Genomic DNA, 72,089 nt, shown 5'->3' with positions numbered 1-72,089 from the left:
TAATATTAATGAGTTTACACTATAAAGAAGTCAGAATGACTTAGGAACAGCGTTTTTCTATATAATTTAACACATAGCTCTACCTCCTTATTAGATGTTGGTAGAGCTAATTAGATGCAATTTCTTAAACTCAGAAAGGAAATGTGGCCTTGTAAAATTGTATTGTTTTCAAAGCAATTCATTGAAGCTGTGGGGAGGGCTTTATATTCGCTACAGGAATCTGCATTCTCACAGTAAGTTCTTACATCATAACATGTAAAATCATGTTTCCATGTCCCCAAGTGTTGGGCACCGTTGACACTGAGAATTATTTTAATTCTGGACTACTGTGGCATTTGGCTATAGGCAGTGAAGATTGTTCACATTCATGTCCAGTCATGTATGTTTGCAAACAGCTTACGGGCCCAACAGGGGTGAGGGTAAGGGAAATAAGATGTCTGATGGCACCTCCTACATCTCCCACCAGCCCTCTCTCCCTTTGCCTGATGCAAGCTGATCTTCACAATGCCACAACAACAATTTTCATTTTGAAATCTCTCAGCTACAAAGCACTAGGGCTATTTCAAAAGAGGGATGTGAAAAGTGTATCATAAAGCCTTGGCAGCATACATCAAGGAGTGTCTATTCCAACTCTTATTATTTGTGGCGATAACAACTCACATTTAGCTAACATTCTTTATGTGAGTAGTCAACTGTTAACAGGCGAGGAGAGACATGGGAGGAGGGGTATGGGCAACACTGCTTTCTCTTTGGGTTAAAATCCATTGAATAGGTCTTAAGAAATGTGTAGCAAAAGCTCTTGGGGGTTGACTACATGCAGAATTCCATCTATTTAATTACAAGTGTCACTGCAAGCAGATTTAATTAAATTTCTTATTCTGATTTAACTCGAGCTGATGGATGAATGGCTAGGTCACAGTTTTACAAATTTCCACACGTCTTTCTAAAACGGTTGACTATGTGCCCAAAAGGCTAAGAGAACAATCCCACGGCGGTAGGGTGGCAGAGAAAATTGGTGGTGGTAGAGTCGCCAGATCCAAATTCCTACACACTCACCAGGCCAGAAGAGGAGGGCTGGTTAGAAGGAAATGACATTTGCCAACCCCAGAATTGAGTGCATTTTGCTACCCTCTGACCCTGTTGATGTTTATAGAATGATCACCTTGGATCTAACAGGTTCAAAGCCTCCTCTGATCTGCAGTATCCCCATCCCATGCTCCATTTGTTCTTCCTCTGCTGTCAGATCATCTGTGGCAAAAGGGCAACGGCAAAAATGTACATATATGGGGGCGGGGGAAGCATACCAAAATGTAATTTTCATGAAGACCATTTGATTAAAAAAAACAAAAGATGTGGAAATGTAGAGAGCTGAAATTGAGAGTGGAAACGTGAGCAACTGAAACACAAAAAATCGACAGCTTCACCTACTCCTATCTGAGAGTAAAGATAATTGAAATCAATGTGATTTTCTTTTGAGTAGCTATGCACCATTAAAGCATTTTATGAAGTACGGTATATTGCTTCCATTTATTCTGATTGACAGAATGAGAAGAGCTATTAGCTAACACATCTCCTTTTCTACCATATTCTGAATCATCCCAAGTGTTTGGAACCTTTCATAGCATCACCCAAAGCTTAGATATTTTAGGCAACTCCTCCAGCTTTCTGAACACAAGATGGTATATATTTCATTCAGTTGCATTACATGTTTCAATAACTGCATGGGGAAGTTCAGCAATTCAAAATTGAAGGTTCCATTCTCCCTTGCACAATAATTTTAGCAGTCACTCATTTTCCCCTCCCCACATGCTTCAGCTTAGGGCAATAAAGAAGGAAAGAATGAGGGTGGCACCCAAAATGAATGTTATTGCCCTGCTTCCTTGCCAGGCTTGTCACCATTGTCTTCACACTTGAGATGGAAAAGGACGCAAGTAGCTGTCATTGTTTCTGATAGTCTTTATTAACAATAACAGTAGGGAAACTTCAGAGCATGACAGTTTTATTGATTCTTTATAGTGTATAATGAGACATCACAGCTGACAAAGTCTCAGGTTGGGTTTAAAAACAAAAACAAAACCTCACACCATGTGAAGTTGCTTTAAGAAAGTGTTGATGATATAATTGTCTGAATGGTGCACAAGAAATAAGTTATGGTGTTATATGAGTGTTACACAAGTGTCGGTAGTTGCATATGCCCACCACATTCAAACAGAGAGGCTTACAGTGACCCTGGAATGCTGTCATTGTTATCACCGTCTTCAAATCAAGTGAGCATAGCAATGATATCAAAAGATATGGTGAGCTGCTCATGAGTGGAAGCTGGAACAGAGGAAGGGGGCAGTGGGGGTGGGTTGCCCCAGGTGTCAATACTGAGGGGGTGACATTTGGCACGCCGCCCACCCATGACTCCCAAGCCTACCCGGAGCCATCAGGGGGAAGGGGAGAAGCTGTCTTCCCCTCTTCCCCCTTAGTTTTAACAGCACTGGGGAGGCTTGGGAGTCGCGTGTGGGCAGTGCGCCATTGCCCCCTGCTCCCAGGCTGCTTCCTGGGGGGGGGAGCCTCCCCCAAGCTGTCGAAGGGAAGGGAGGAAGGCTGATGGCAAAGAAGTGCAGCTCCCTTCCCCCCCCCCCAAGAAGCAGCCCGCCATGGGCTGCTCACTCCGCCCCCCTGGGCGGCTCACCCTCTGGGACATTTGCCGCAGGCAGAACCCTCCTGGGACACTCTCCTGGGACACTCCTGGGGTGCACAGCATGTGTGCCGCTCCTGGAGCCGGAGCAGCTATCTCTGCCTCTGAGTGGAAGGAAGCCAAGTGGCGAACAAGCAGATTCATAGCAGCTCATCTCTCTCTCTTGCTCACTCACACACAAATCATCAGGTGGAAATATGTAGCACTATACCACACACAAACATATCACAATGAACCAACGTGCCATGTGTAGCAGCACACAGCTTCAGTTCAGTGGGTCCATAAAAGCCAAGTGCTCATGTAATAAAATAAAAAATAAAAAATAGGGGGACATTGGGCATCATTCCTTACAGTGTTAGTTCCATAATTGAATGGTCAGGATTATCCCATTATTCCATTCAATAATGGGATAATGCTGACCATTCAATTATGGAACTAACACTGTAAGGAATGATGCCCAATGTCCCCCTATTCAAGGCATTGCCTATTTATCTATCATCTATCTATCTATCATCTATCTATCTATCTATCTATCTATCTATCTATCTATCTATCATCTATCATCTATCTATCTATCATCTATCTAACTATCTATCATCTATCATCTATCTATCATCTATCTATCTATCATCTATCTATCTATTTATTTATTTTAAAAAAACCAGTGACTGGAGAGTTCTTCATTTACTAAACTTGTTAGATGCGCAATAGCAAATAGCTGTCTCCAGTGCCCCCCCCCAAAAAAAATGTTTAGGGGTACTCTCATTTTCCTACTAATATTGAAATACTGCCCCTCAATGAGGCCAAACTTAGATTCACAAAATGTTTAGGGTTATGTGTACCCTTGCATCCCCCCCAGAAAAAAGTACTGTCTGTCTCCATTTCTAACTCCATCCCAGTTGTGCAGGAACCTAGATGAACATCCCTGCTTGAATTATTGAGGCTGAAATAACGCTGGTTGCAGTGGGCCATCTGCTTGATTTTGCCTCTTTGTTGCATCTGATATCTCAAATAGTCAAAATTTACCTTGCCTACCAGGGGTAGGGTATCACCTAAGACATCATTCATAGATGGGAGTAGGACTGGCAAAGATGCTTCTTTCACAGTGGCACTGACGATGCCTTTTCCCACTGGGAGTCATGGAGGCAGAACTATAATCTAATTCGATGCAGCAAAATTATTAGACAACAAAGTGGCATGGAATATAAATATTAATGTACCTGCTCCACTAACTTTAGTAGTTTATTGGGAAATGTAATAAAATATACGTTGCAGAACCCTGGTTTAGGAGAATGAAACTGACAGTGCAATCCTACGCAAAAATTAAGCCCTATTAAGTTCTATGGGACTTACTGCCAGGTAGGTGTGCATAGGATTGCAGCCTGAATAATCACCTGGAGATACATGCTGCCCTCATTCAGCTGCTCGGTGCAAATCAGATGGTCTGGCACTTAATAGGACACAGTGTGAATCAGCTGTTCAAATTAGCTCTTTGGGGTAAGTTCTGCTACTTAATATGGTCAGAACTAATCGCCTTTCAGTACTAAACACCTGTTCATTTGAAAGCCTGTTGCCTGACAAGTTATTGGCTTCATCAAGCCTGCCAATTAGCAGAGGCTCTGCTGTAAATGTTTGTGGGTTGTGTGTGTATGGTTTTTTTTTTAAAAAAAATAATAATAATAACTGAACCGCTTTAATCCTATCAGACCCGCTCCTGTTGATCCCTTTTTATTGAATAACTCTAATCCTATCAACTCTGCTATTGTTGATGCATATTAAATCCAATAGGTGTAATCCGGAACCATTCAAATCAAAGAAGGGCTTGCCTTTGGTTTCAGTGAAATGTGGAATGCACACAAGGCATTTACTTTAACCTTTGCAAAAGTTTGCCTTTCTTCATTTGTGTGGCTGGGCAAACACCTGGGAAGTGTGTGTACACTCTAAGGTCCTAGGAAAGCAAGGGGCCGATGCTGGACGCAGAACTCTTTGCAGATTTCACTTCTGTGGTATTTTGGTTTCTGCTCTAGAGACGGTGAAGATGGGATGCTGCTGTGGGAAGCACTTCTCTTTAAAATGCTGTCTTCTCCTAGGAAAACACTTGCTTTCAGAAAAAAGGTAAAGAAACCTGTATTAAGAATATGGGTTGTATCCAATGTAATGTAAAGGAATGCATCCTGTCAATGCATGGATTTATACTTCCCTTCACCCCACCCTCTAAATTTGTTCTGTTCTCCCTACCTTCTAGATTCCAATGGGGTGGGGGTGGGGGTAGACCATACATGGCGGTAAGAAAGGGAGAAATTCCATTGCACATGTGTAAATCCTTGTGCTAATGAGATACATTAGCTGAATACCACCCTACATGTTTTTTCAACCTCAGCAATGGTTTTATGAATGAACCAGTAAACAGTTTAATACTAATGTTAGTATGGGTCAAAGTAGACCCATAAGCATTCTGTTGTTTATCACACAAGACTCTGTCCAACTGAACATTACTGAGCTATCCTCAAAACCCAATGGGTTGTATCTGTGATATCCACCCCTGCTCAGAGGGCATTTCCTACCTCCAGGTTCAGAGACTGCATGTTCCTGAATTTACCAGTTGTGGAAGTACATGAGTAGGAGACAGCTAATATCCTCATGTCCTGCTTCTGGGTTTCCCAGAGGCATGTGATTGGCCACTGTGGAAAATGGGTTGTGGCACTAGAAGGGCATTTGGTCTGATCCACCAGGACTTTTCTTATGTTCTTAACTATACGGTAGTACTACCCAGGCTGAGGCATCAGATTTTTCTTAGGCATGAAGCAAGGGAAATCCAACTAGGTAAGAGTTTAGAGGGTTGTGCTCTTCATCTTCAGTTCTCCAATAAAGCTGAGTCCCTCACTGAAGGAAGTTCTCCACCACCATTGTTTGAGGAAGCAAATTGAGGCCTCTAGTAGCTTTGTAACTATGGGGATTATTAGCAGAAATTACTTTGACTTCCTTTCTTTGCCAAAATTGAATACTGTTAGAGAAAGGGAAGGGGACTGATATCTATACACTATTGACCCGGGGACATATTTTTCACAGTGTTTGTGCATCTGTCAAAAGTCTTTCGTGCTGTCAAGTGTAATGAGAGCACGGCTGTGGTACAGACACTGGCTGAATCCAAGTACAGGATTTGACAGTGCTTGGAATGCCAAAATGCAAATGATGCAAATGACCAAAGTTCTTCTGCCAGTGTAGATAATAAGGCAACATGCAAAATCTCTCAAATTGGGCATGCCACAATCAGGGGTAACTGCAGAATGTCAAATGTATAAAAATTCCTGCATAGAGCCAGCACTGACTTTCTTCCATGCAACTTATGTTATTAAATGCCAGTTGTTTAATTCAGAGATGGTATGAGCTTATCATGTTCCTATCACCCCATTCTCTAATATGTTTACTTAGTAGGAATATCCCTTTGGTGTCACTTGTACTTTTTTCTTTTTTCAGTTTAACACATTCAGACAAATCATAGAAAGAAAGTGGTAGAAAACCTTTGGTCCTACAGATATATTGTTTTATTACAACTCCCATTGTCCCTGTGCTGAATGTGGATGATAGGTGTGGAAGTCCAACAACATCCAGAGAGCTCATAGGTCCTCAGCCCTGTTCCAAGCAAGTTTTCCTAGCACTACCACCAAGAGGGGGACGTGAGTGGCGCTGTGGGTTAAACCACAGAGCCTAGGACTTGCCGATCAGAAGGTCGGCAGTTCAAATCCCCGCGACCGGGTGAGCTTCCGTTGCTCGGTCCCTGCTCCTGCCAACCTAGCAGTTCGAAAGCACGTCAAAGTGCAAGTACTGCTCCAGCGGGAAGGTAAACGGTGTTTCCGTGCACTGCTCTGGTTTGCCAGAAGCTGCTTAGTTATGCTGGCCACATGACCCGGAAGCTATATGCCGGCTCCCTCGGCCAATAAAGCGAGATGAGCGCCGCAACCCCAGAGTCACGACTGGACCTAATGGTCAGGGGTCCCTTTACCTTTTACCACCAAGAGGAGTAAGGATACCATTGGTGAGTTTATTCTTAAAGGGCTGGTTTCAGCCAGAATCTTGTATCTACTAGCTTGTAAAATGTCAGGGTAAATAACGGGATAGATCAGGAGCATGATCTCAGAATAGAAAAAGGAGTTCATTTCCTATTATGAAGTCCACTGCACAGGCAGATTTTTCTCTGGTGTCAAGTTCAGCAATCACAGTGTTATTGAGCACAAGATCTAAATGACAGGTGATCTATAATAATAATGAAGAAATACTGACAAAAAGTGTTCCTTCCACTATGACTGGTTTTGCACATACTAGGACAGTTCTGCCAAAAAAAGATGATAGATGTGTGTCGTTTACCTGTTATAATAAGCTGAAGTTGGTGATTTGGCCTATAGAGAGCTGGCTATCTTTAAAGGAGCATATACATGAATTCAATGGCCTGATTAAAGATCACAGGCAATGCATTTTCTTCTTCTAAGAATCTGCACATATTGATAGATACCCATCTCTGAAGTAAATGGGGAAGGTGTTGTGAACAGGGGAGCACCACGTGCACATCAGATCTCCTGCGCCTTCAAGGAGCCACTAAATCAGGGTGACTGATTATTTAGCCTTGTTTTGCAAAAGCAATTAATAAGCCAGATAAAATAAAGAGCTTCTCCATTCAACACATATTTAAATAATGGAACCAACCCCCCAACCCAAAGGAGGCAGTGATGGCTACCAACTTGAATTGCTTTAAAAGAGAATTGGACAAATTCATGGGTGATGAGGCTATCAATGACCACTAGTCATGGTGGCTATTTTCTACCTCCACTGTCAAGAGGCAGTATGCCTCTGAATATCAGTTAATGGGAATCACAGGCGGACATGATGTTGTCCTTCTTGTGAGTTTCCTACAGGCATCTCATTGGCCACTGATCTAGCAAGCTCATGTTATGTTCTTACATTATGTATGTATCCCACCCATTCAAATAAATAAATAAACCCTAATCTGTTTCGTTTTTTATTATTGCAACATTTCTAAAGACTACAACAGTCTTCTCTTTTTTCCAGCATGACCTGCACTGATCCAGGAATCAACAGAGAATCAGCTCCAGAGATTTGTGCAGTGACACTGCACATTGTGTTGATTGCAAGAGCAACAACAGGAACCACGTACTGCAGTTTTCCAAGCACTTGGTATCATTAGAAGGGTCTTTCTGGAATTTGTAAAGTTCATTCATTGACTGAACAGAAAAGAAAGGTAAGCTCCAGTGAACTTTTTACGATTCTTGGGTGGCGGTGGTGGGGGATGGGAAGAGACAAAACTGGATTGTGTCTGAAAAGGCTAAATCATCATATAAAGGTTAGGCGCACCACTTTCAGCAAGACAGCAAGTATTTTTATAACTGGAACAGTACTAAATAGTTTTCCAAAAAAAACCAGAGTAAAGTTCTTGGGGGGAGAAAGATGGGAAGAGACAAAACTGGATTGTGTCTGAAAAGGCTAAATCATCATATAAAGGTTAGGCGCAAAACTTTTGATGAGACACAAAGTATTTTTATAACAGGAACATTTTGGATTTTTAAAATCTAAAATGTTGGTTCATCCTTTGAGAGAACAGCCAGGAATCACACTTTCTTCCAATTAGCACCATTATATATAGTGTGTGTGTGTGTGTGAGAGAGAGAGAGAGAGAGAGAGAGAGAGAGAGAGAGTGGGGGACTGTCTTAGGATGGGAGAAATTGAACCCACCATGGAATGGGGGAAAGAAGAGCAGATTCCACCAGATTTCCTCAGCTGAACTGTGAAGCTCCCCTTTTATTGCTTCAGTGAAGAGAGAACAGTCACCTCACCACTGCACCATGGCAGAGAAGGGTGAAGAGGCCCTTATCCGAAGTGCATCTAATCAGGCAACTGCATTACCCCACTGCAGTCAACCAGACAGCTGTATCACTTCCTTCTGAATTGCTAGGCTTTGCCACTGCAGCAGCAGCACTTGTTTGCCGCCCAAAGTAGTTGGTTGTGGCAGTGGAGAAGAGGGTGGCCATTGAGTGCCTCCGGCAATTTGGGCCATGGGACAGTGTGCCACTTGGTTGTCCCCTATCCCTGCAAGCGCCAGTCCTGTAGTCAATGAATAAACTCCAGTTCTGTGCAAAACTATTAGCTGCCTGCCTTATTTTACTCTTATGTATCTGGTTAGCCTTTCATGTTGCCCTGGCTGTACTCCAGTGTTGACTGATGTCATCTCTTAAACCACCCTTGACTCTTATGTTCCTCTGGTGAGTTATGACTCATTTGGGGACCAGAGATGTAGCTTAGCAACGAAAGAAAAGAGGGCCAGGCAGGTCAGGAGAAGCTGCATGGATTGCTGTGTCAAAATCAAAACTGTGCTACAGGACAAACCTGTTTAGAAATGGAAGAATGAAATCATGCCGAATCAAGCAAGCCCTGGAAGTATAGTTAACAATTAATAGCATTACTGGAAATAACGATCACACATTTCATAGTGAGATGTGTAATTAATACATGAGATGATATCCAGATGCAAAAAATTAGCAAATATGCCAAAAGGTATTGTTTGTTTTGTGGTTTTTATGTGCTTAACAGGATTGTTTATTGAACAATTAAAATTTATTATGCTTTCATTTGATGCAGTAGGGGTGAATGCAAAACTAAAATCATTAATATTTCACTGTATTTAATTATCGGAAGTTTGCTGTAGCAGGTCCAGGCATCCTGCAGCTTTAGGATTTGTCATCAAGAAAATAAAAGAAAAGTTTTTGCAATTATAGGCAAAGTAGCAATGGCACCTCAAGGCAACGGTAGCCTGAGGTGGTGAAGTTAAAAATTAATGGATTACATGTAGAAAGAATTTCAACATATTGATTGCAAGCCAAGCATTAACAGCTGAGGGATTGGATGCTTATGTAAATGTAACTTGTGAATAAAATGACTTCTGCTTCAACGATCTACCGTTATATAATGAAAGTTGTAGAAACAATTTGCATAAACTGTTCTTAAAGATTAACTTACACTCAAAGTAATTAATTGGATACTCTTAGATTCACTTACTTTAACCTGCAAAATTGTTGAATTGTTTAACGCAAACTTCTTAAATCAGAAGAGCTAACACGTGGCAGAAGGGCAAGCAAACTTTTTGTAATGCTACCTAGAGAAAGAATGCTCAAAAATAGAAAGGAGGAGAGGGAAGAGGTGGACACTAGAGGTCTTAAGCCAGGCATGGCTAAACTTGCCCCTCCAGATGTTTTGAGACTACAATTCCCATCATCCCTGACCACTGGTCCTGTTAGCTAGGGACGATGGGAGTTGTAGTCCCAAAACATCTGGAGGGCCAAGTTTGGCCATGTCTGTCTTAAGCCAACCCCGGATTTACCATTCTTTAGCTACAGTAGTACCTCTGGTTACGTACTTAATTTATTCCAGAGGTCCATTCTTAACCTGAAACTGTTCTTTAAAAAAAAATATATTTATTTAAAATTTCATAAAAACACATTTAAAAAGAAAAAAACACACAAAAAAGAAAAAAGGGGGAAAAAGAAGAGAAAAAAGAAATACAAATCTCAAATTACATCTTTTCAATTACTTATTTCTTGGACCTCCTCACACCTCCCTTTTTGTATTCCACTTTAATTTGTTATTCCAGCAAATTCTTCCCATATTTTTCAATTTTAGTTTAAATGATTTAACTTAAAAACAGTCTTATTAATTAAATGCACATATCCTTTCCATCTTTTACACATAAATACCTTAAAGTTTCAGAGTTTAAACCATATTTATTCATTACTCCTTAAATCCTTTCTACTAAAGCCAATTAGTTCCTTTTCAGCATATTCCTGATATTCCATTAATGTTATAAAAGTTCCAAAAGATAAAAAGAAATTTTTCTTATTATAGACTTTTCTAATCCAACATCCCTTTTTCCTGGTCACGGGTTATGTCAGTCCCTTCAACCCATTACATCCAGTCCATCAATCTGGTGATCTTATGTCCAAGGCCCTTAAGTCCCTTCTATGCCTCTTCTGCAGATTTTCTTGTTCTTGTTTGTATATATACCCTTCTTTGTCTTTTGTTGGTTTCTTTCGTGGTATCTTGTCATCGACTTTATAATCCAAAAAATAAATGTCCAAAGGATAGTTGTCAACCTGCTTCTTAGCCCCACCAGAGTTAAGAGCTTCCTTACCTCCAGTCACTTCCAGATGAACTCCAAACTCCATCTTCCACTGCAACAACTTTAGTTCCTGTGGGACTTTGGATCTCTCCATTTGTGTTGTTTGGGTTGTAATCCCAACCTCTTCCATCTTCTTCTGCCCTTGGACTTGCCTTGTCAAACCAAATTTTGGAGTTGATCGCTGTATAGCTTCTTTATCCTTATTTCTTGTTAAATCATATTCACTGAGTGCAGCAGCCATCAAATCCAACTTTTCCTTCTTCACATTCATTTTCTCACACAGCTGCTCCAGCAGGACACTTATCTTGCCAAGGGCAGGCACCAAAACTTCCTTCCAAGTCATTTCTGTTCAAGGTTAAATGTCTGGTCCCACGGTCACAATGAAACAGATGTAAGTTCTCAAGTAGACTGCAACAACAAACTGCCAAGCTCCCTCTAGGGGACACAGTTTCTGTTTGTATCCATCTTAGAAATGTATCCAACAAAGAAGATTGCTTTCAATTTCTAATACTTTGTTTCCTCAAAATGCAGAAAAGCAGAAGGCGGCGTTGAAGTTGATTTGTTTCTCCTTTTTTTTTTCTTTGCTATCTGTCAAAAACGCTCCCCTTTCAATCAATTGAATTTCTTTCCTGACACCCCGTCCCCCAGGTCTGGGACGATGGAAGCTTAATTTCCTTAACTCTCCTCCTGCAGGATTAAACAGTCAAATTCTCTCCCCCCCCCCTTTTCTCCTGCTTCCCAGGGGGGTTTGTTAGTTATAGATGCAAGAAATTTTCAACTTTTAAGCGATTTCCAGGCTATTAGATTGTAAGATCTTTGCTTCAGTCTGTTTACAAGAAGCGGAAGGCGGACTTCCTGTTTAAACCTTCCCGCTTGCTGCCAAATTCACAAACTGAAACTGTTCTTAACCTGAAGCACCACTTTAGCTAATGGGGCCTCCCGCTGCTGCTGCGCTGCTGACACGTGATTTCTGTTCTCATCCTGAAGAAAAGTTCTTAACCCAGGGTATTATTTCTGGGTTAGTGGAGTCTGTAACCTGAAGCATATGTAACCTGAATCGTATGTAACCTGAGGTACCACTGTATAGGTTTAATGCCAGCCTTCATCACACCTGGCAATGGCAGGGAACAGTAGCAGCAGCATAGCAACCAACAACTGGCAGCTCAGTCTAGCCACTCTTTTACTTTCCCACAATGCACCTGAGGTGAAATAGGGAATTTTCTCAGGCATTTGTACAGTAGGTTAGATTCTGGTCACACACAGTGACACGTTTCTGCACAAGAACCCATCTCTCCATCCTCTGTCCTGGCAAGTGTGTGTAACTGTCACGACTGAAAGACATTGCATGCAGGCAATGCACCTGTGCAGGGTGTGGCCTATGTAGAGTCCCAAAGGCCAGACAAAATGCTTTATTTAGTTCCCAGTCCTGAGGTTCCCCATCCCTGTGCCAAGTCAGAATAGGCCGGCTCAGGGCAGGTGCCTGAGAATTGGGATTCAGGTCTGATGCTGCTCTTGAATGACTGCATTGAAGACATGCTTAAGCGTTACACCCACTAATTTCAATGGAAAGGACCATCTCCCTCCATAGATGCCTGACAGCTCTTTTAAGATCTGGATGGGAGGATCTTCTTCACATCTCAGCAGTAGGAGAGGCACAATTCATTGGGATGCAGGGGAGAAAAGTCTTCTCTGTGGCTTGCGCTCCCTGCCAAGAGAAGTTCATTTGTTCCCCTCTGTAATGGCCTGTCTGTCGCCTGGCTAAGACATTTTTGTTTCAGGAGGCATTTGACCTCTGGACTGATGAGGACTTTTGTTTGTTTTTGGGGGGTTTAGTGAACTGATCCATGTTTCTAAAAGTTATTTTCGTCTGCTGCAGTTGTCTGTCATTTTATTCTACAGTACATACAATAAACTATACTACTTTTTCTGTAATGGTTTTTAGCTTCCTGTATGTCTTTCTGAGCACCATGATTACTTGACATGAGTAAACTGTGTGGGAAATAGCTTTCCTTGACAAATATGTAAAATATGAGCAGTCATAACCTGGCACAGCATTCTGTCCTCCCCCTCCCCCCTCAGGCAGGTGGCAGAATTAATCCCAACTTCCCCAACTAGTTTGATTATAGCTTTAATTTTTGCCACATCTCGGATCTTGGAATATAATGGAGTTTTACTCAGAAAACTGCAGATTGGCCACCCCTGTGTCAGCCTATTGCAATGTGGCATCTTCTAGGTGTTGATTGAACCACAACTCCCAACATCTTTGGCTGTTGGTCCATAAGCGGCTCACTGTCTAGGGTGAAGCCATTATGCTAGCTTCCAGGTAAGTAGATCACTATTGCCTACCGAGAGACAGAGGGGCAAGGTGGCAGGGAAGTCAGTGTGGTGCAATGCACCAGCAGAGCCAATCTAGTTCTCCTGCCATGTTCGTGCACTGTGCTGCCCTCCATTGTCAAGCCACACCATTTTGTTTTATTCATAACCCACAGTTACATGCTGCTGTATGACTAGTATCTCCCCAGGCAGCTGATGATACAACTGTTAAAATAAATGTTAAAATGTGAGTGAAGTATTAAAATCTCAAAGCATATACCATGAACAACGTGAATTACCAGGCTTATCAAAGCTGCATTCCTAGATCTACTTCCTTGGGAGTAGGTCTCATTTGAACTCAGTGGGAGTGACTTCCAAATCTACAGGATTGCTCTGTAAATCAACAGCTCCCACCCCAGATTCCTCTGAATTCTTGCTCGGTAAGAAATATCAGGGACATGGGGGGTGCTGTGGTCTAAACTACAGAGCCTAGGGCTTGCTGATCAGAAGGTTGGCAGTTCAAATCCCCGCGATGGGGTGAGTTCCCATTGCTCGGTCCCAGCTCCTGCCAATCTAGTAGTTCGAAAGCACATCAAGTGCAAGTAGATAAATAGGTACCACTCCGGGGGAAGGTAAACAGCATTTCCATGCACTGCTCTGGTTTGCCAGAAGTGGCTTAGTCATGCTGGCCACATGACTCAGAAAAACTGTCTGCAGATAAACACCGGCTCCCTCGGCCTGCAAAGCGAGATAAGCGCTGCAACCCCAGAGTCGTTCGCGACTGGACTTAACTGTCAGGGGTCCTTTACCTTTACCTTTTAAGAAACATCATCAAGACTATTTTGCTGGCCAGTTCTTGATGAACACCCAAAAGCAACAAGCTAGAGGAGGAGTATAAAACAACACAAAGAAGCAAATTTAATAACTGTCCAAGCAGAGTCTTACTGCAAAGGGAGAATTTGGCTTTGGCAGAAGCAGGAATGCGGAGAGTTTATTAGGGGCTTAGTGAAATGCCAGTCGAGACGTCATTTAAGTGACAACTGGAAGTGAGTCAGCCTATTGAAGTATGTAGGGAATTGAAGAAATGATGTGCAGGAGAATAAAGTGGTGATTCTGAAATGACAATGCCATAGAATGCCGACTCATAACTGTCGGGGAGTCTGAGCTGCAATACAATTCTGAAGATCTGCAGGATAAGAAAAAAGCATCATGGATTTCAGCAGACTTTGGAAATTTATTGGGTTTAATTGGCTTGTCAACTACATGGTAAAATCTTTTCAAAACAATGAATTTAGGGCATGAGAGAATTCTGCTGGGAGCCTTTTCATTAAAATGGTGAGGCCTTTAAGTTTTAAAAAAGAAAAAAAATGCTAATACAGAAGAGAATAAGATTTTTGTAATAAATAAAAAAGCTTGACATACACTTTAGATGAATGAGGAAAGCAGAGCACAGATGCCCTGCGACTGGACAAAAGAAGGCATTTCCCCACATTCATTTATTTGAGTGATTTATTCATCCAACCACCCTTTAATAACAAACTTTCACAGCTACTGTCAGTATCTTGGGGCTAAATATCTTCTCCATATGACACTCACAGCTATCCCTAGGAACACATTCCCATGGAGAAAAATAATGTGCAACCCAGTGTATCCATGGATACAACCACAGCTACCTGGAGGCAATTCCAATGATCACAGTGGTTTCAAAATATGCTGACACAATTGCTGGATTCACTGCTAGGAGGCTGCAGCAGTATCTATGGATACACCAAGGCACACATCACGTTGTTAATGTGAGTGCATCTCCTCAAGTGTCTGTGTCTCATCCCTGTGTTGCTGCCAAGCAGCTCAACATAACCGGCCTTACCAAAAGCTATCTCCCAAGTAAAAACCAGCAGCCTGGGATAGCGGGGAAACCATCCAGCAGGGAGCACTGTTAGATTAGATGTTGTTTCGGCACTGGCCAGGCTTCAGTTGAGGAGCTTCAAAGTTAGTGTTGCTGCTCCATCTCTGCCTAGCTTATCGTCCGGGCCCTCAGCCCAGACCACTTACAGAATAGAGCACCCACCACTACAATACTGTTGGACATTATCTATTGAAAGGCATCCTGCCTTCGTCGTGGTGTTCCCTGATAGCAATTTATTATGTTTGCTGTTTCTTGTTTATAGACTTATACATACATTATAGGTGGATGTTTATGATTTGTAAATTTTGGATTATGATCTAATCATTAATAATACTTACTAGCCATGTGTTTTGGGATGCGGTTGGTGCTGTGGTCTAAACCACTGAGTCTCTTGGGCTTGCCGATCAGAAGGTTGGCGGTTTGAATCCACGCGACGGGGTGAACTCCCATTGCTCGGTCCCAGCTCCTGCCAACTGCTAGTTCAAAAGCACAAACACACAAAAAGTGCAAGTATATAAATAGGTATTGCTCTGGCGGGAAGGTAAACGGCATTTCTGTGTGCTGCTCTGGTTCGCCAGAAGCGGCTTAGTCATGCTGGCCACATGACCTGGAAGCTGTACTCCGGCTCCCTCGGCCAGTAAAGCGAGATGAGCACCGCAACCCCAGAGTCGTCTGCAACTGGACCTAACAGTCAGGGGTCCCTTAGCCATGTGTTGCAGTTGAATTTGAGCACATAGAATAGGGAAACTTTCTCATGACTAGGGCTCAGGGAGTGTTTTCTTCAGGATCTCTGCCAGTTTCTGCATTTCCATTCAGCCTCTGGTCCTGGGGGTGAGCTTGGTGAGTCTGAAACAGGGAAATGAGACTTGCCAGGATGTAACCATTCTTCCACACTTCAGCCCCTTTAAAATAAGGCCTCTTCCTGTGTAGAAGTCTCTGAGGGTTTATTAGCCTGGACTTAGAACCTCAAAACTGCTAGGGACAACAACAGAGTCTCCTCTTTCTCTGAGATCTTGTGAAGCCCAGAGGTGGACACAGCAAGTTGAGGCTACCAGGACAAGCAGAACACAATTGTCCTGCAACTTTTGAACCCCTAAGAGATATGCCACAGGTGGGGCCTGGGAGTCTGGGTGTCCCTCTCCCACCCAGGGGCTTCTTTAGGTGGCAAGGAATGAGAAAGAATAGGATAGTAAATTGAGCATATTGTTTCTAGGGCTGCCTGCAGCATTTGATCAATTTATTAGCTGCATTGACTAAAGCATCATCCTCAATTAATTGTGTGCCTTTAAAAAAAAACAAGAAGCATTAGCGTAACATAAATAGTCATCAAAATGACAAAGGCATTTCCCCTTTACTCATACATGTTTGCAAATTAGGTGGGATCTTACAATAAGCTGTCCTCCTGCCCTCCAAGGTTGTTTTGGATTTTATTTTTCCTCTCACATCTTAGGTTTCATAAAGCTTGTTCTCATTAAAGGAGAGCACGGGTTGTGGATGGGGCCAAACAAGACACCCTCATGGTTGTCAGGCAAGTTAGATTCAAGGGCTTGGATCAGATTGGTGGATGGAGTTACTGGGGTAAAATTGATGTTGCCAATTTTAGGGGTGGGATCAGAGGTTATTTAAGCAAGGTCCACAGCTTGTTCCTTTCTCTTTCGCTGTGGACACCGGATCACCCGCCCGCCCTCCCTTGATTGGGCTTTGCTCTGACCTTGCTATGCCTGTCATGGGGTCGTTCGCATTGGTGCGGGGGCCTGGTAGGAATTTTTCCTTTTGGCTGATTAGTGTGTGCCAATTGGGTTTTGCCTACTGCGTAGCAAATCGTCACAACTTGTAAGGTTGGCGGTTAGGCATTGGTTAAATTGGTTGGTGGAGGGGTATGGATTGGCTGTGCCTGCCCCTCCAATGCTGCTGCTGCACGGGTATTCCGTTAAAGGAATTCTGGAGCTTACCATCCCCTTCGTCCAAACCCTTGGTGCAGGGTGCGGGCCGCGTAAGTTCCAAGGAGCATGCGGGGATTAGCTGAGGGTCTGTGTCGCAGCTCCAGTTGACCCTGATCTTGTTCCTCCGCACTGACTAGGGAGTCAGTGCTGTCCCCCAAGGTGGGGGGGACAGCTAGTCATAACCAATGCCTAAGCAACCACTCACAATTTGTATGATAATAAAGTTGTGGCCAAAATTATGCCAAAAACCTTAAACAAAAATAATGTGTGATGTGTGAGTTATTGGGTTGGGGTGTCTTGGGGACCTCAGCACGCAAAGACTATTTTAGCTCTCTTGATACGCAGTAGTGACCCAGTTCCTGCTCACCTGATGAGCCACATACCACCTCACCCCCAACAGAGGGGGTAAGATGAGGCAGAGTCTACCACTGCAGCTTCTTCCTCTCCCACTCCCATGGGGTTGCTCTGCCATAGTGCATTTCCCCCTCAAAATATGTATCTGAATGCCTTTGCTTCCCCAGAAAAATAAACATTTTAACGTGTGCTTTGACATGTTATAAGCTGCCAAGAACTGTGCTGAAACATATGCCCCCTTATGACATACATGCCCACTTGACCTCTTCAATCTGCAGAAATGGCACTTTTATACATAATGTTTTTCCCCGACTACATATCCTTCATTCTGCCCTTGCAAGGAACATACACTTCGGAACTCCTTGACCACTGATTTTAGACAGGCACCATCCCTGTACTGCTGGAAATGTTCTTGTTTGTTTGTTTGTTTTAATATGTAACTTTATTATTTATTTATCATTATTATTATTTATTAAATTTATATATCGCCCTTCATCTGTAGATCTCAGGGCAATTCACAACATAAAAATACAAGGTAAAAACACAAAATACATAATAAAAACAAGATCACACCTATTTTAAAAAATAATTTTACAGCATATTTAATATTTTATGTAAACCACATACATTGGTTGGCATCTGTCTTTCTTGGGAAACAACGGAAGACTGTGCCTTTGGGGATGAAATCAAACTGTTGGGGAGTTATTGTGCCTGTAAATGGTGTATAAATCCTGTTAGATAAATAACTTAAATCAAAGTGTGAAATCTTGGAAGTTGCCCAGGCAATTATGTGACCAATTATAGCAGCACAATAACCAGACTGTACAATGGCGATGGGATAAAACCAGGCCAAATCTTTATTGACAGCAGCAGGCGGGGGCAAGGATTGGCATGGCATTGGGTCCCAAAATCAGTTCATCATTCCACAACGCCATGTTGATGGAATGGATCCACTGGGTTTGGATTGCTCCAAATCTGTATGATGGGAGTTGGCCAGTGTCAAACAATGCTGTGGTGGAAGTCAAGCAAGCAAAGTCTCACTGGGGGACCAGGGTGCAGATTCTAGCCAGGCAGATACTGAACCCCCGCTTGGCTTTGCTGTGGTAAATCCTCCCCTCAGGCCCCTTTTGGGGGCCCCTTATACTATTTTGATGCTGCCCAATGCCATTTCCACCTTCATACAAACAATGTTCTTCCGCTGAACAAAGGAAAGCCATAATTTCACTGAGGGAAAGGTGAAAAAAATCCCAACCAAGTTCCAATCAGGTTGAGAGAGAAAAGCTCTCAAAGCCAAATGGCTGTGAGCTCCGTTATATAGGCTTTTCCCTTCCCTCTTCAGCAAGGGCTCATGGGACAGCCTTTTCACATGAGCCCATTACACAGAGAAGATAGTGGGCAAAACCTTGCCCAGTATTTTGCTGCAATCTATGTGCCAGAGTGCCGCTAGACAAAGTCACCCTGTGTTTATTGGGCATGGAACGGGGCTTCCAATTCATACATTTATCTGAGAACTGCAGAACAGGTAGTTTCGTATACCTTAAGAATACTTAAAATGTCAATAGCAGGAGTTAATAAGTCGTAAACTCTTCAGAACACAGGCAGAGCTCTGAGCTCAAAGCACAAGGCAGGGGAAAATATCTCAAAAGCACAAGGAAAGTGTCATTAAAATCAAAGTGTATACATTCAAATATTCAGGATGATGGCACTCCTAATTCCTTCCCTTTTGTGGGTTGTGAGTTTCTGGGACTAAACATTATCAGCAAAGTGTTCAGTATTTTGCTTAACTACATCTGTATAAAGAACCAGCTACTGCTGAATCATAAATAGTAGTGTTACAAAAGTCTATTAGGAATTACCGATTTGTCTGAGCAGGTTGTGAAGAGATACATTAAGAGATCAAATGACGAGCTTGTCTTTTAGAAAGATGCACAAAATGGGTTTCAGCTGCACATAAAAATTTGCATCATAATTGCTCCTGATATGTTTTAGCCTTGACATTAACAAGCCATTAACACTTGTGCATTCTTTGCATTCGTGGCAGTTGCCACTTACCGGATATTATGGCTTGTTCTGCTGGAAGTTGTTAGAGAAGCTTACTGTGTGTGCTTAAAATATAGCAATAATGACATATTGTAATTCTGAATAAGCAGCACTAATTTCCAAACGAAAAACAAGGCTGTTAATGACATGCAAATTAATAAAGTACATTAGAGTCTTTCCCAAAAAGCATGTTTCAAATTGAAAAGTGTTTACTTATGGCAAGGCCATAAGTTTGTGCTAGAGCTTTTACTGTGCCTTAAAAAAAAAAAGATTTCCGTACCTGTGAACAAAGCATCAGAATTAATAAGTCTGCATCTCTGCAGAATGGATAACCACTTACAAATAGATCATATGCAGAATAAAGCATCTGCCAGCAGTTATGTTGAAACAATCTTGGGTTTCTTACCATTGTTGTTGTTGTTGTTGTTACTACTATTATCAGTACTATTTTTCTAGAAAAAAAGGTGCTGGAACTCACCTGAAAGGTGCCGGATTTAATTCTGGAGAATTCCGGCTTCAAAAAACAACCACCCTGATTATTACACATACTTGATTTAGAGGATACATGAAGCTGAACTGCACATGCTACAGACTTGTAAGTGTGATGCACAACCTTTCTTCATGATCTATGAAACAAATTCTATGCTTCAGGTTCCACTTTCTATATGAATTCAGAATATGCCTTCTTGATGCAAAGAAGCGAGTTTCAAGGGACAGAAGTAGTTGGACAGGCTTCCCTCCAACCTGCTTGCCTCCAGATGTTCCTGGACAACTTCCACCAACCACGCTGGGAAAACATTTGGAATGCTCAGCATTTTCCAAATGAGCAAGGATACAAAAATAAAAACACCCGGTATATATAAAAGCAGGCAAAGAAGCAGTAACAAGAAATCCAACACTCCCCAAAACAATACAGATAGTAATACATACTTAAAATCTATCTCAGACTTTAGGAAGATTCTAAGAAAACAAACAAATGTACAATTATTATTTTTTAAGTTACATCAGAAGGATGAACAAAGGTACAAACCATCTCATGATCTGTTATGTACTCAGATTTCATTTGTGGCCAAACAAAAGTTTGCCAGGCAGCATAATAAGCAGATAATTAATTGTCCAATGCTGCAGAAGCATACAGATGTGTTCTAAGATGTATCTGCTAGCAAGAAACAGAAAAATAAGAAAATGTACCTCAGGGCAACTAATTACATTTTTTCCCCTGTCACATGGGGTGGGGGTTTAGGAATTTCTACTTCATATTATAAATATTTGGGGTTCAGGTGATTCAGGGATACTTCTAAAGTCCAAGCCTGCCCAGACCTATAACCAAAATGACTTTAAAGAAAGAACTAAGAAAAGAAGCATGGCTTACTTTATGACCATGCAACACCCCCTAAGCTCTCCACATGGCATGCATGAGGGTTCCTCTGCATTAAAGATGCTAAAAAGTAAGTGAGAAAGTTGTTTATTTCTTTTTTCTCCAGTCTGTTCTGAAATCTCTTTCTTTGGATACAGTTACATTCTATTGGATTTTAAGTGAAAGCAAAATGATTTTTGTGTTTCCTCAAATTTCACTTTTTGGTTGTAATTAACATAATCAGTAGGGGTGCACCACAGTTAAACTTCAGGTGTCCTCTACTCAATAGGAGCAAAAACAAGCACAGCAATGTGGAGTAGCTAAAAGTCCCTCCTTTGCTTACAATCTTTCCATCACAAGCAAAGTGATACCCGCCCCCTGCCTGCTTATCAACGCACAAAATTGCTTTTACAACAATCACTAATATAGCTAATGTCACCCCTATTGTGCCTCAGGTGAATTACAGGCCATGAGATCAGTCATAGGTTAATTAAAATTATTATCTTAAGATACAATTCTTGACACTTTATCTTATTTTTCTGAACAAAAGATATTTGCTTTAAAAGGGGGAGAAAGCTCACTGAACTTGAAAGATATATTTCTAGAAAGTCATTATAATAATAATTAGGAACCCATTGTAGATTGAAATCTTTTGAAAGTCTCTGTAATCCTTTGGAGAGCTGAGTGTGTTTTCATTGTGTTGCATTAGTATTCTGACTCTTCTACATGAAACAAACCTTTAATCTCCACAAGCCCTTGGGATCTATCATTGTATACTAATACCTAGCATGGGCTTAACCTGTCTAAATATTTTAAACCACATTAGCAAAGTATTTTTTCCAGAGAAATTGACCATAGGGTTTGGTTTCCCTCTACAGGCAATAGTGATAAGCAGCACCTGAACTGAAATCCCTGCCTATATAGAGTGAACTATGTTCAGTATGTGATCCTGTATGCATCATCATTCATCTACATAATACTGTAGCAACTCTTGAATACGGCTGGAGTGATTCTGAGCAGATGGCCATAGCTGCACATCGTCTTAAGATCTCTCAGAATGAAGGCTTGCTATGGAACTGAGACATCAACCCTCTTCATACATTCATCACATGAATCGGGCCCCATGTGTAGTCAGTGGACTTGTGCTGTTACTAGTCTCACTCCCAACATCCACACAATAAGCTTGAACATCTGAGAGGCAGAAGTCTGTGCACTTAGGCCTATATGAGTATAGCTTCCATTGGAGGGTTCCATCTGTGGAAGCCTACACAAGTAGAAGTCTACATGTGTAGATGTCTGTGCCTTAAACATTGGGGAGCAGGATGATGATCTTGGAAACAGTCCTAGTGGCATGGTGCAGCTGTTTGTTTCCACATGTACACCCTCTCCTTGTGATTCTATAGAAACTAGATTTCCGATACAAAGGAAGACTTACAGAGGAGATTATGGAGCATGGACATAAAACATGGCTTCTCTGCAGTGGAAGGTAGTGAATCAGAGTTGAGAGGGAGGGAAACAAAAGTGGTCTGAGGTGAGCAAGAACAGGTCTTCAGGTTGTTCATACCAGTGAACAGGCCAGGTAATACCACCTGATCTGATTGGTGTATTGTTCTAAGAGTATTCTGTGTAGTTACTGCCACTGGCCAGAGGTGATGGGTGGTGCACAGGCTCTCCATCTTGTCCTTTGAAAGCCTTTATTGTTCTTCTGGATGCTTATTTTGTTCGGTTTTTACCAAGTCTGAATGTTTTATGACTGTCAGGGGCTCTCAGATTCCTTTTTGGCAATGAAAGGTGGGATAGAAATATGTTTCAAATACTTAAATGGGTATATAATTGTGAATTATGGGGTTGGTTTTTCTTTAAAACAACAACAAACAACTACTACTGCTGCTACTACTACTTCAGATTCATACAGAAATGGTGCAGAACACACATGTTGGTGAAGATGAGTAGAAGTGATGTAGATCAGAAATGGGCAGATTCATCTATCCTGGAAATAAATGGGATCAAACTATTGACCCAGCCATTCAGCAAACTTTCCCTGATTCATTTTGCAGATGTGCACATTAGGAGAAATTTGCACTAAATGCTAAAATGCTGATGAATTTTCGTAAAGTGCTTTTATTCAAAAATCCACATATTGCAGCAGAAATGTGACAAACTGAAGGCAAAATGTAAAACTGAGAGATTAACAGCTTTGTGTATCCCTCCTCATGGGTAGCTGTGTCTAGGGCTGAGATCATGACAAACCACCATGGAGGGGGATGGGACCTGTGGCCTTATAGACATTGCTGTCCTTCAGCATCCTTATCCATTGACCAGGCTAGCTGGAGCTGATGGGAGTTGGAACCCAACAACATCTGGAGGGCCACAGGTTCCCCGTTCCTGATTTATAACTCAATCCTATTCAAGAAGTAAGTTCCATTAAGCACAATGAAACTTAACCCAAGTAGTGAGGATAGGATTTCAGCTACAGTCACTATAATCAGCCAGTTCTCTTAGTCCCCAACCAACTCTTAAATAATAATTTCTCCCCAAGCACCTTATAACGCATCCCCCAACCGAGCATCTCTTCCACAATGTGTTTTTAAATTTAAATGTTTCCATATCTGGGTGACCAGAATTAATCTCAAAACAATTAGCACATCTTGCGTAGGATAGGATCATTATTAAGAGGCAAGAAGCCAGATTTTCACAATCATCTTGTTGCTTCACCCAGAAGAAATTCTGGCCACATACCTGCTCACTAAGTGAAGACCTTGGTAGAGGAGATTAATCCACTCCTCACACACTGTTAGGATAAAAAGAAAAATTATAGCACTCCACCACTGAAAGGTTCTCATTGGAAATAAGGTAAAGGTAAAGGTACCCCTGCCCGTACGGGCCAGTCTTGACAGACTCTGGGGTTGTGCGCCCATCTCACTCAAGAGGCCAGGGGCCAGCGCTGTCCGGAGACACTTCCGGGTCACGTGGCCAGCGTGACATCGCTGCTCTGGCGAGCCAGAGCCGCACACGGAAACACCGTTTACCTTCCCGCTGGTAAGCGGTCCCTATTTATCTACTTGCACCCGGAGGTGCTTTCGAACTGCTAGGTTGGCAGGCGCTGGGACCGAGCAGCGGGAGCGCACCCCGCCGCAGGGATTCGAACCGCCGACCTTTCGATCGGCAAGTCCTAGGCGCTGAGGCTTTAACCCACAGCGCCACCTGCGTCCCACTGAAAGGTTCTCATTGGAAATACTGATCACCAAGTCACGCCTAATGTTCCTCCTGCATTATTGGAAAATTACCAAAATAATAAGCTCTCTCACAATTCCTGGCTCAGGGTCAATTGACTGTCACTGCTTATTAAACACAGCATTAGCCGCTTAAGTCAAATCCAATTCCACCTTCTTCAAAGCATCTGAAGTAGGCTTGAGAGGAAGAGGGCTTTTAACCATATGTTGTGAGTAGGAAAGTGCCCCCAAAATATAAAAAGTGTGTGTGGGGGGGAGACCTTCTTATAAAGATACCTTGAAGCCCACAACCTATGTGCTCCACTGGAGATAAGAAGGTTTCTTTAGGTTCCTTGGTAAGAATAAAGCTGCAGAAATTCCAACTGAAAAGAATAAAAAGGCCAACTTTGCTAAAATAACAGGCAACCTCCCTCTGAATAACAAATAAAAGGACAATAGCTTTGAGAGAGAAAATATGACACCAGATCTATTTTCTACATCCACACATACTTGCAGTGAACACAGAAAGCAGAAGCAAGTCTTTACACAGCTATAGCTGCCAATCTTTGTAAAACCTGGGCTGCTCCTACTTCTTCTATTTTTATACAGAGATTTTGCAAGCAGACGCCTAGGATTACAGCCTCTTTGAACTGTGCAATCCAATGTATGCCTGTTTAGAATCACTTCCTTGGCCTAAATTGCTGTCTAGAGATGGTCAGGAAAATAGCTAGAGTAGCCAAAGTTTTTACCACAAACAGAAACTCAACAGACGATGCTTCTCCCCACAGCACAATGCTGCAACCCCCCCAAAAAAACTTAGCCACTTGATCTTCCGCTTGTTGCATAGTTAACAAAGACAACAAAAGCTGCCTATCCCAGTCTGTATCAGAATGGTTTCAGGACAGCTGGCACGTCCATGTTTAGATAAGCCTAAAAATAGGAAAGTTTTTAAAGGAAGCCTTAGTTCCATTTATTGTGGTCAAGCCCAGCACTCCCTGTTACAGAATGCAAATAGGAATTTACATTTTGTCATGTCTGTGATCAATCCTATTTAGTCCCAGATCGGATTTTAGGAATATCATCATTTTACTGTGACAGAGCTGTTAACCATCTGAGCAGAATCGATTAACAATGCAATGAAATATAAAGGGCTGCAAATGTTCCCCAATCATCACCATTAACCAAGCAGCAAGATATAAACTGGAACCATCAACAGCCATGGAGTGACAGTAATAGGTATTTAAAGGGGAGAAAACAAACCCCTGTACAGTGCAATAAAAATATTACAAATGAATTGTGATGAATGCTGTATTTGTTCTATAAAATTCTGGGGAGAGGAATGCCACATGGGCAATGTGGTTTTTAAAAAAATCAGCTTTAACACCTTACCTGTAGCATAATTACACCTGGGGCTTTGTCACTCTGTAAAGCTAATAATTTAACAAAAGCTATTCAACTCTGTGTGCAGGTGAAGATGAACTCAAATAGCTGGGCAGCTGTTGGATTGTGAAAATGCAAAATACATTAGACAACCCACCCTGCTTTCTGACATTGCAATCTTTATGTAAAGAGAGTAAGTAATGAATATGAATCAAGTGTAGCCATTGGGGTCTTTGTATGTGTGTTGGCTTAAGGGCTGAAGCCAGTGACAGACCTTGGGGTCTCAAATTTCAGTGATGCCAACATTCATCGCCCTGCTACATCTCATCTTCTAGTCTACTTCATAATTGTGATGCCCTTGCAGTACCCTGAGGCTCTGCATCCAGTGCAACTGAACTGGTTGTGCTCCTCTAAATACACTTCTGTTCGGCCATGTGCCCAAATATAAGAAATGAGTGGTGTTTGGTGCTCACTAAGGCATCAGGTGGGCAAACCAAGAATAGATGGAGCTTCAGCCAATGACAAGTGGAATCGTGTAGTTCTGCTTTTGGTCCTCATCCTCCTGCCTGCTGGGTTCTCTAATGACAAAGCTGAGATTAAGAAGAATGAAGCTGAAAGCCAGGGCCACCTCCTGGACTGGTCATAAGTAAGAAAGCTGGTGGCTTGGAGGAATCAAGGTGGGTAGGGGAAGTGCCCCTCTTTACCCTAATGGACCAGCAAGCATTTAGATGTACAAATCCATAGGGACTGAGAGTTGAAGCTGCACAATTGCTTAATGTGGGGTGGGGTACATGGTGCCACCCGCTGTGTAGAATAGGGTAGGACCTTAGCTCCATGGTAGAAGCAAGTCCCAGGTGGCTGTGCATTGCTCTTACATCCCCCACACATGCACAACTGGGGTAGACTTCGGTATTTCAAATTTCAGCAGCACCCTGTGTGAGGCCAAAGTTCATTGCCCCTTCCCTCTTGCCTTCCGTTCTGCTCAGTTCACTATATCATAATTTTGACACCTTGCAGCATCCTTGAGGCAGAACCTATCACGATGCCCTAAATCTGCCTTGTGCACAATGACACTGTAGTAATTTCTGGAACAATGAAGGGGCTTTTTGGGGTAAGAGTTGGAGGCTCTATCATGAGTAGAAAGGATGGATGAATCTGTCAGTTTTAATTTTTTGAGGGAGCCGCCCTCTTATTGTTGGAGCTCAACATGGAGCAACATCAGGATGTGCTTCTGAAGATGGCACCTCTGGCCAGAATACTGCTCTGGATTTTGTCACTATATTACCACAATTTTCCAGGTTAAGGGGGCTGCAAATGGATTTTTTCTGGAATCAAATAACAGGGAAATGAGTTCTAAACATGCACTATAGTCCATTAGTTTTCCGGAAGTGTCTTTTACTTCGTGAGAAGCCTCAAATACAATGCAGAAATTAACAGTTAGGGGAAATGTCAGGAAAATGGAACAAACTGCTGTGTCACTGCAGCCATCAAATGGAAATTACAAGGTCAAAGACAGACTATGAAGTGTTTTTGCTCTTGCTGTTGTACATTACTGCTTACTTAGTCAAGCAAACATTGCCTGGTGCCTCTACAACAGTATCAGTAACTGAGTTAATCAATTGTTGGCTCTCTGTCTTAAGAAACTGAAAGATGAGTAAACACTGAAAACTATTAGAGGGCTCAGCCACTGTTCTCAGAGAAGATGCTGGAGCTCTTAACACTGAACAGCTGGTGCTCCCTCATCTCATCAGGGTGCCAGTAATTATCCACACCTGGCAAGCAATTCAGTGTCATGAGCGCTGAAAAATCTCAGTAGAGAAATGTTTAAAAGGGAACACAACAAAACAGAATGGAGGTCACATCATCTGCAAATCAGCCAGGAGAGTGCATTCTGTTATGGCATAAATATGTATAATATCTCACCAGAACTGCATTATGCAATTCATATCCATTTTCCAGTGAATCTATTCAATAGCCTAAGGTAGCTGGATTTTTAACGAACTTTACTAAAGATTTCACAGAACCTCCCTGCTGCAACTGGGAGAGCTTTGACTTGTTGGAACTACTTGCCATGTGGCCCATTGTCCTCAAATTGGTGGGGCACAATAGTTTTCATGTGTAAGTCTGTACTTAGAGCTGGGGTCCCCAACATGCTGCCTGTGGGCACTGTGCCACCCTCAGACAACCCCTTTGGTGTGTCCCTATAATTTTGGTAAGAAAGAGAAAGAGAAAAGAAGGAGATGGGCTATTGTTGTGGTTGCTTGGTGGGTTGTGTTTGATTTGGTGGGCTGAGCTTGGTTCAGTTTGCTTTTCTGGTGGTTTTTTTAAGAATGGTTGTCTACTTTGTGGGTTTGAGTCTCTTGCTGCACAACTCCAGTTTGGCTCACATAGGCAACCAGATTACTCTGGGGGTGTGAAAGTTAAGAGCTTTAAAAATGACAAGCAGAACTACTGCTAACTCCCATGGTGACATCCAAGTCTTTTGGACTCTTTGAATTTGTCCACTGTAGGGGACTTGCATGTTTTGAACTACTCTATCCATCAGTCCCAGTCCCAGATGGACCTGAATCGATGGGTCTATCCATCCCTGATTCAGTGGGTCTACATATATGTAAACAAATAGGGTTCCCAGAAAACATGCTAGCGTTATTGGAAAAGCAAAAACCTTGAAATTCTGAAAATGTTTCACAAGGAAGACATGAGGGTTGCACTTAACTGCAATCGCACACATGCAGTTTGCTGCTCCTTGAGTTCACTTCTGGGTTTCTGCATGTACTAATCTCATTTGTTAGACAGCAATGAAGAAGCAAAAGAGAATCTCCACCTTTGTTTTGAATTCTGCATGTGCCAAAATATTGTGTTTATAGCCAGAATTTCCACCAGTCTTATTAAAATTCTTGGAGCTTTCCTCAAAGGGAAAACCTCAAATTTGGCACTGGGTATCACTTTAGTGAAAATGTGGGTGGCAGCTCTTTAACTAGAATTTACTTCTGGTAGCACATTTCCAGTGATGGCATGAAACAGCTCTAATTGGCTTCTGGTGGGTTTTTCTTTTGTTTTGACTGTGCCTCACTGCATTTGAATGTACTTTAAACCAATCCATTAGGCTTAACCCAAACAAATTGAGAAATGGCTTTGTTTATTCTACGCCATCCTCCTTCTTCTGTATTTCAACTGTGCAAAGAACAATGTCTCCATGCACTATGCGCCCAGGGGCTCTGAGTCATGCTTGTTTTAGAAGTCTGCACTAAATAAGTGTCAATCATGCCTGCTGAGAAACAAGACTTTAGAAGGCATTGTTCGGATTTATGAAGACTGAAACGGAAATAAATTCAGAGGGAAATACAAATGCAAATAGATCACAATTTGTCACTTTATCAAAGATGCTAGAGTAGATCACTGTTTGAACAGGGACCTCCAGTGCAGCACTGTGTTCTGTGCTGCTTGCATATAATGAGGGGGATGTTTCACAACCTAAATAAATAATATTAATGTTCAGAGATACTGAATAGCATTTGCCAGGGATGTATTCTCTGAAATATATAGCACTAGAGGTACAAAGCAGGGTCATTCCCTGATATCTTGCTCAGAAGATCTCAGTTACCAAGGCTAGGTAAGGCCTCTGCTTTCTGCCAATTGCCTAGTACGAGCCTAGATGAGGCCACCTCATGAGAAGAAAAGACTCCCTGGAAAAGACCCTGATGTTGAGAAAGATGGAGGGCACAAGGAGAAGGGGACGACAGAGGACAAGATGGTTGGACAGTGTTCTCGAAGCTACCAGCATGAGTTTGACCAAACTGCGGGAAGCAGTGGAAGACAGGGGTGCCTGGCGTGCTCTGGGGTCACAAAGAGTTGGACACAACTAAACGACTAAACAACAACAAAGCCTAGATGAACCAATGATCTGACTCAGTATACCTTGTATGTGCAGAGACCATCACATCTAGATATTTAGAGACAGAAGGCTATAGCCTTATTTTAGTTGCATGTTAGCAGCTGTATGTATGTATTCCTTGCATTTCTATATTACTTAATAGTGTAAGTCTTCTGGGCAGTGTACAATAAACATTCTAAAATCGCAAATATAAAATAACTCATACACGTGAAAGACATTTAGGATTTTAAAGACATGGGCTGACAGGTAGTGCAGATGGCAACGTTATGTTGTGATATTATCATATTGGCCAATTGCAGTTAACAGTCTTGGTGCTCTATTTTGGGATCAGATAAAGTGTCTGGACCATTTTCAAAGGCAGCCCTATATAGAATGCACTGCAGCAATCTAGATGGGAGGTTGTAAGAGTCTGGATAATGGTAGGTAGACTATCTCTGTCCTGGTAGGGGCATATGTATAAATGGTAAAAGGTGCCTACGGCTCCAGTGACAATGCTAGCTCCAAAACCATTGTCCACACTATGAATCCTTAAGGCAAATACGACCCTTCCAGAATAGACTGGACACCATTCAGCTAGGCAAAAGAACCACCAGCTTACAGTACCTTCATCTTCTTGGGGTTTATTGGTCCTTATGCAGTCCACTACAGTGCTGAGCCACTGATATAGGACATCATAACTAGCCTTGGGCAATAATCCTGAGAGTCATCAACACCATATGTAGCCTATCTTCATTAGCTTAGCAGGGAAAACGGATAGACACTGATGTGGGTGGTACACCAGTAAAATTCCCAATCTGTCCCAAGTGCCCAAGAGACAATACCTAGAAAGAATGTATTCATATAGACCAGGCATGTCCAACCGGTGTCTGTGGTCGATCATGGTCAATCGCAGTATTCTGAAGAACAAAAAAAAAAGCTGAACAACCATGGCTTATCCTCCCCCCAAAAAGGTCAACAACTCTGGTCAATCCAATGGTTAAATCACTGCCAGTTTATTTATCATGGGAGTAGACCGCACTCTCTTGGAAGTTGGATGTGCCTGCTATAGAACATAGTATTAACAGCCATAGCTATATTCTATAGAGCCAGGGATGTTCAACCTGCAGCCCTCCAGATGTTGTTGAACAATACCTCTCATCAGTCCCAGGCAGTATGGCCAAGGCTCGGAGTCCCTGACCATCAGGGATGAAGGGAGTTGTAGCTCAGCAACACCTGAAAAGTCAAAGGCTAGCATCCCCAGTTTAGAGTAAGGGCAATATATCCTGATTAATCCCTAACAGCCTGCATGCTCACCACCAGAAGAGAGACTGGACTGTGGAACTGTGGCGTGTCATGCCACCAGGTATATAATGAGCATGCAGGTCCACATCACTGTTCTGTACAAAGTACTGTGCAATGCCTTGTGTCCAAGTGGGCCATGTTTGCACAAATCAGGTGACAACACACAGGGATGATAAATGGGGGCAATAAATAATTAAAGGTGGCATCTCTTTAGTGCCATAGTGCTCTGCTGATGTGAGAGATCACGTCCTATATTATCAACATGCCACCTCTGGGATGATGTATTGGGGTAAACCATCTGCAAAGAGTCCACCCCTTGCTGATGTATAGCTCATGCCATCTCTGTGGTAGCAGAAACAAATTAGAAAAACACAATTCACATGAGTGTGACCAAGGAAAAGGAGGGTGCTGTTATTGTTCCTATAAATATATTTTCAGGCATATACATGCACAGGCACACCTTAATGTGATTTTCTTCAGGCAGTTAACAGTTTCTATTTAGCATTCTTTTTTTTAACAAAGAAACTTGTAAATGTTTACATTTCCCCTTGAAACAGAGGTTCCTTCTGTTGCTAAAGGGCTTTCTCAAAGAAGGACCAAAGTTCAGGCTGAAATACTTAGTGGATAATCTAATCGTATTTCACAGGGATTTTGACAATACAAGCCACACTTTAGCCACCAGAGAATTTGTCTTTGAAGTTACCCCAATATATTGAGGAAGGTGCCTGCATATGCTGCACCTGTGAGTCTCCTGGGCTAAATTTCAATGTTTGATACCTATTTTATTCCAGCAGAGTTTGCTCCCTTTGCTTATGCTGGAGGGCAGCTTACAAACACCCCATCTCCCATAGGTCCAAACTTATCAGCTAAAAAGCAGCAGTGTCCTCAACTCAAGAGTTCTCTTTTAATAAATAAATGAGTAAAGCACAATCATCCTTTCCTATGTGCATGGGGAAACTTTTACAGTTATCAAAGCCCCAGCTTAGAAATACACCTGGATGGTTCAATTGGACAATATCACTAAAAACATATGTTAAATTGCAACCCTAACCCCACTTACCTGGGAATAGGCATTGGGGCAAAAATTCATTACAGATTTGCCTATTATTATTATTATTATTATTATTATTATTATTATTATTATTTGTATACCGCCATGTTCCTGCTGGTCTCAGGGCATTTCACAGGATAAAATCACGATATAAAAACACAGAATATAATCTAAATAAAAATAAGAACAACCTAATAACAACCCTCCATCCCTATGTGAGAGTAAGTCCCACTGAAGTTAACAGGACTTACTTCTGAGAAGACATGGCTAGGATGGCAACCTTACAGCCTGTGTGAGAGATGAGACATTTCTCACATGTTCCCTATGTTAACAATGAAGGTTGCCTGGTACAGCTGCCTTGCCCTAAAGGGATAAATGGCTGTATTTGAATGACAGGCTTTGCTCCCCTGAGGGAAGTGGACAGTTCAAATCAACAGGGTTGAAACTATGTTCAACCATAAGGAGGACCTTCCTTTTCAATAAATCCCCTTTGTTCTGAAGTGGAGTGGGGTGAGAAAACCGTGAGGAACCAGGCAAGCTGAACTAATCTCATCTTAGGATATATTCTGCTCAGAAGCACAACTTGAATAGCCTCTTTACTTTTCAGCATTTGAAGACTGAGAACATTTCCACATACCTTTCCACCAACCTGTGGCGTTTTCTCTTCTTCTAAATGTGACTTGTTTCCCTTTCCCTTTTCATATATCGTCATCTTTCTGGTATCCTCTCACCTTGGTTGCACACTTTTTCTTTTCTCACACGCTAGCAGCTTTTTGGTCCCCAGGGGTGCCGTTTTCATCCTTGAAGGACAAAGGCTCCACATGTGGTACTTGGAAATGAGAAGTCTTTGAAAGGTTTAGCATTTTACGGTGCTCCACTTCTGCTACACCCTACCTCTCAACATGACAGACACTCTAAAAACATTTAAAGCTGCATCCCCTCAGTCAAGCAGTGCTAATACAAAGCTAGCCTAGCAGCACATGGCAGTAAAGGCATTCAGAATACCAGGGGATTCTCTAGAGATTTTAAATGTTGGTCAAATACAAGGAAGGGGGATAAGTCACTTTCAGACAGGGCAGACTTAAACTTGCTCCTCTCCACCACAAGGAACCTGTTTGTTTTGCTTAAGGATGGAGATGTCTATATAACTGCTGGATTTTATAGTATCAAAAATGGTGACTCAACAGTTGCATATGGCGGCATCCCAACCATCTCAGTGACACCTGCCACAGAACATATGAGTGTCTTACATTACAAGCCCAGTCATGTGTGCTCAGAAGTGCGTGATATTGTATTCAGTGGAGCTTACAACCTCTGGTAACTGCAGTTAGAATTGCAGATTAATTGATGAAGGGTGATATCCAGCTTAGTCATACTCAGCGTAGACCCACTGAAATCCATTTACACAAGTAACTCTACAATTTTATGATTCTAAGTAACTTGAGTTCACTGATTTCACAGTTCTGTTTTGAAATTTGGACATATGTGGATGTTGTGATGCAGTTTCCCAACCAAACATGTTAAGGATGTTTGCTTGCAAAAATGTACACATCAATCAAAATTGCACAAAAGTATGTGAATATTAGGAAATATTTGCACTAAAATACTGATGAATTTTCATGAAGTCTTTTTTTAAAAATGCAAACTGCTGCAGAAATGTGGAGAAATGCACTTACGGCTTGAAAAATGAGAAATCAAGAGCAACCAAACTGACAAATTTGCCCATCCCTAGAGCCTGTACAAACCCTTTGATGTCTACTCAGAAGTAAATCCTATTGCATTCAATGGAGTTACCTTCCACCTAATTGGATACAGCATTGAAGCTTGCAATACTGCTCCTGCTTAATTATTCCCAAGTGATCTTCTGATCTGGACTGCTGCAAGTGGTTTTCTGCTAATGCCTGTCATGTTCAGGAGCATAAAGACAGACTAACGGCAGTGTTTGCTGCATATCTGATAACACCCTGCTATATCCATTCTGTGCCTTAAGCCACGTCATTCTGTTTCAGAGGAGAAAAAGGCTGGTTGTAAAAAATGTTCACATACTGTGAATACAGTTTAAGAACCAGGAGTTCATTAACCAACGAAGGTGCATTCTTCACTATCTTTTGCCTCCCCAACCTACTTTGTCCTTTTTCACTCCTCCAAATATTTTGGGTCACTCCTCCAAATATTTTGGGCTGCCATGTCTAACATGTTAACTATAGCTTTGCCATGGTAATTTCTCTGACCTCCGACTTTCCCAAAGTGCACAGAGGTACCACAGGGATATTGAAGGGCTGAGCCTTCAGTGTATGATTTCCAAGGAGAGACTGTTTGGATAGTATGCCTGGAATTTCTTCACCCGAAACCTAAATATGTGGGAATGGCATTATCTTGTATCCAGAGGCTATTAAAAACCATACATTCTTTAATTCCAGGGACCAGCCTTCTATTGAGCATACATTCCCGGATGAAACTCTGGTAAACTCTGGCAGAAATGAAGCTTTGCACCTGCTGCATCTGCTCAAAGTCGCACCAGATAACATCTGAACTGCCCATCAGTGTTGGCAGGCAGAAGGGAAAAACAGATGGATTTTCATTTGCTTCAGAAGAAATTATAAATTAGGGATTTACAGTTGCAAATGAGTATTGAGGTTACAGAAAATGGGCACTTTCCCCCTCAGTCTCCTCCAGATAAATTTATAATGCATACCTCGCCCGTCAATCACTCTAGGTACAACTTTGTGAATAAATGATTAACCAAAGCACAGCCCTACAACTAATCTATTTCTGTGTTTACATCTGGGTTGTAATGTCTTTTAAAGTGCCATTTGAATTGATAGTTCAGACTGCATGGGGAGATTATAAGAAAAATGCAGGGAGAAAATGAGGAGAAAAAGATGGTACTTAGCATTCATCAATGAGCAATTCTGTTCTTTAATCCTAATACAAATGACTTTCTGTGTTATAACATATTGAAAATTATGTCACTTTATACAATATGTGTTTCCAGCTTTCACGGCCTCTGAGTGTTGAATATTTTTTGTTTCATTATTATATTTTCAGGCACCATAGTGAGTCTGAAAACATTGATACTCACAGTTTACAAAGGAGGAGGAGAAGTTTCCTAAATGTTATATGACATTCCTGCATTAATGCATTAATCAACCCAGTTCCATAAACTTACTAAGCCATGAGGCTTATGTGCTGTCAGGTAAAGGTTGGATAACTCTGAGTGATTTTGCAGCATCTAATAGTCAGACTAGGCTCTCTTTCGCTCTTTAATATTTATTTGGCACAAACAGTGTCCTAGTTGTTTTACATAGACTAAAATATTCTCAGCCTGTAGTTCCCAGACCTTGGTACCCATGACTCAATTATATTTTTTATCTGGAGGCGCAATTCACTCTATTCTGATATATGCACCTATGTCTTTGTATCTTTTCCCAGAACAATCAGGCATCAGAAGGAGTATCTGAGGAAGACTACCATAAGTATTGCTTCTTAATGTCCGTCCTCTCTTGATTAGTTAGTCTAGGCCAGACTTCCTCAACTTCGGCCCTCCAGCTGTTTTGAGACTACAATTCCCATCATCCCTGACCACTGGTCCTGCTAGCTAGGGATCATGGGAGTTGTAGGCCAAAAACATCTGGAGGGCCAAGATTGAGGAAGCCTGGTCTAGGCTCAGGGACTATACTATAACTCTAGGCAGTTCTCCTGGTATTCTCCAGAGCTTGTCAAAAAGCAGGAGATACATTTTTAGGTAACTAATCATTTTAAAGGTGCATGCACATCCAATCTCCACTGACCTCAAACACATTAAAGAAGAAAAATGCAATATGTTAATGGTGTTAGAATGTATTTGCATCACCCAGCCCTATCAATTTGTTTGGAAATTGACAAACTTTTTTTTAAAAAAGTCTAATTTTTCCAACACTGTAGACATTTTCATCTGCTTATCCCTATGGAGAGATAGCTGAGAAGAATGACAGATGGTCCAGCCTGGCAGAATCACAAACAAAACCAAAATCCTTCTTTAAACATTTTCAACTTTATATATATATATATATATATATATATATATATATATATATATAAAATTGTGTGGGGAGGAAAAGCTGAATAATACATTATCTAAATGACACATTCAATCATTTTTTAAATGACAGTATTTTAAGGTCTGCTAATTTGGCACATAAAGAACAACTTTAAACCTAGAGAAGTTGCCAAATGAACTAATGTTCAAAGAATATTTTTCATATTCCTTCTAGAAGAAAAAAAGTGTAAATTCCCATTAAAGCTGTATCCAGCTGAGCTCTGTGCAAAGTAAGCCCATGGAAATTAATGAACTTAATTTAGTTGTGTATATTAACCTCAATAGGTCTACTCTGAGTAGGACTAGCATTGGAAACACCTCATAGTGACTCCAGTTGCTGGTGCAATGCTGCCTCCAACACATTAAAAGAATCTGCATAGAGATGTAAGGATCTGTTTATTTCTGGTCCATGTTGGTTTTGGATGTGTTCTTTTTTAAAAAAAAAAAAAACCTGCCACGAAATATTTAGGTATGCCTTTAAATACATGTTTTAAAACCTATATTGAGTGATATACAACCAAATAATACTCAGAGAACATGTGCTGAAAGTGTACCCTGATAATGACTTACATTGGCTATCAACCATTTTCTCAGAAAGTACGCATTTCTATATGTATTTTTAGACATATTTTGGGTACATTTTTGTTGCACAAAGTATGAACTTGTGTGAATTTTATTGTATTTATTTTGAGAACTTAGATACCACTTAATCACAACTGTGTACAGTAAATAAATGAAAGGAAAATCAGTTAAAACTATAATAACATAATTCAGTTAAAATGCCTGTAGGAATAATAATAAGTCTTTAGTAGGTGCTGGAAAGCCAAAGGATAGCTTTATTGCAACATGAACATTGGCCTAAGAGGTGCTGAATACGTCAATTTGTACCTGATAAAATAAAGAGTGCATGCATATATAATGATCTTTTCAATATACTCAAAAGAAGGATAAATTCTGGTCAGCTGAATGACCCAGATGTTTCAGACTGAGCCTTGCCAAATATTGTCCCTGAGATAGGAAAAGCAAAGTCCAAGCTGGCACAGAAACAATCCCCGTGTGATTTTCAAACAAAGTGAAGAATACACGATAAACTAAGCTGGAAAATCAACAGCACCACCTTTGTTGTTCATGTTAAAAGAAGCAGGTGAGGACATGTAGCAGGTTAAGTATCTCAAGCTCCATATTCCTCATATAATAAATAAGGGATAACAAGTTTGATGCCATCCAGAACATTTGTGATATAAAAAATCACAAGATTTCGGCAGGAAACAATGGGGCATGCACCAAGTGAAAACAAAGCACGATCGTCACCCCAAAACCTCTGCAGGCACAATCAGTACTAAAAGTGGGATCATGAGTAACTACCTTCTCTAGACCAGGGATGTCTAACAGGTAGATTGTAATCTACTGGTAGATCACGGGAGTGTGTGTGTCCCCGTGGTAGATCTCAGGACCCCCTTTGGCTCCCTAAAAAAAGTTCAACATCTGTGGTAGATCACGGCCAGTAGATCACTGCCATTTTTTTTAAACAGTGGGAGTAGATCTCAGTCTCTTGAAAGTTGGACATGCCTGCTCTCAATCAATGCAATTGCAAGGGAGTTGCAAAGACTACGGTCCTGAACACAGGGAGCCTGGGAATGCAATCCCTAGACATGTCTGCTGAAAGAAGTTAGTTCCATTGAGTGAAACAGAACATGCCCCCAGGTAAATGGATACAGTATTTTAATGCAAATTCCACCGAAGTCAATGTGATTGAATAAGTGTACCAATGTACATACATGAGATTACTTATAAGGAATGGCTCAGCTGGCAGAGCATGACTCTTAATCTCCGGGTTGTGGGTTCAAGCCCCATTTTGGGCAAAAAGATTCCTGCATTTTGGGGGTTGGACTAGATGACTCACGTGGTCCCTTCCAACTCTATAATTCTATGCTTCTATATATATTTGTACCGTCCCCTCTCTCCCTTTTGTGCTACCTAATTTTTAACCACAAAACCAAGCAAGCAAGCAAACCCACTGTATGATTGTACTCTGTTGTAAAATCGCTTTGAGGTACTTTGTAGGATGCGATTAATAAATGAAATAAATGGCAATGATGGTAATGATAATAACAGCAACATCTGCTTAGATGTTGTTTTGTTTCTAATGTAATGTAATGTAATGTAATGTAATGAATGACATTTCTTATCTCCCCCCCCCCCTTCACAGTCTAAGCCTCATATTAACTCTGAGTTTCATATTAACTCTGGGTTTTAATTGGCAATTGCGTTAGACAGAGACAAAAGTAGCAGACAGCTTCAGCTTCTTAAAACAACAACACTGCTTTTATATGGACTGCCTCCCCATTCGGTTTGCTTCTGGTGGCTGAATTCTCCGCTGTGCCGACACATTGTTGCTTCCTTCTAATATTCTATTCCTCTGATAGAACACTGGAGCATTCCTCTTCTTTTTTCAATGCAGATAAATATTAGCCTCCAGGCAATGAGACATTCCCCCACAATAACTTTCAGATCTCCTCATACCCAGCCAATGTGTTGAAGGATGCATCTGCAGTACATACACTTGTTCAAATAGATATCATTGCTCATCTAGCCCCATGAGATTGATACATTATGCATGGTCTTTAGCTTCACTACATTACTGAGTGCAGATGTGCAATGTGAAATCTTGAGGTTTGGGAAGCTTTTTAAGAAAGATATTGGGCATAGCATATTTTACGCCACCAAGACTTGGCTGTGCAAGTCTTAAATGCACATCATTCATTCTGGGAATGCCTAATCTAATTTCTTCAGAGTTGACAACAGGAAAAGTAAATTACCTAGCGATTTTTAGCATCAAAGGAACTCAGGAGTAGTGCTAGTATCATCTGCAAACTTTACAAGACAACTCCAGCAAGGAAAATCCTTCCTTTGGCTGCTATTAGCATATGGAGTTTGTGGTTCTCTCAAATTATTTTAAGATGGGGGGGGGGGGTTAGTTGTTAAACATGGCTTTTAATACCGGCAATAAATGTGCATATTACTAAACCTAGCTATATAAGCAAATGTAATGAACTATAAAATATTGTCAAAACAAAAAAAATTCCTTCCAGTAGCACCTTAAAGACCAACTAAGTCAGTTCTTGGTATGAGCTTTCGTGTGCATGCACACTTCTTCAGATACACTGAAACAGAAGTTTCCAGACCCTTCTATATAGTGAGAAGGTGGGGAGGGGTATTACTCAGAAGGGTGGTGGGAATGGGTGATTGGCAGATAGCTGTGATGAGCCTGTTGACGACTCTTAACGACTGCAATAGGTCTTACAGGAAGAAGCGAGGGGTGAAAAGGTGAAAAATGGCTTTGTCATGTATAATGAGATAAGAATCCAAGGTCTTTGTTCAGACCAGGTTTCTCAATGGTTTTAAGTTTGGTGATAAGTTGTAATTCAGCAGCTTCTCTTTCCAGTCTATTTCTGAAATTCCTTTGTAGTACAACAGCTACTTTGAGATCTTGTATAGAATGTCCTGGGAGATTGAAGTGTTCTCCTACTGGTTTCTCTGTCTTGTGATTCCTGATGTCCGATTTATGTCTGTAACTATAAAATATTGTGTAAAAGAGGAGTCTTAAGGTGGGAGTGTGGCAAATAACAGTTGTCATTTGACTTGATTGTAATACAGATTGTTGTCCTATCCATAAGCCTAAGGTCAGCTTCTTGGGTCCAAACTAGACATTACGCACAGGTGTCTTTATGACTCCTCTGTGGCCTGGCTCCCCTAGAAAGACAGCTAAATAATGGAAGAAATCCTGGAGAGTTTCTGCCAGTCAGTGTGCAGTATTGAGCTACAGACGCGGGTGGCTATGTGGTCTAAACCACTGAGCCTCTTGGGCTTGCCAATCAGAAGGTCAGTGGTTTGAATCCCCGCCACGGGGTGAGCTTCCATTGCTCCATCCCAGCTCCTGCTAACCTAGCAGTTCAAAAGCATGCCAGTGCAAATAGATAAATAGGTACCACTGTGGTGGGAAGGTAAATGGAGTTTCCGTGTGCTCTGGCACTCGTCACAGTGTCCTGTTGCACCAGAAGCAGTTTAGTTATCCTGGCCACAGGAAAGCTAACTGTGGACAAACACCAGCTCCCTCGGCCTGAAAGCGAGATGAGCGTGGCAACTCCATAGTCGCCTTTGACAGGACTTAATCGTCCAGGGTTCCATTACCTTGAGACTGACTAAGGGTCTGGCTCAATATAAGGAAGCTTCTGATGTTTCTTTAAAGAGTATCAGATTGTGTATGACAAAACTGGTTGGAATTTCTGAGGCATTACTGAGGAGCACTGCTGGTTCAAACTGGGGGGGACAACTCATGGTGGAAGTTGCTCACCATTTAAATATTTTATGGGGTTAACATTAAAAACAATTGAAGTTTGGAAGGATCATTGGTGATGTTTAATATTATGGTGCAGATGCAGCTCTAAATAAAATAATGTTAAAAGCCAATCTTCATTTGGATTTATCTCAAGATAACTCAGTGGTGGATTGTATAGTATTTTTGTACTGGTTTCTCCTACCTTTTATTCTCATGGTTAACTTTAATTATGTTCTCGCTATGCTCATAAACTTAGAGAGGATTTTCACTAAGCTCTTTCTTCTGTAGTCTATATTAAGACCTTTAAGCTCTAAAAACCCAAGTACGTATAATGGATTTTGCCACTTTAACATGAAGGGACACACACACACACAGCAATATGCACCCAAGCTTACATATTTTACTTTGGATTTGAACCTTTTCATTTTAATTGTGGGATTTAAGAACTTTGATGGGCTCAGAATTTTCAACAATCGCACTATGTCTTCCGAATCAGAAGGGAAAGATTCATTCAATTGCATTTTTAAAAGGAGCAGAGAAAGCAAAGAGCAACAAGTTGGCGAACTATTCATACTGCAATTCTGGCATCTAGTAACATTGAGCAGGAAAATAAAATTATTTGTCCAACACAGAAAACAGATTCTCTAGTGTTGTTCTCCAGCTAGGTGATGTGTACAAGATACATGTATTAAGGTAATGTAAACATACAAGTGCATATACGAGTGAAAGGAACATGTATTATATCAGAGAAAATGGCTTGCAAAAAAATATCCCCAAGTATATTTTCTGCTGCAATACAGTTCACATTTCTGCCTCACCGAAAGGGACTGTACTATTATACATATCCTCCTAGGGATTTTCCCATGATGCAGTAAAGGATGCATGTCTAAAACACCTTTTTCTGAGCCACCAACAGAGGTTATCTCCATATCTATCAGTATAATAAGCAGCCAACACTTCATTCTAAATTCAGCTGTCGCCGCTCTGTGAAACACATGAGAAATTGCTCAACACTTCTCTCTTGACTTTTCAGTTATTTACGCTCTTCTACATTAGAACAGCCATAATCAATATGATAAATTATACGTCCAAATGTTCTAAACGTGGGGTAGTGTTTGATGCCGTGGCGAATTCAAGCTGTGGTGTTTTGTTCCGCAGGTCAAGCCCACCCAGAAACTAATGCATTTTGGATCAGTCTCTTGATCAGTCCAGCCTCTGAACTGACAGAGCTTATCCCTAGGGGCTGCTGTTCATATACAAAGCTGCTGGAACCACAGGATATTTAAAAGTATCTCTAAAGGGTTATGTGAAGAATTACTGTTTCAGGTGCACCTAGAAAAGAAGCGCACTGGTGACTCTGGAAGAAGTTATATTTGCTTCATTTATGGAACGGATCAAGGCAGTCCATTTGAACTGAACAAATTCTAAGATGCAGCAGCAACTCTAGTTCACAGCTTATGTGTTGACTGTGTGGGTAGCTTGGAGATGCAAAACTCGCCCTATTTGGAGTCTATCTCACTTTTGCATGTGTACGCTCATAAGCCTGTTCTGTTCCACCACCACATTAATCTGAAATCATTATTTAAAAAGACATAATTAAAATTCACTTCCAAATATGTCTTTGTTAAATTGTTTTCTCTGAAAAGACAAGTTTATTTCCTCTCAAAACACATGTGTGTGTATATAGACGTTGAGTGCAGAGGTAGGAAAGCATTCACTGAAAAATACCTCCCACTTTGTTCTACTGACAGATGCCTACCACTGGTAGAGCGATACTAACTGGATACCACGTTAAATATAGGTTCTCTCAAAATATGCCTTTTCAAATAGATTCTGATACATTTTCCAGCTGAGAACAGCACTGGAACATTTTGAAATTGCAGGTGTCAGTGGATAACTGATCTGTACATTGCTCTGGGAGGTGCAGCTGAAGTAGCTTCACATCGGAATTCACAAAGATCAACTTCCTGAAGCATTCTTAATGTAGTTTGACTTTACAGGCTTCGTGACAGAGTTTCTGGGATGTTGGGCAGAGTGTCTAACACACAGTGCTTATGCTAATCTCCAGGCTGATTCTTCAGCAGTGCTACCAGTTGCTGGGGCGAAAACAGGAGAGGAGAGCGCTCTTGTGCTTGGGGGTCCTGGTTGTGGGTTTCCCACAGGCATCTAGGTGGCCACTGCGAGAACAGGATATTGGACGGAATGGCCCAATGGCCTGATCCAGCAGGCTCTTCTTGTGTTCTTATGAGGATCTAAACAACAGGCCAAGAAGTACAGGCACCATCAATGTGAATGGCCCAGTTATCAACCACAGATGTACACACCATACGTTTAAAGCACCTACAAAGCACACCCACCAGGAACTGCAACTTATGCCTCACAGAACAATTCCCAGCACCCTTAGCAAACCACAGTTCTCAGGATTCTCTCTCTCTCTCTCTCTCTCTCTCTCTCTCTGTGTGTGTGTGTGTGTGTTTTGAATGTGCCTTAAAGGCAGTGCTTTTTTTCTTTAAAAAAAATGGGGTACTCTCATTTTCCTACTCATATTGAAATACTGCCCCTCAATGAGGCCAAACTGAAATTCAAAAAATGTTTAGGGGTATACATACCCCTGCGTACCCCCAGAAAAAGCACTGTTTAAAGGTATGGTGTGCACCCAGTCCACATTTTTCTCCTAGTACTGTTCTCCTACTTCTTATTTTCACATTGCATTCCTGGGAGAAGCTGCTGTACAGTTGATTATGACAATCTTGACAAATTCTCATTGAGGAGATAATCCTCTTTCTAAACTGTATCACTTCAGAATGATGTGATCACAAGATCACCTGACTGTAGGCACCTTCCTTAGAAATACATTCCAGGCATATATAACTTTAGATGAACTTTAGTTGGTGGACTGACTGGAGCTGGAAAATGGTCAGTCCTAGTCACCATGGCCATGACTCTCCAGTGACAGTTTTACATCAAGGAGCACCTCCAAGCTACGGACATCCTCCTTATAGGGGAGTGTATTCACTCCATCCAGGACAGGATGTCAACCCATTTCCTGGATTGAGAACTCAGGACACATAATACCTCTGTCATTTCAGAATTCAACCTCAATTTATTGGCCCACATCCAGCCTACCACCACCTCTAAGCATTGCTCTTACACCTCTGAAACCTCTCCCAATGCAAACGAAGCAGAAAGACAGAGCTGGGTAGAATCTGCACATGGGTGTTCTTCATATGTACTTCCTAAATGTCCTTGACCCCCAAACCATCTCAATTTCCATTGCAAAAAAAACACCACACCACATTATTGCCTGGACCTCTGTTGCACCTTGTCCAGTGTGCTAGCTTCTGTCACAAATGCAAGGGACCCTGTTGAGTAAAACCACCAGCCAAAAGACCCATGCCACTCTGCAAAGCTTGCTGACACCTATATGCATTTAATCACATTTAATGGCTTCTGTCTGTAGCTCCATGCCACTAAGAGAACACCTTCTAAGTAATGCCATCTGGTACCATGAGTGCCTTCTCATAATTATACGTCAATAATTTTCCTGCAGTGATGTTGGATCTCTCATTAGTTGTACTTGTAATTGTAGGGCCAGATGTTTTCAGGAAGTGCCTTCAATACTTAGTGGCATTATGCTTTTGGTATTTGTTTTGTGAATAAACTATCATTATGCAAATTATACAACTGAGAGTCTGCTAAGAGTAAAATATACAAAGCTGTGTGAACTTAAAGCCACAAAGAATACAGGTGACTCTTGGATGTTTCCTGTTAGAATCAACTCACAACCTTCCTTCCCTAAAATGCTAAATATTATACATATTTATGAGAGGCTGATTGCCATGAGACATCACTGTCCCTGATTTTATATTAGAAGACTGTCCTACATCAAAAGCATCTAACACAAGAGTTAATATTCTTTGTTTAATAGGAAGTTGCTTTGTTTAATAGGCTGTCTAAATGCACAGAGGGCATGCACCTATCAGGATTTGACCTTGGTCAGTATCCTACTGAAGAGAAATAATTATTTAAAAAATGTCCAGAAGAAGTGTACATGCACACGGAAGCTCATACCAAGAACAAACTTAGTTGGCCTCTAAGGTGCTACTGGATATATATATATTTCTACTGCGTCAGACCAACATGGCTACCTACCTGAATCTACTGAAGAGAAGAACTCCATAATAAAGGTAAATTGAGAGTAGGGAAAACCAACTATGGAAACCATCCACTTGCTAGTCATTGTAGCAACAACTACATTGGCTCTGAATGCAGGTTTTAAAGGACTTGTTGCAGTATTCAGAATGGCATAACAAACTTATCACCACCTTTGAAACCTTCACATCATCTAATTTCAAACTATCTGTATTGTAATATAAGTTACATCAGATGAGTTGAGGGCAATGAAGCATGATGACACAATCAAGAGGGCATCCTCTGGTCGAGAATGGATTACTTTCTTTTCATTGGTTATGCTTTCTCTGTTGATCATGAACAAGAGTTGAAAATTTCAACTGTTTCCCCAGACATTTAAGTCCATAGGTAGGGAAAGCTCAATCCAGCATCAAAAGGCAAAACACTTAACAGAAGATCTCTTGCAATGATGATAGCTTGTGTCATAATGAGGTCAGGAGACAAGACCTTGAGTTTGTTATTATGAGCATCCCCTTCTGAACTTTGGTTGCATCTCCCATTTCTGGGGGAAAGAACCATTAAACTGAATCTTATAGTTTAAGGGATATAAACTATAGACCAATCTACCTATTCTACAAAAAGGTGGGTAGCCAACGAAACACACTTCAGATGTTATGGACTGTAACTCTCATCGTCCCTCGTCATTGGCCTTGCTGGCTGGGGTGGAGGGGAGTTCTACTACATAATATCTGGAGGACACTGTGTTGACTACCCCTGCTCAAACATGGATGTTTCACTTATCACATCATGATACATTGCCAATAGCTGGGTAACATGTTCCATTTTTCAATTCTCAGACCACATCATTATGGTGAATTGTGGTTAGGGCTACCTTGTGGCCCCAACCCTGTCCCCAATCAGGTTAAACCACTCTGAGCCAACCTGAGGACCACTCATTCGGCCCTGGAACCAGTCTTGAATTAGTTCAAGGAACAGGGCTCATGCTTAATTAGGATGTATGTTAGATTTCAGTCTTTTCATGGGGTTTCCCACCTGATCCCTGACTCTCCTAGCTTCTGGATGCCCCATGCCACTGACAGCCAGGGCTGTAAGATTTCAGCTGTAGCGGTCCATGGCTGCCTACCTGACTTGTTTGTCACCTGGGTTCCTCTAAATAGGCCTGTTTTTTCCTTATGGTGACCCTTGCTATATCAGTAAATACATAACACTTTCCTATTGCAAGGAAATGTTCCTTACCAATTCCACTCTTTCCCTTAGGTATCCCTTGGGTATCTAGTGTTGGAAAATTCCAGTGGCAGAAAATGTCCACATGATGGAGAGCCATCACATGGTGACTGTTACTAGACATAACAGAAGGGGGACAGTCATCCCCACAACTAAGTGACCAGGGTGCAAACAATGTACTTTTCAGACCAGCCCTGAATGTGTGAGATATTTCCATTGCAAAGCATTGTGTGGTGTCAGAAAAGCAGAAGCTGCAGCAAATTTACATGCAAATCATCACTTGAAGATGAACTATCTGAATGATGAATATGCATGTCTGAATCAGCCCTCAGCAACAAGAGATACAAGGCGGTGGAACTTTACAAAGCCAGTGAAGAGATTCAGAGAAAGTTTATTTTCTTTTTTTTCTTTTTAAAGAAAAAAACTATGAGATGTGGAATGCAATTTACAATGAGGAACAACGTACTGAGGGGAAGGCGTTTCTACCTCATCTTACCAAAATCTATGCAAATTAGTTCATGTAATCAAGTCAGCTACAAAATGTTTAATCATGGGTGGGGAACATTTTCTGACTAGAGGGCCAAATCTTTATCTCTTCCACCCCTGGTAGACCAAATTTGATGGGTTAATGGTGCCGCTCACCTGTCAATCACATGGTGCAATAGTAATAGAATAACGGAATGGTAGAGTTGGAAGAGACCCCAAGGGTAATCAAATTCAACCCCCTGCAATGCAGGAATCTCAACCTGACATAGTCATGTCAGGTGATGCTGTGCTTTGAAGCCCCAGTTGTCAGGACTTCAGTGCAGAGTGCAGGGCTCTTTGAAAGCCCCTTGTAATCAAACAGTTTTGTGATTGCCAAGGCTTATCACTTTTCCAGGTAAGCTTTGGTTGTTGTAGAACTGCCTGACAAGATAAGAGGCAGAATGAGTGTTCATGAGATATATGATAACAATATTACACACACACAGCTATTTTATATCCACTTAGCTGGGGAAAAGCCCCATAGAACTTTCTGCTATGTAGTGATGTAGATGATTGCACTGTGAGGTTATTAAGTGGTGTTAACTGTAATTACAGTGGCTAGGGGCTCTAAAGCGAAAACATTCCCATAGTCCATGTTAGCTTCACTATTGGGGCAAATCATTAAAGCATTCCTTAGGCACAAAGAATTCTGTAGGCCAAACTAATTTTACATAATTTTTAATTAAAGGGAAATTAAATGGGACACCCGCTTGCTCTTTTTAGATTAAACATTTCCAGGGGGCATCTGCTGAAGTAAAAACAAAACATTCACAAGAAATGTGAACCCTCAGTGGAGAATACAAACAAGTGGAGAGCCGAAACACAGAAAATTCAATATGTCTGGGAAAATGTCATTTTATATTTGTTGATGTATCCTCACTCGATTTCCTAGGCTCAGTTTGGCCTATGAAAATAGAGGATATGTCACAGCAAAGCAGTGGAATGTGCTTAGCAGTGGTTGCTACTGAATAAAACCTATGCTGCAGTCAAAACTATTCTAATCCAACAAGTGTACAGATACATTTCGCAATATTCAGTTTCTGGTTTAGTAGAGAAACTCCCACTCAAGGTAAAAGGGGAAGGAGGTGGGTGGAACAGCCCACGTGGGTGGATTTTCCACTGGCATGTCACTCATAGATGAATAAAAGAGGTTTACAACAGGCAGCAGAATTCATAAAGTCAGAACAGGGGGAGGAGAAGGCAAATAGCAATGGAGAAGGCGAGATGGAGAATCAATGAACAAAGGACAGAACAATGGGGCAAAGCCAGGAGGCAAGTAGAGCTATTGCTCAGAAATTAAGCATTAAGCAGAACTGTCAAGTTCGATCTGAGTGAGAATCAAAAAGCCCAGGCAAACAAATGAAAATGGAGGAAACAGCTATCGTTCCTGATCTTTCACTAGCTCTAGGGCTGCCATATGTCTGGGTTTTCCAGGATTTCAACAGCACTTTGTCTTGGATCTAAGGCAAGTCTTCCTGAAAAAAAGGAAGACTGACCTGGTCAGTCCTAAACAATGATCAAATATACAGTGGTGCCCCTCTATTGATTCAAGAGCACTTTGATCACCAGAGGCTTTCATCAGAAGAAAGGGAAGGAGGCCGATTTTCATCAGTTTTACTTCACACCACCAGAAATCTGCTTCAGATGGTTTTGGAACCCTTCATAACAACATGAGAGGTAGGCATGGGCGGGGCTTCAGAGAGAAGGGGAATTGTCAAAAACGATCTCCTATACCCTGATGGATTGGAGAGACATCTTTGGATAAAAGTACAGCCCTCTGCCTGCAGAGACTCATTTGGGGAATTACAGAGAGCCTAGTTCAAATTGCATGTTCAGTCCAATTCAGTCCAAATGTTTGACCCTCTCAAACATTTCTGCAAAACCAAATTCATTTTTTTAAAAAATGCATAACTCTTAAGATTTGTGGTCAAAACTGTGTGCACAATGAAGCCATTTTTAGAATACTTCCCAGGTGCATCGGTCTGGTAATCCCCACAGATGGATCTGACTTGTACAGGTTGCTATTAGGCAGAAGGTACTGCAATCCCAAATGGGTCTTAACTGAGGTCTTTGTTAAAAGATTAATGTGAATTCTCTGTTAGTGCAAATGCAGCATGTGCAGGAAAATATATAAGAGCCTGCAATTTAAGGGCATAAATAACAATATTGATTATTTCTTAAGCACCTAAAAAAACCCACCTCAGGATACTAAAACACAGAATGTACTTAACCCCCCCCCAAAAAAAAATTTATGATCTAGAATGATAAACAAGCCCACAAAGAAAAGGGGGAAAGAATGCGTGAAGAATGAAAATAGAGACCCTCCTCACGAGGCAATGCTAAAGTTGGGCTGCTCTCTTTTGCTCTCCGTTTATGAACATTTTGTTTGTCTTCTGTCAAGAATTCTGTAGAAGAACTGCTTTTTAATAATAATAATAATAATAATAATAATAATAATAATATACCTTTGTATTTAAACCTGTTTGAATACACCTGTACCCATTGACCTCTTCAAAGCAAATAAATTGTTTGGTTATGTGTATAATAAATATATTGTACAATAAATTGGTTGGTTATACTATTGTCCAAAATGAGCTGAGGATGGGGAGTTCATTTCAGATTTCAACATGTACATGGTTAAACCCTGAAGGGGGGGGCGGACTAAGAAATTTCCCAATTGTAGCAATTGATGTGGCTCTCTTATGGCTCTGAGCAGCTGCTACGTTTTAATTGATGCCAATGGATATTTTATTCTGCATTACTTTTGCCTGCGACTGGTGGCTTGTCTTACCTTAATCACTTGAAACTCTTGAAGTTTTCTTACAGAAGGTGCCCTTCTGTGATGCATCTGCTCCCTGGGCCACTGTCAAGAGTCCAGGTTCCCAGCTTGATAACAAAGTAAGCGTAGCTAATTAAAAAGCTGGATTTATTGCAAAAACAAACAGATAGCTCCGGACGGGCCTAACACAGCCTCCGGCTCCATTAATCAAGATGACTTTTCTGATGCCTGCTTCGGGCATGACCAGAAGTAATTGAACTTACGAATCTTACATCGTTGGGTTTCCTTCCTATCTTGAAGTCCTCCCATTCACCGGTGCCTCGGACTGAGGGGGTCAGCTCACACCTCTTCCCCATTCTCAGAGAAGCTGTCTCGTAACTCTTTCCCACCTGTTTGTGCTTCCAGCGAGCTTTGACTGCATTCTAGCCTGTGCTCCGCTATCTTATCAGCTTGTACTTCAAGTTCAGGAAGAGCCAAACTATGCAGCTGCCAGCTTTCCTCTGTCTGACTAAGATCAGAGCAGCCAGGAACAGAGAGGCTGCTTTCTGCAGTTTGCTGCAAACCTTCACTGGGAGCTGGCTCATTCCTGACAGCCACAGCATCACTGACTGCAGGGGGCAGATCATGGAGGGGCTAATACATATATGGCTCTGCATCAAGACAGGAGGTTGGACTTAATGGGTTTTGGGTGCTGCCCACTTTTTTGACTCTAGAAACTCACTTGGACCAGAAGTCACCTTATCAGCAGCAATCTATTGTTATGAAAGGGCTATATAAGGCAAGCCTTCATTTCCATTGCCTGTTATGTCTGTTTCCATTATGGCTGTTCTCTTAATCCCAATGGGTGGTACCAGCTGTCACCTATTAGGCAGTTTACACTACCTTTCCAGAAGTTTATTACCGAGTAATGCCAAATGCTCTGTATGGCGCAAGGCAGTATAAAGGTTTTTATTTGGCCATTACTTCTGTTGAGCAGATTTAAAGCTGTGGGCAATGTGCTACGCAGTTGTTTTGCAATTTAAAGACATGCTGGTCAGTTTCCTCTGCTTTGACAACAAAATAAAATGGGGTAGTTTTGAATTTGTATATTTTATGTTTAATTTTGCATATCTCAGGCAACCAATAGCAATGTGTGCTAGCAAACTTCCATTTACTCAGTTCAGCTTGGATATCTCCTAGAACTATAAACCCAGTCTCTGTAGGTGGGTATGAACAATTTTGTTTCTAATTTATCCTGATATTGTACAGAGGTCCCACATGCACGGGCTTTTATTGCAATTTATCTGTGCTGAACATAAACTGTAGATGAATTCAACATGGTTAATCTATGCAACAGCCAAGAAAATATCTTGTATAATTAGTACGTAAAAAGTATTCATGGATCAATAGATTTGGGAACTTTGGGGAAGGGGTACCACTTTAGTGAGGAGGTAGATAACTACACCATTTGCTTCAACTAGCATGGGAGAAAATCTTCCAGGAAAAATAGTAATAATACACAATATTTTACATCCAAACCCCAAATCTCAGTTATAAAGCACCACAGCTGTTTGTGTGCATGCTAGCATTTCACTAAAAGCTTTTGTCACTTGTGCCAGACACTATTTTTAAGAAATGTAAAGTTGGTGATAGAGGCATTGTTGCCTGTGATGTATACATTATTCTGTAGTAGTAGTAGTAGTAGTAGTAGTAGTAATAATAATAATAATAATAATAAATATAGTAATAATAATAATTTATTATTTATACCCCACCCATCTGGCTGGGCTTCCCCAGCTGCTCTGGGCGGCTTCCAACAAAATATTAAAATACAGTAATGCACCAAACATTAAAAGCTTCCCTAAACAGGGCTGCCATCTCTGGTGAAGTAGCTTTATGAAGCACCGCAAAGAACTGCCAGGGCTCTTAGTCCTGAGATGATAATGAGAGGAGTTTGCACACAATGGGCAAGAATAGCTCTGTAAGGCTGCCTTCAGCTCCCTGAAATAACACTTGTCATAAGAATACTTGAATACTATGAATGGGTATCCAGTAAGTAGGGAAGTAAAAAGGCATAATTTTCCATACTTCTCTGTATTCGTTATATGTGTGCGAAAACATTAACTTGGAAAGTACACACAGCCAATGCATACTCCTAATAAATAAATTTATTTTCAGCTTTTAATTAGGAATGCAATCAATATTACAAAGAAGCACTACCATTTGAAATCAGTAAACTGTGGCTATTTTAAACTATGGATAGTGAACAAACCAGGACAATAAAATGTGATTTGAAATAGCTGATTAACTTACCAGAGTTAACTTAGGTTTAGGCCTAGTGAAAAAGTGGGAGTGGATGCTTCCTTCTTACATCTGTGCCAGACATGAAGAAAGCAGGGAGAAAGAGGGAGCCAAAAGGTTGTGCAAGCTCATACACACAATGCCAAATCAAGGTGTAGCATTATATCAAAAGGGCCCAGACACGTAGTGTGTAGCCAATGGTGCAATCTAGATTTAGCTGGCAGAGGGCTGAATTTAAGGAAAGCTAGGCTGGAGAATGGGAGACCAAAATAGTAACACTCTGGAATCTGATGTAAGATCAGCAGGTTTGCTGCCTTTTTAAAGACATTTGCTTGATTCCAGTAAAATCTGCCTGCATATCTGTAGATAAAATATTCCATATATATATATATGTGTGTGTGTGTGTGTGTGTGTGTGTGTGTCTCAAGTATTCTCTTGGCTATGCCTCATGACTTCTCATTCTTCAGATAAGTGGAAGCATTGAACACTGTGCCCCTAGCCCATGAGTGAGGAGACTGTGGCCCTCCAGATGTTGTTTGACTCCAAGTCCTATCATCCCTGAATGCTAGCCTTGTTGGTTGTGGCTGATGGTAGTCCAATAACACCAAGCTTCAGTAAGCAATGAAAAGAAACAGCTCAACAGAGCTTCAGCAGAGTAGATTTAGAGGCAAAACGTTACAGGTCCCAAAGCTGATTTTCTGGCATTGAAATATGCAAAAATAGATAATCACTTCAGGCTTAATTCTCTCCCCCTCACACCCCATCTTCTTTAGAAAACTATGTACAGTTTGCCTGAAAGCTAAGTATTATTGGAATTTAATTGCTGAATCAATCAATGAAAGATTGCAAATCAGAATACCCCTCAATCCAAAAATTTGTTTTTCAACCTAAAAGGTATGGTTGCCTAAAAACAAAATAGCCTAAATATTAGAAGCAAAAGACAATTCCTTAGGCAAAAGTCTGTGAAACTTCAGGATTTGGCAACATTAAAATAACCTGGGCTTTGTGGTGAAACAAGGGAGGCACTGAATTAGCAGGTTTTAGCAAGAAAGGGGGCCCTTTAAAACTATTGCAACAGAGAAATACAGTTCAGGGTTGCTCATTTGAAATGAATAATCTCCCTTGTTATAAGGGAAGCATCCTATTGGAATTACTTCTCTATACACAATTTTATATGTGTAGCTATATCATACTTATCTGTATTTAAGACAATGTTCTTAAAGAATGGGCATTTTCTAAGTGCAAACATTTTTTTGATGACCTAAGTGAAAACTAAACTATTAAATGTAATAGCAAAAACCCTGCTCAGAAGATATTTTTACAATCAGTGAACTTACACATGACCTATGCATTTGTTCTTCAGCCTCGACGTGGTTAATTGAATCTGAATGCAGAGCCTAATATGAATTGCACGGTGAGGCTCTCTTTATGTGTTCTGGGCCTTGGAGATTCCAGACATCAGACTGCATGGAGGGAGCCAACCCATTTATAATATGTGTGTATGCAGGCTTCTCTGAACCTGTGGAGGTTGAGCCTTCTCACACTACATGTTACTGAAAGCAGATATGGCCACAATCCAAATTCTGGCTACTGCCTTGTAGGGTTTAATGAAGTGGTAGGGGTACATATGCAGCCTTGCTGAACATGCCAGCCAAGGCAGACATCAGGGCCTGATGCTGTCATGTAATGGAAGTGGGGCTGAATCAAAACCCACAGGACCCTGAGCCAGCTCAGCCCCTCCCCACCCACAGGACAACCTGTTCCAGAACTTTCCATTGGCTGCGCCTGGCAGGTCTTCCCATTTCTACTCACATGCTTGGTCAGTGGAAATGGGAGCTCCAAGTGGAGTGATGCTGGCATCCCTGTGTAATTTTGTGTAATAGGGATGCGGGTGGCACTGTGGTCTAAACCACTGGGGCTCTTGGGCTTGCAGTTCGGAAGGTTGGCGGTTCGAATCCCCGCGATGGGGTGAGCGCCTGTTGCTCTGTCCCAGCTCCTGCCAATCTAATTTTACCTTTACCTGTGTAAGTAGAGACTGGCAGAAGCTGGAGGACCATCTCTGCCCAATTCAAGCACCCCAGTGCAAAGGGAATTTGTGTTGTGCCCTGAGTCTTTTGAACAGGACTATGATATTCACGAAAAGCCTAAGCTTAAGGTCCACTTTGGCTCATTGTTCACAGCCGAAAGAAATCAGCCTCGAGGAAAACTTTGGTATTTGTTTTGTTGCTAGCAAACCTGAGATGAACTTCCTAAAGTTTTCACGGAGTGCCCTTACTGCTGCTTCTCCCATTCCCCCCTCCTGCATGTAGCAGCCTAATTTTGTCTTTGAGCAGAAGACAATTACATAAACACCTGTGCTAAATACATGAAGATCATCAGTGCAACTCCATTTTCAAATTAATGAGAGTTATATGGCTAATTCCCCATCTATCCTAATGGAAATTGCCTATAGTGTTAATAGCCCTCAATGTTTATTTCTTACCTGTTGTGCCAAATGTAGAAAATTGGATAAGGCCCACTGCTTCAAATATCCTCTTGAAGAAACAAACTAAGTAACCCCGTGTACCACGCAGGGTTGTGTGTGGGGAGAATCCTTGTTCTTTCTTGGGTTTTCTTTTTTCTATTTGGTTATTTCCTGCAGGGTTCGGGTTGCATTTTACATATTTGCTTTGAATTGCACTCCACGGCGGTGGTGCTGTCCTTGTGCTGAAAGAAATATTTTCCTACATTCCACTCAAAGGCACTCTGCTGGCAGGAATCACCAGAAGGCGATGCCAAACTATATGGGAAGGGAACATTTGTAAGAGGAGGCACTCAGATGCTGTGGCTGTGATCTAAATCCCTTGTGCTGATTGTTTATCATTAAGTACTTCTCATCCACTGACAGGTGGCTTCAAGCCACAACCACAACCCTGTCACCTCTTTTTCTAATCCCACGATGAGGAAGACAAAATACCTCAAAGCCAGGAAAAGCACAACTGGTGGGGGGAAGAAGGAAAGCCATAGGACTTACTAAATAAGTTTGGGCACTTGAAAGAAAAAGCTATGCAAAATGTTTCCCCAAAGAAAGGTTGTTCTAAAATGTCCTGAAACTAATATTTCTTGCTGCAACAGAAGTTCCTTCTTTTCCCTGTCCCATGATAAGGCACAACTATTTCTCATGAGTGGAATAATATGCATAGCTTTTCTAACACTGTCATAACACAGCACTGTCTCTAATTGTTCTATCACTCCACTGCCTCTCAAGACAACAATCCACACTCAAGGATTATGCCATCTCACTATGACATGTACTGGTAGGCCGTAGATAGTGTTGTTATTAGGGATGAGAGATAAATTCAGTTTAGTTCACAAACCTACCTAACTCGCCACTCCCCAAACAATATTTGAACTGAAACAAAGCCATCTTTTGAAATTTGCACTTACATTAGGGGGGACTGCTTGAAAAAGTATCGTAGTAGTAGTAGTAGTAATAGAAGAAGGAAAAGAAAAAGGTAAAAAATATATTGTTCTTTTCCAAGGATTCTTCTTCATGGATACAAAAGGGTACAAAAGCTCATTCTAAAAATGATGAAGAGGGCACTCACTCTGGAGGCAATGTCACTAGGGCTTTGTCTCTGCCAGCAGAGCATCATCTGAGGAAAGCAAGATTACAAAAGGGATTCTCACACATGGCATACTTTTTAAATGTCATTCAACCAGTATCCTTCAGTTCTGCTTCTAACAACTGTTAGAAGGACACAAGGACACAGCCAAAAATGTACACTAGGGCACTGTTAGAGGGTAGTCCAAGCCTCCTCCCATTCCCCCCATTTTAATAAAAAAATAAAATAATACTTTGCGTACATGACTGCTGAACATGCTGCAAATCACAGTTGCCAGTGAGATTCTAGCTACCCACCACCTTAATTTGTTCAGAGTCCTAAGTCTGCATCTGTACATATAAATTAGCATATGCAAGTTTTCTCACATCTGTGTCATGAGCCTGTCCTCCAAGTCTTTTATGTACCTAGCAATGCCCCTGATTTATGCAAAGCTATTTTGGGCATTACGTCAAATATTTGACAATCTGTGCACAGAGTTAAACGCTATGTGATCACTGATCCACACAAAGGTGTTGGGGCAACCAGAGGCAACCAATTAATACTCATACTTTACAGGTGTGGGAAGTTCAGAATGAGATATTAGTAATTATCACAAGGCCACCCAAGGCAAGTGTGCGTGTGTGTGTCTTTGCAATTTATTTACCAATCTCAAGCTGCTACCTTGAGTCAGAAACCTTGCCAATCTATCGCAAATGACCCCAAGTTCAGCTAACAGATCCCTTCTGCCTCTCTTCCATCTACAGAATTCCCTTTCAAAATAGCCAGTTTGGGGAGTTGGGGTTGAGGGGGGCAGTGTATCACTATACCTCAATAAACTGCCTTTATTAATGCCTTTTGATTTCTCAAAAGTAAAGCAGAAACAGGCGTGTTGTTCTGTTTCGAAGAGGAAGTTGGAAAGAGAGCAGTTGCTCACGGGAATATATACAATCCAAACCTTCTCATTAACACAGCAAGTGGCCAGCTAGGGCTACACTAGCCAAGTTCCTGACTAATGAAGAATTCTACCATGCACAGAAAAAACCAACCGTCCTCAACCTTCCAGCATCCTGTTTATTTTAGAAACCAGCCTGCAATTTTGTACCTAATCAAAGAGTTCAGGAATACATTTCTGCTAAGCCAAAAAGTACATATCTATGTCCCAAGGTGTTAAATAAATTAGGTGAGGAATATGTTTGTCAAGCTCTGGAGCTTTTCAGTGAGCAGTTGGTAAAGCCCCAACAGCTTTAGCTGCCTATCCTGTCTCTCGCAGAGGACAGAGCTTAAGGAGCATGATTCTGAAAGTCCGCGGCCTTAAATACAAACAATCCCCTAAATGATCCCACAGTTTGCCAGGAGGAAAATGTGCTTTGGATGTTTTGTGAACTACATTAACCTTCGCATCTTCGAAACCTACTACCCCAAAATCACACATTATTGCCAATTCATTACAGAGCACAGAAGTGCCCTTTTCTGAAGAAGAAGAAAAATTGTATGATATATTCATTCCATGTTCCATAGACATTTCACTTGATCCTGAAATTGAGCTGGGAATTGAGTCAGCATGGTGTAGTTAAATACACAAATTGAGACCAGAAGCCAATTTACACATGCAGTTAAATCACATGGAGTTGAATCCAATGAAGTCACTATGCGAATGAAACAACTTCCAATTCATGCAACTCAACTTTCCCTCCTCCTTCTCCGTACACATCCCCCACAACCCCAATTTCTCTGGAGAAATGGGGATTCTTCCCCCCCCCCCAAAAAATAGCAGATTTGTGCAGGGCTTGGGGGGATGAGAGGGAGGGGAAATGCTATTGCACGAGCAAAACTCATTCCAGTTATACATTGGCTTCATTGGAGACAATTCATGAGACAGCCTGATGCAAAGACACGGCTCCTGATTGGCCACTATGGCCACTGACATCACAGCCTGCACTGCATGCTGTTAGCCAATCACCAGCCACGTTATTGCATGGCGCTGAACTAGTGGACCCCCTGCTTTCCACCTGGAAGGGTTCTGAGCTATCTTTGAAACTGTTGCACAGCTTGCAAGAGAAAAATATGCCTCCAAAGTCAAATGAATGCCTGGCATTGTGCCTGTTTTTCTGTTTCAGGTACAAATGGCTTATTTGTTAACTACTTCTAGGCTGGAACAAGCATACGGTGCTGAAGAAGAAAAAATAAATCCTAGCAAAGCTAGCCTGAAATGACAACATTAGAGGTAAAGCTGGTGTGACCTTATAATTTGTGTTACAAAAGATTGCTGCACTTGAAAGGGAATGCAGAGTGCAAGGCCCTTTGGGGTTATGCATTCAAAGCTGTTGCTGTGCTGTCTGGCTGAGCTCAGGAGGAAGTGCTGAGCCTTATGCCTCACTAGCTTAAACCTGGCAGCTGAGGGAGAGCATCTATTCTTGCACAGAGCTAAAATCCCATTCTGCTCAAGATAATGATACAACCTACTGGTCTGAAAACCATTCAGATGGGTACCTGCTGAGAATGCGAGCTTCAAAGAATCAGAGAGAGAGGAGAAGGGGGATTTTATGTACCTAATGAATCAGAGATGATAAATAAAGAACACTTGGGGTGGAGGAGGGAAGAAGAGAATTCCTGGAAGTCAATATAGGTAATATTGATTGTACAGAGAAAAATGCTAAGGAAGGAAGCTATACTTACTACCTATACCTGTCACGAGCTTAAGCTCAAATGTTATTGCTTTCAGCCTCTGCAGAGACTGTTTTATGAGGTAAACGATAAATTTGACAAGAGGGCCCACCAACATTTTAGGTAGACTACTTTATACCCAAAAGTGGCTAAAAGAGAATGCATCAAAATGGGAGATAACCTATAAACTGGAAAGATACCATAAGACTGACAAGGAAAGGCTTTTAAAATCCCATGTATATTAAATCCTATGTATATTAAAATCCTATAATAGAAAAGATTTAAAAAACCAAAAGAAACAGAACATGGACTTTATCCAAGTCAAACAGCATCAAAGACTGCAGAGGATTATTTGTTTCCGTAAAAGCTCTCCAAGTATAAATTCTTTCTCTGAAACTATGCTAACTGATCATTGCAAATATTTTCAAATTTACTGCATGAGCTACTTATTTTCTCAGCCTGCAGTAGTGGGGGTGGGGGGCAGACATGGAGTGCCCAGATTCATTTGTTACTTCTTACATCGAGAGAAGGAAATGATTCCGACCGATTGTTATTATGGAAGCCAAGTGCAAGACCACCCGAGGGCATGAGGAATGCATCAGCGAGCAAGCAGGCACATGGCTCAAACAGCCAAGGAGCCTGGGAACACAGGGAAGACCAGGGAAATAAACTCAAGGCCAGAGTTAGCATTCACATTTATACTTCAAACTGAAAACACTCACATCTCCAGTGAAAGCAGGAGTTCATTATTCACACCTTATCTTGGATATGCATAAATATCCATGTAAACAGCAGCTCAAAGGGTGATGGGAAGTGTTTCCTCTGAAGAACAGAGTTTGTTTGATGGCCCTCAATGAGGGCCTCAAGCAAGCTGTGTGGCTACCCACTGTCAGAACCAAAAGGATAATAGAAGGGTTGTTCCTTGTTCCAACTTTCTTGGCTCCATTGGAGGGAGGCATTAAGAAACGATGAGAAGAAATCAAAACACTTGAGTTGATTTTACAAGTGTACAGATCCATGTGTACAGAATTATGTACATATCCTCATAATTCTATTAATGAAAAGGATTATTTTTTAAAAAATTAAATACTTTATTGATCTGAAACAGTTGGGGTCTATTTACCGTCCTACACATAGTCAAAATAGTTATCCTCTTTGTCTTGTGCTTAATGCAAAAGTAGGATTTTGCTGGTCCATGGCTAAACATGATCAAACCAGCTTCTCTTATTAAGTCCCATTCTTTTGTTGAGAGATTGGTACTTTGAATAACTAAAGAGTTGGCCAAGAGAACTAGCTGTACTAGTTAATGGTCAGGTAAGATATTTGCTAGCAGGAAGGTCAGAAAAATGTACACTATGTTTTAAATTACAAATAAAACATTCAATTTTTGAGGAGCCAAATTCACTCATTAATTTACCATGAGATGTGGCACATGTAAGATGGGAAGCTAGTTTCAAGGCCAACTTCAGGGTGCTAGAACACTGCCCTTTGTTTGTACATGAATGTTAATTTGGCTAATTTCTCAGACATCCTTTGAGGATGTTAAATCCAATTGTGACCTGCCCGATATAAAATGTCTGAAGATGGCATTTGGCAAGAAGTAGTTCAACCAACGACTTCATACAGTTGGAACTCCCGAAAAATGCCAGATGCAAAACAATGTCATGGGCCCATCAGTTTGTAGTGGGTAAACAACAATCCTCCACTCTCTTGCACCTCCCTCCTGCACAAACCTGCTCCCCTACTGCATAATGCAACAAGTCTTGCCAGAGAAAACAGAAGCCTTTCTGTGCTGAGCATTGCACACCCTGCTTCCATGTTCTGCAGCAGAGATGCAGGAAGGAAGTGCTTGCTAATTACCAACCAACTAATTCCAATCCATTCCCAAATTCCAGTTCCAGTCCCAAAAATACTGGCGTTTTGTAATGGTGAACTTCTTAAACTGGGGGGAAGTTAGCATCAATGCCAGCACAGGAGAGTGCACCACCTGAATCACCACCAACTCTACACATCCTCTTTGTCCTCCTCTGGCTCTACCTCATTGGCCACTTTTTGTCTTTTGCCACCACATTAGCAGTGCCAGCTTTCCTCCACCTCTGCCTCCTTCCTGCCTTGTTCTTGGAAGGGCAAAAGAGTTTCTTTGTAAAAACAAGGCATTCTGGCTGAGGTGTCTGAGAGAGTACTTCCACAATAGCCCTGTGGTTTATCATGGCAGCTAGAAAGGCTCTTTAAACTTGGCAGTGGGGAGTATTATTATTAGGTACTTTAAATATTTTATTTAAGTTTAAACAACATTTATAGCCACTGTGGCAGTACCACAGACAGTGTCCTAGCCTCCTCACTCAGAATGCTCCTTGATCCTTCTTATAGTGAGGCAGGAATGATGTGGTGGACACAGTAGAGAACTTCACTGGGTGGATGGCCAGCACTAGACTGGGTGGACAATAAGGCAAGCAAACAGTGGGCCAGAGAGGGGTCAGTTTGCCACTCCCCTGTGTCTGCCATCCGATACAATTGTCACAAGTTGCTTCATGAACATTGTGCAACAATGATGTTTTCAACCACTCAGTATTTGGATCATCACTGATGGATTGCTCATGTAAGAATCATGTACTCCAAAAAGGTTGTTGGGTTTTTGTCTGTTTCAGGAAGAAAGAAAGAATGTGAGTCATGTGGGTATATCTGAATATCACACAGCTCTAATTATCTGAAGCTTAGTCAACAAGAGTCCACTAGCACTAAATTTCCTGATACCTGCTGAGGTTCTGTCACCTTTGATGCTGTGTGGGAATACTGTTTATTATTCAAATACATTGAAGCCAAAAGATAATCAGCCATTACTGCAAGCTCTCTGAATCACCATGTTGCAGTTTTTAACTGTGCTTGTACACCATTAAAACTTGAAACATTTTAACAGAACACTGGAGCACAGTCAAAATTAGTAGGAAAATGAGATTAATATAATTTCTGCAAGGCTTCAAATGCTAATGATTAAGATACAGTGGTACCTCAAGTTACAAACACCTCAGGTTACAAACACTTCATGTTACAAACTCCACTACCGGTAACTTGGAAGAGTTACCTCAAGTTGAGAACTTTGCCCCAGGATGAGAACAGAAATCGTGTGCTGGCGGCACAGTGGCAGCAAGAGGCCCCATTAGCAAAAGCACACCTCTAGTTAAGAACAGCTTCAGGTTAAGAACAGACCTCCAGAATGAATTAAGTTCGTAACTAGAGGTACCACTGTAATGTTAAGGATAACGCCTATCTAGAAGAACCAGTGTATAGTTTACTTTGTTACTGATTTTTTTTAAAAAAAGTGAAATTCAGAAATTGTGTGTTGCAAGGGGGAGTCAAGGAAAAAACACAAACTTCTTCTAAGAAATCCCCAAGAAACCTCAATACTTTACTCAGCTCACACATCCCTAAAGCTGTAATTCTTGGCACACATATTTATGGAGCTCAATGGAACTTAACTTATTTGAGTCTATGTTTTTAGGATTGCACTGAGATTGCATCGTTTGCACTGATATTAGCATTCTCAAAAAATGACCTTCATTTTTATTAGGTGTGGCAAAATCAGTTCTAGCTGTGTCTTTCATTATGACTATGTGAGACTAGTTGTACTGTGTATGTTTATTTCATTATTTATAAATTAGGTTTTTCTTTTTTTTCTTGTTTGCAATAATTCTAAGTTGAATGCTAAATGCTAAATATTTTCAAGAGAAATTTCAATAAAACGATTAGACAATATTAATTCCTTTGGAAAAGTTATTTTCTCAGCAGTCATAGACATTCAGCATAGTAAGTTAAACTGGCTTTCTAAAGATAGTATGAAGGAAACGAGATTTTAAACACTTGCCATTTCAATAAGAGAACACATAACGATGACCCAGAATGTCATAAAACATTGACAGTGACAGTGCTTTAATTAAGGATGTTCATTGCTTATTTGCTGCCATATGCTAGGCACTGATAAGGACATTTTCTATCAAGAAAACAAGAAAAGATTCAGAATACAGATGTTTATTAAAGAACATAAACGCTAACCATAGAGGGTTGCATTCAACTAAGTAATATGCAGAGCCAACTCATTGAAGTCAATGGACTTAAGTTAGTCATGTTCATTGATCTCAGTGGGCCTACTCTGAGCATGACTTAGTTGAATTCTGACCAGAACGTGTGTTTGAACTATAACTGAGGCAATGCTGGTCATTTCAAAACAAGACCAAAACACTCTGTTCCAAGGATTTGGGCTGCAGATGAGGGGATTCTCAGATGTGGCTTTGGGTTTATAGGACTTCCTCAGTTTGCAATCCACAAGGGCAAGTTTAAGTTTTTTTAAAAAAATCTGTTTGACAGAAGGAATTCTGGAATGAAATTCAAATAATCATTAAAAAGAACTGAAGATTTATCTTGCTGCATCAAACGAAAAGTCAGTCTAGTCCAGCTCTGAGCCTCCCCAAAGAGCCAATCACATGCCATTGGAAAGCTCACAAGCTGAGCCATTTAGATATACTGGCCCTCTCCAACACACTTTGTGTATGTATGCATGTTGTTTGGGTCTGTGTGTCAGTGTGCTCAATGATTGTACCCCTACAGAATGGCAAATCCTTTGCTTCCATTCCTAAATTGGCAGTAGAGTAGGACTTATCCAGCTATGTCACATTGCATAGATTAAATATTTTAGTTTACCTCAGCCTTGGCTTTTTCCCTGTACAAATAAGGCACAACTGCTTAAACTCAGGGACGGGCAACTGGATCTGGCCAAAGGGCACAATCCTTATCTTCCCAACCCACATGGGCTGCCCACCTGTTATCACTATGAAAGTCCTGGCAACCAACTAATTAGGCCCATAAATCTATTTCATACTTATTCTTCTTTTTCTAACATACTTAGTCTACTTAAGTAGGAGCAACTGTTACCAAAGTGAAGGCTAGGAAACCACACCTCACAAATCAAATATGGAATATAATATAAAGGTAAAGAGACCCCTGACCATTAGGTCCAGTCGTGACAGACTCTGGGGTTGCGGCGCTCATCTCGCTTTGTTGGCCGAGGGAGCCGGCATACAGCCTCCGGGTCATGTGGCCAGCATGACTCCAGGTCATGTGGACAGCATTGCTTCTGGCAAACCAGAGCAGTGCATGGAAACACCGTTTACCTTCCCGCTGGAGCGGTACCTATTTATCTACTTGCACTTTGACATGCTTTCGAACTGCTAGGTTGGCAGGAGCAGGGACCGAACAACGGGAGCTCACCCCCTTGCGGGGATTCGAACCGCCGACCTTCTGATCGGCAAGTCCTAGGCTCTGTGGTTTAACCCACAGTGTCACCTGCATCCCATGGAATATAATATAGTTGTGGCCTATCTTTTAACATATTTACTATGGCTTATGTTTTCATACTGGAGGATGCAGACAGCATATAGTATTAAATGGAGAATGCAAGAAGACCCCTGCTAGATCAGATCAGAGGCCTATCTATTCCAACATTCAGATCCCTGTGGGAGGCATACAACCACTGAACATTTAGCTGTTCTGGCTAATAGCCCTTAATAGACACGTTGATGGAGCCTGGTTCTAATTCTTTTTCAAAGCCACTAAGCTAGAAGCCATCTGTTATAGCAATTCCACCTGTTTCATGTACATTGTGTGATGCAGTACATTTTTTCTCAGTCCTGAACCTACTGCTAATCAGTTCCATCAAATGACCTCAAGATCTAGCATTACTAAAGAGTGGAGCAGTGGAAAAGAATCCTTTCACTCACTTTACACCATTCATAATTTTACAGACCTGTAATTGCCTTTTTTTCTGAGGTGAAAAATACCAATCTCTTTTAGCCTTTCGTCAAAGGAAACAGCGTGATAATTTTAGTTGCTCTTTTCTACTCCAACCCCTATACTACACCTTTTCTTTCTCAGATGGGGCTTCCAAAACTATATACAATATGTGACCATATCATTCCACTATACTTGTGCATTTATTTTCAAACACCTTCCTGTTCACTCTTAACACTGAGCGGATGCTTTCAGCAAACTTTCAACTATGACTCCAAGAGCCCCAAACCAATTTACAACTCATCATTGTGTGTGCAAGGTTGAAGCTATACACTATGAAAAAATAAACTACATTTGCATGAAGTATTTAGCACATGGGGCTGCGACTCTTTAACTCAAGCAGCAGTACTTATCACTGTGACAAACTTGTCAACAATTATGGTATTGTACCTAACAGTGGGAGAAAGTTACTCTGATGTTCATTGGCAGACATAAACATAGGAGTCCTTTGAGAACCCTCTCTCAACATCCACACTTGTGTCAGTCCTACTTCAAACCCTCTAACATTGAGACAAAAAGTTTGAAGGAATATTCTAAGCATGCCTTTAGCATCTTCCCTGATTATCAGTGCAGTCACACAAACACACTCAGAATACCCCTTCAGACCTCCCTTCTCAGTTTGGAACAAATTAGTTGTTTCGACAACATAGCACTGAATATCTGTGTTCTCTGTTAGTGTGAAAAATATAGTTGGGTTTTTTTTTTAGCCAGTAAGATCTAATGTGGAGGAACATTCCTGAAGTAAATAGGTGCAGATGTGCAAATCAAGGGGGTTAAGATGATTGGTTAATTCTTATGGGGTTTTTACTGCATTCAATCAGTGGAGAGAAAGTTGTTGCTGTTTTCACCGGCTATTCACCTTCTGCTATATACAGTGGTACCAGTGGCGTAGTGTGGGGGGTGCAGGGGGGGCGGCTGCACCGGGCACAACATCTGGGGGTTAGGGTTAGGGGGCGCAAATTCACGGGTTAGGGGACGCAAATCCACAGGTTAGGGGGCACAAATTACTTGCCTTGCCCCGGGTGCTGACAACCCATGCTACGCCACTGAGTGGTACCTCGGGTTACATACGCTTCAGGTTACACACTCCGCTAACCTAGAAATAGTGCTTCAGGTTAAGAACGTTGCTTCAGGATAAGAACAGAAATCGGGCTCCAGCGGCGCGGCAGCAGCAGGAGGCCCCATTAGCTAAAGTGGTGCTTCAGGTTAAGAACAGTTTCAGGTTAAGTACGGACCTCCGGAACGAATTAAGTACTTAACCCGAGGTACCACTGTAGAGTAAGGAAGGATATACTGTATGTATGTGTGTCAAAACAGCATGTGACACACAATATATCATGGCAATTGGCCATCTTGGTTGGGCGTGATGGAAGTTCGAACCTTCCAATTCCCCAACTGGGGTTTAAGGCCAAAGCCCATGAGTGGTGATCAGTTTCATAGAGAACCTCTTCTTGACATGGCAGGTAGCACAAAGCAGCCTAAGAAAAATGAAAATTTTATCCCTTTTACTAGACGCCAGAAAATCCAAAATGGGAACATAGCACTCTGTGACACTTCCCCCTGGCGGAGTAAGCATGTGAGGTTCACTCCATGGTTGGGATGGTTTGAATATGTGTGATTTTCCTATTCTGCTGGATGCAAAAAAGCATGGGTTTATATTTGCAGATAAGTGTTCTAAACAGGGACCAAGTTTTAGATTATAATTGTTGGAGCAATTAAAAAAAAAAACATGGCAGCTGGATGCACAATTGAGCTAATTGCAGATAATAATACAAACAATTATTCAGATCAGCATTAAAATGTTGGGAAGGGTAGATGTCTGTGCTTTCCAATAGGAAACATGACGCACAGTTAAGCTAATTGTCGCTAACAACATGCATATGGTTCAAACCCATGATTCAAAACAAAATGTCAGATTTGGCAGGGATGTATCCTAAACATGCAATGCCAGTACATGGAAAGATGAAGGGGGTGCCTGAGTCCCCATATCCCTATTTCCTATTTCCTGATATTAGTGTACATTCAGCAGCAAATTACGGTATATAAGAATATTTTTATTGTTGATGTTTTCGACATTGTTGTAATGGATATTTAAAATTATTTAATTATGATGTGTTTTTTCCTCTCTGTCTAGTTCACCTTTATGTTTCCACCTATAGCCAACCAACTGCCTCTTGGGGGGTGTTGGTGGGGGGAGAACTATTAGGGGAGGAAGATGAGAGCCTTGCCCTGTTGGTTCACAACAATACATACATACATACATACATACATACATACATACAGTAAACTTTTAGCCCTTCCTGTCCTTCACTATCACTGATCTCAGCTTTTTTAAAACACCAGACCATACAATGAGATACATATAATCAACAAGAATAGGAATATTTGGTATTAGCTCTTTGTAGACAACATGTCCTGTAGGCACAAAGTGCAGGGTACAATCCAACCATCTCCAGTTAAGAGATGCTAGGTGAAATTGCAGAAGGCTGCTGTCCAACAGCAAACCATTCCCTGTGTTTACCATATGTGTGATTCAGAGCCATGCTTTCAGTATAGCGGGCACACATCTAGGAAACTCCCTGCCTTTAGAAATCAGGCAGGCAATGCCACTGCTAATTTTCCAACACCAGGTTAAAATAGTTTTATTTCAGGAGACCTTTGCACTATGAATGTCATTCTAATTTTTCTATTTTCTGAAGTTTTAATCCAAGTTTAATTTTTTCATTGTTGTATGCTTTGCTTTGTCTGTAAGCCACTTTGAGGCATATAGTGAAAGGCAGGATATAAATGATGTATCCACATGAAACTCCTTCACATGACTAAAATCCCTGATTGGTCCTGAAGGGACAAAACCAAGTGATCACTTCTTACTCTGGCCAACCATGAGGACAGTGAGGAAGAATTTCTATTCTGCGCAGCAGCACTTTTAGGTGCCAGGAGAAGATTTCCTCTTCAACCAGGCCTTTGGGTAATTGGCATCCAATACCCTTCCCTATGTGTTGTGGGAGGGGATTTTTTGGTTTGCTTTTGTTCTTACTTTTACTCTGTATTTTGTGTTTTTAATATTATAATTTTCTATTGTGAACCCCCCCCCCGAAATCTACAGATGAAGGGCAGTATACAAATTTTAATAATAATAATAATAATAATAATAATAATAATAATAATAATACCACCACCACCTGTGGGGGCAAGATTAGCTGAGGTAGCCCAATTACTCCTGTAATTCATTCTTTCAGTAAATGGGGTGGGTGCAAAACTCCCCAGACTGGAGCTGCAATCCTGTACATACCTACCTGGGAGTCTGCCACACTGAATTCAATTGGCTTTGCTTCTGAAAAGATATGTGTAGGATACATCGCATTGTAAACAACTCATGATCCTTAAGAGGAAGCAAAATCCTGAAGGGGAGAGAAATAGAATTCACACTAGCGACATTTTAATAATGCAAAATAGGGACAAGACAGGAACAATTATTTACCTGGGGGAGAAATGAGAGAACACAGCAGCATAGCCTTTTGTCCATTTCTATCCACTTTGGCTCTCTTTCAGCATTTATGTCACATTTTCTGCTAAAATGGCAAGCCTGCTTTAATTTGCATCCTTAGTAATTTCTCTCTGACAATGGCAAGTGACCTAACAGCACATCCGCAGACAACCTCAGAACTCCTTAGCAGTATACAAATTGCTTTTGATAAGTCATTGGTTGCAGATATTGAGGCAAAATAGGGAAGAAATAGCTCTCAAGATACTAAAAGGCAACAAAGGAGCCATAGCAACCCGGTTTAAAAAACACATTATGTGGCGGAAAGTGACAGCTACAGAACTTTAATTATTTAGAAAGTCAGTAGAAGATCATTTAAGAGTAACTGAATTGTGAAAACATGATGGGGGGGGGACCCAAAAGAGACAGAAAGAAAAGCCATTGTGTTTTAATAACACTCCCAGCTCCAATTGTTCTAGTCATTTCCCAATGAGAATATAATCAGGCATTAACTACCAAAAAAACCAAAAAAAAAACCCCACCTCCATTAAACTGAATTTTATTATAAGCGTGATAGAAAAGCAGCATAAAAAGTTGGTTCAGTCTCCACACACATCACATCAATTAGAATTTTCTTAAGGAATTACACCAGGCATTGCCAACCTGATCCACTCCAGATGCTTTGACTACAACTCTCATCAGACCCAACCAGCACAGCTGATGGGAGTTGTAGTCCAAAATATCTGTAGGGCAGCAGGCTGGCAAAGGCTAAAATATACCCCTCACCCCAGCTGGTATCTTTAGTAGTATCTAGTCTTCCTTCAGCCTTCTACAAATATAGGCATCTGCCTATGGACCATTGGTCAGTCTCACTCAGTACTGTCTACGCTAGCTTGGATCCAAATTTAAGTTAACTTAAGGATATTCATGGAAGGACCTTCCTTGGTTCCTTTTTCCCCTGAAGCCCTCTGCACCCCCTGAAAAGCCTCTCTTGAGGTCCACTGGACCCCTTGACCAATGTGAGATGGGTTGTGTGGGGCTGCAGGAGGGAGGATACATTTCTTCCATAAACTTCCTCTAGTTGACTTACCTTAGGGTCCAAGATTGATTTCAGGTGATTCTTCACCTGTCTCTCACACCACATTGTTTTCAGCAAGGGCACCCACCCACCAGAGGGGCTTTGGGTGGTGAACAGGTAGTTGCAGGGACGAGGCTGAGATGGGAAACCATGAATTTCCTTAAGCTGACTTACCTTCCAATCCAAACCACTTGACTGATATTTTCCAGAGTTTCAGATGGGACTATTTTCCAAACCTACTTGAAAATGATGGGGAACAAAGTTGGGGGCCGCAGCTGGGACCTTTTGCATACCTCTAGCTCTGAGCTAGATGCGGGATGCGGGTGGTGCTGTGGGTTAAACCACAGGGCCTAGGACTTGCTGATCAGAAGGTTGGCAGTTTGAATCCCTGCTCCTGGTGAGCTCCCGTTGCTCGGTCCCTGCTTCTGCCAACCTAGCAGTTTGAAAGCACATCAAAGTGCAAGTAGATAAACAGGTACCGCTCCAGCGGGAAGGTAAATGGCGTTTCTGTGCACTGCTCTGGTTTGCCAGAAGCGGCTTTGTCATGCTGGCCACATGACCCGGAAGCTGTACGCTGGCTCCCTCAGCCAATAAAGCGAGATGAGCGCCGCAACCCCAGAGTTGGCCACAACTGGACCTAATGGTCAGGGGTCCCTTTACCTAGCTCTGAGCTAGCTCTGAGCAGCTAGCCACAGTCACAGAAATGGTAGTAACACTTTCACTTTATTCACATTATAATTCCCTCTGTGGTTGTATATGTGCACAAATTGATAGTAAGATTCTATAATCAGTGTTTTGGATCATCTAGTCCAATTGTTCATGCAGTCTATAAATTAGGCATTACCCCCTTGGCAGATGTACAAAGGGATGGCTGAGTGCAGAATTCATGTCCAGGTAGCTGCTGGCAAATCTTTCTTGAGATTTCACTAGATCAAAAGTAGGCAATGTGGGTAGATGTTGCTGGAGTCCAACACCCATCAGACCCAGCCAGTGTGGCCAATAGTGAAGGATGATGGGAGTTGCAAAATGAAGTGCAGCTGAACTGGAATATAAGGCAATTCAAGAGCCCAGAGGGATTGTCAATAAGTGGGATTTGCAAATAAACAAACTACATTAATAGCTGTCATAACAACAATGATTTGGGATGCCTATGAAATGTATAACTGCTCATCTCCTGTGCTGTGAAGTCAAACAAGCATTTAAGCACAAGTTATGAGTTATAAACTTAGTCATTTAAAGAAGTAACTTTGTTAGCTGCCAAGATTGATAACAGTTGTACAAGGCAAAGGTCTTAAGATCAGTTTTGACCTATCTGCATTCACCAGCCAGTACTGACTAAAATATTGCTTCTGCACATGACACTCTAAATGGCCCCCTTTCCCCCCAACACTGCAATTCTCCCTTGTTAAAACACACCCACCCACCCACCCACCCACCCACACCCACACCCAATGTATCTTCTTAAAAGGTGAAATCCTGCCATCAGTTATACATCAATTAGTCCCATTAACTTTAATAGTACTTACACATAAGTAACTTGGGATAGGATTTCAGGTCCTAAAGTTTATTTTGTTCCTGGGAAAGCAATTTCATTAACTTACACAGTGCTTTACCAGTGCCACTGTGTAGTTCTTGCAACAAATCCTGGGAAATAAGTCACTTTAACTCACAGTTATATCAGGGGCTGCTGGAGACTACACAGCATACAGTTCTAACTCTCTGGGTCACACAGTGATACTTCCCAAGGATTACTCCCAAAGATTAGAAATAACTTTAAAAATCATTTTAAGTTTTAAAAGTGCACATACTCCAAAGCAGCATGGACTTGCCTTTTTAAAGCTTTTCAGTTTGAAAACAAAGTAGATGCAATGGTGAAGATCCATAGCTAATATCTCCTGCTGTTTTCGTTTGACTAATTCACAGCCTCATGCAGTGATCTGAAGTTGGGGTGGGGGGGTGGAGAGATCCTGCATCTTCCCTCCTATATCTAATAGCAGGGTTTCTAGAAAATTGGGGATAGATTAGAGAAAGCACAAAAGAGGCAAGGGTTAAATCAGAGGGATTTATTTTCCACCGGAAGATCTATTATCTTCACTCTTGTAGTGCAAGTTCTTCAGAGATCTTCCAAGCATTGACTCCTATAGAAGATTAACAGTGGATTTGCACTGGTATGGATAATTTGGATTATTGTTTTGAAACAAGAACCACCCAGGATGCATAGGAGGGGCCAAGGACTTAAAACAGAGGGGCCAAGGACTTAAAACATAATATACTGACTAATTTCTAAGCTTTCAGCACTGTTAGGGGGACAGCTCCCTGGCTTCCCAGTGATGGCTAAAGCTCACCATCCCTACTTTTTATGAACGGTTCCAGAGGACATGGGGACTTGGATCATTTGGGGAAGCAAGGTGACTTGATTGGACTGAAAAAGATTTTTTAACAACAAGAAAACAAAACTGGCCGAGACCAGTTACCACTGAGATGATTGTACCATTTCAGTCTGCAAGTAGTGGCTTACATAATAAAATGCTCTGTCAAGGGGGGAATAAATACAAGCACAGGGCCAAACTGAGGTTAGCCACATGGTTAATCCCAGTTCGCAGGATTTTTAGAACATTGCAGGTGCAGAATCCATGATCAATTACTCTGTGAACCACCCTAAGAACTCTGGGTATAGGGTGGTATATAAATTCGATTAATAATAATAATAGTAATAATAACCAGAACACAACTTTCCAATCTTCACATGGAATCCCTAAACTGTGTTTTATATTAATATAATCCTGTATGTTGCCCTGATCACGAATAACTGCCTACACACCCACCCACCCAAAGGACCACAATCATGGATCTCCAAGACTATGACTACTTGGTTGTTTTTTGGTCATTCTCCATTAACAGCTTTGACAGAGCGGAGTCTACAGTATGGGACAGCAGTCAGCTGCCAGTAGCTTAGATGTATCTCCCACTTCCCCTACTCAGAAGCAAAGAGGAATCATAGACAGACAGGTGTCCCTTGCCATGAAACATGATAGCAATGCCATAAAATGTAGTTGAATACCACCCTGTGTCTTCCCCACTGATGACCCAAGCAGGTCTTCTGAAAACAGAGCCATAATTAAATTTGGTGGCAACAGGATGCCCAAAGGCCTACTTTAAACTAAAAACATTTGGGGCACTATCCAACCAAATTTAAGTCCCATTGATGTCAATCAGAAAGTTAAGGATGTGTGCAAATTTCTCTCATTAAGAACAGTAGGACTTCCCTGTTCCTAACTTTTGCTGGATAGTGCCCAAATAATTTAAATTTTTAGAAATTATTCATCCCCCCCCTTGGTTTCATCATTTTTGAGTAGAAATGTAATGATAGTTATTAAAATATAGGTTTGGCTGGGTAATAGGACTCATCAGGACGAATGGGTCCATAAAATGCTATATTTCTGCATCTGCTTTAGAGGCCCTCTTTCCCCCTAATTGGCTGAGTGGCTTTAAACATTTAATTGGAAACAGCTGTGTGTGGCTGGGCAACACAGAGACATATTTCAGTTTACCTAGGGGCTGAAAGAAAATGAATCCAGCTGGTAAGCATAGGAAGGTTAGAGACTGCTCATTAAAGCCAGAGAGAAAGGCAGGCTTGCCGGGAAATCATCTCTTCCAGAAAAGGATAAATTTAGAAAGTCTCAGGTTATGGGGAATACTGAACGAGAGGCACAAATGAAGTGACATTGACCAGAAGTAATTGTCAGGGTTGCGCTGAACCAAGTCAGTTTGCTGCATCAGGCAGAGGACAAGATGGCAGTCTCCTTCCATTCCACACATAGTAGCAGACAAGACTGGAAGTTTGCTCTTAAATACTGGAGAAGGAGCCCTACACCAGAAGCTAGCACAGGGGGTGCAGAACAGACAGTGTGATGCACACAACTCTGTATACTTCAATGGAAAGGAATGGCTAAGAGACTTCTTTGAAGGAATGGCAATAGGCTACTGCCCACTCCCACAACACTTCAACATATATTGCCTGAGGAATCGTATCACTCTACCTAATGACAGAGCTGGGCCTTGTTTTTGTTAAGAACTGAAAAGAACACTTTCAAGCTTGTTATAACTCACATATGTGAACATACAATGCTACCTTGAGTATCATTCATCCAGTTAGGCCAGTCCTGGGATGGAAAACTGCGGCTGCTATTGGATTACAGGAGAGATAAAGAATCTTCTTCTTCTTCCTCCTCCTCTTCTTCACTGAAGAGCTTCATTTCCTTCCATATTGCGGTGCATGATAGTGCTGGAGGCAAAAAATAATAGTTGGAGCAACAGGTGTAGCTTTTTGTACACTAGGCAACAGGAGCCATTATTACAGTTCAAGGACATATTCCTAGGCTTGCCATATGTCAGGAAAATTCCTGCCATGCCCTGGTTTTTGAGCGTAAAAATGGTGTCAGGAGGGAATTTTGCCGAATC

The sequence above is a fragment of the Podarcis gaigeae genome (assembly GCF_964106915.1).
Source record: "Podarcis gaigeae genome assembly, chromosome: 5".
Taxonomy (NCBI): Eukaryota; Metazoa; Chordata; class Lepidosauria; order Squamata; family Lacertidae; genus Podarcis; species Podarcis gaigeae.
Note: the sequence above shows the minus strand (reverse complement) of the source record.